The 65,193-nt window shown below is 42.0% G+C and overlaps 1 protein-coding gene and 1 long non-coding RNA gene across 5 annotated transcripts; one reads left to right on the top strand and one right to left on the bottom strand.

Moving 5' to 3' along the window:
- Nucleotides 1-4,577: 4,577 nt before the first annotated feature.
- Nucleotides 4,578-47,888, top strand: CA8 (carbonic anhydrase 8). 3 transcript variants are annotated; one of them, XM_082234009.1, is made up of 9 exons: nucleotides 4,588-4,831; nucleotides 7,720-7,911; nucleotides 11,364-11,488; nucleotides 33,723-33,818; nucleotides 38,956-39,018; nucleotides 39,298-39,346; nucleotides 39,984-40,096; nucleotides 43,797-43,964; nucleotides 47,526-47,888. In XM_082234009.1, exons 1-8 carry the CDS (start codon nucleotides 4,756-4,758, stop codon nucleotides 43,929-43,931), a joined length of 849 nt encoding a protein of 282 aa, XP_082090135.1. In that variant the 5' UTR covers nucleotides 4,588-4,755; the 3' UTR covers nucleotides 43,932-43,964; nucleotides 47,526-47,888. The 3 variants fall into 3 exon arrangements, with proteins under 3 accessions (XP_082090136.1, XP_082090135.1, XP_082090134.1); XM_082234008.1 differs by having other exon boundaries at nucleotides 4,591-4,831; nucleotides 45,921-47,888; XM_082234010.1 differs by lacking the exons at nucleotides 39,298-39,346; nucleotides 39,984-40,096 and having other exon boundaries at nucleotides 4,578-4,831; nucleotides 45,921-47,888.
- Nucleotides 5,329-45,987, bottom strand: LOC309538475. 2 transcript variants are annotated; one of them, XR_014222195.1, is made up of 4 exons: nucleotides 45,897-45,987; nucleotides 41,837-41,999; nucleotides 30,384-30,524; nucleotides 5,329-5,449 (listed from the first exon to the last, which is right to left on the bottom strand). It is a non-coding gene; the product is annotated as an uncharacterized lncRNA (long non-coding RNA). The 2 variants fall into 2 exon arrangements; XR_014222196.1 differs by lacking the exon at nucleotides 5,329-5,449 and adding an exon at nucleotides 25,362-27,002.
- Nucleotides 47,889-65,193: the final 17,305 nt, after the last annotated feature.

Here is a 65,193-nt window from a genome sequence, read left to right as displayed (position 1 = left end):
TTGCTAGTTTAAAATGGGAGCAGATGGTTCTGATCTCCTACATGTAGAGGAGGAAAAGAGTAGTGGGGGAAACAGAAGAGACTGGGGGTCATGTACATAACATTAAACTGGTTTATCACTGCATACCACTATATGTCCAAGGGCAACTTTTGCACATTAGCAAACAGCCCGATGAGGCAGAAAATGCTTCATTTCAGCTAGGTGGGCCTGATCAGCTTTATACATTACTGTGAAGAACATCATATCTCTATGCTCCCAAGTAATGTCTGAGGAAGCAGGCACCACTGTGAGCTAAATGTCTCCCAATGGAGAAGTGCAAGCCACAACCGGTTCTTACTCAGAAGCATGAAAAGTTGCGTCGCTTTTCGATGCTTCTGTGTTATGTCCTAATAAGCAATATTTACAGGTACTTGATGGGGCATCTCACCCTTGTTCTCACTACCTGTGTTATACCCAAAGTATTTTCCTCTCTTAATATGTTCAACAAGTGGGTTTCCTTCATTAAAAATGGCCAGAGACCATGTCAACTTCGCCATCGCTCTGGGACCCGTTCTGGGGGCTGGGGGCGGGGGAAGCTCAGGCTTCCCCAGCCCCACAAGCTCCAGGAGCAATGGCGAGGTTGCGCAACTTCGCCTTCGCTCCTGGACCCCCAGCCCTGAGGCTAAAAACGAAGCCAGGACAGCGAGCGGGATCCATCCCGCTCGCTGTCATGGCTTCTTTGCTCTTTGGGGCTGGGGGGGGGGGAGGAATAATTTCCCCCCTTTTATTCCCCCCCCAAAAAGTGCATCCTATGGGCTGGTGCGCCCTATAGGGCGAAAAGTACGGTAAGTATTACGTTAACAGACAAAACAGGAGGCAGGCTAGGCAATAATTAATTCTAATATTTGAAATTCATTATTTCTTTGGTTTTAAAAACTGCACTTATATTATGTGACCTTTTACTCCAGCCCTTGTTTGTTCACATGAATCTTTAGCTTCTCCCAGCTCACTCAGTTACTTTAGGTAATATTTAATTTCTGACCCCACCACAATAAATAAAAAGACCAACTGAAGCCAAGAGTGTCCCAAATGACCTGATTAGCCTCCCTAATTCTTTCAGGAATCCCTTCTGGCTTTCAACCTGATTAAGATTAGGTGAATGATCTTTCAGCACCTCATGACTGCAGTTTTTGTTTAGAAAATCTCATTCTATTCCTTTTATTGAGTTTGAGTTATGGTAAAGGACATAGCTTAGTGATAAAGCACATATTTTTATTGCAAAAAGGTCTCCAGGTAGGACTGGTGACTCCTGCCTGAAACCTAGGGCAGGTGCTACCTCCAGACAGCATAGACAAGTTACGTGGACCAATGGTCTGATCTGGTACAAGGCAACTTTCTGCATCCTATGTTGCTGTGCATTTCGTATCCTGCATCTTTACTACAAAGACATCCTGGATGAAATTCAGCATCATGCTATGACAGACATTCCATCTGCACCAGCATTTCAGTTTTCCAAACAGAATGATCCTCGCTCTCTTCCCCCTGTGTGTCGTTCTGTGGTTTCTACTGACCCCTGAGCCAATTTAGTGGAAGCCTCTGCACAGGGCTTCCACTGATGGAGCTTGTTTGGTTAATCCTGCTCCATATTGCTATTTCATACCCCTTGTTGTGTGTCAGCCCCTTCCCTTGCTCTGCGTTACAAAGTTCTTGTTTCCTCTTTTGTTTTCCTCTTTGGCTAAATATTTTAGAAAGTCTTTCAACTATCTTGCCAAACTGAATTTTGTTGTAGCTGTAATTTTCCCCCTCCCATAGTGTTCTTCAGATTTAGCATTGCCTTGTTAAACATGGAACTGAATCACTGCTTGTATATATGCATATTGGTAGGTCATCACACACACTATAAAGCAATGGATGTATCCTTCATATTTGATAGCCACCAGGATTACTAGCCTGAGTCTACTAATCAGCAGTCAAACAATGTAAAGATAGCCTAGGAGTGTGTAAAGATAGCCTAGGGGGTAACAGATGCCCCCTTTTCCCCTTTAGAAAAGTAGCTTTGATCGACTGGGATCATGTGGGTCAAGCAGGGAAGATTCACAACCATATGTCTATTCCAAAACTTCCCCTAGTGACTCTCTACCATTAATGTTCAAAATGAGTGCTTTGTGCAGGCAGTAACACTTCTGAAACCTCTTGGGAGAGCAAAAAAGGGCAATTTGGAGAAGGGTGTTGAGATAATTAAACACTGTTTCCCTCACATACGTAATTCCTCTACTCCCAACCATCTCCTCTCAGAGCTGCTTTTCTTAAAAACAAGTAAAAGTGATGGGTATCTACTATACATAAGTGTACACATTGTGTAACCCATGCTGGTGGGCAGTACAATAAAATTCCCCCTGAGTTCTGGCCCAGAGACAACCTTGAATAAGCAATGTTACCTTCTTTATTATGGAAAACCCCTATTATATAAGGTATGCATTTCTGTTTTTGTTTTTCTGAAAAGTTAATCTTTTCCCCAAGCTTTGTTTACACAGCCTCACTGCCCTTGTGTCCATGTAGACTTAATAGTTGGGCACATCCTTGTTTAAAGCAAATGTAGAAAGAGGAATAACCTTCTGGTCCCCAAAGGGTCAAATTAGATTCAGCACATTGACTCACTTCAGAGTCTTGCTCGTTGATCAAAGAACAAACAACAAAGGTCCTGCAAAAAGAAGCTTGTGTTGACATTTCTGTTTCAGGGTTTGGTGTTCTTTGTCTTCTTCCTCTTTGCACCTTCCTCTAATAAAAATGTACAAGCACAAAATGTAGTTCATAATTTGTTCTCCTGTTTCTGAGCACCTTCTGCAGCTGTGTATAATGTACCTACAATTTTCACTGCCAAGATGCACGCTAAGGGAAACTTTGGAAGTCACTCAGGACACTATGCATCACTGCTACGAAACAGCCATGTTGAAATCCACTTTTAAATGATGTTTGTGGCATGTGTAAAGAACTACAGGCAGGGCTTTTTGAAGGGTTCAGCTGGGCTAGTTCAGGACATCAGATTGTGTATGGCAAGCAATGTTGATCTGTTCCACAATAGGTTGACTAATCAGTGGCTTCAGGATAGGCCCACTACCTGCATAGCCTGATGTGAAGAGGCCCTACAGCACTATATTTTATTTACTGTTGCTACTAGGAACTTCTCCTAAATTTCCAGTTTGGTTCCAAGGCATGCACAGCCTAAGATATGGTTGTTAAGGTGCTTTCTTATAAAATTAACCCGAGAAGTCATCCTGCTCTCCACAGTGATCATTACAGGCTGGAGGTTTAGGATAATTGGTACCCAAGTAAAGTCCTGTCAAATTGGACATACATTTGAGTGTGGCAATTGAGTTATAAGACAATGAGCATTTGTCTTGTTCATTCATCCTGATATGCTTGTAGAGCCTTTACACATGTCTTCCTACTAGTCGTTCATTCATCCCACACTTTTTAGTGCATTTTCACCATCACTTTCCAAATGGCAAAAAGTCATGTTTTTTAAAAAAATTAATTTGTTGCAGCACGGTTTTAATCTGTTTTTATTACACAAACATAAACTTCAGATATGTACTTGAACCCCTCCCTCAAAACAATGAGAGTCTGGAATGCTTAGTAATAGCATTCTAGGGCATGAAAAAGAAGTAGTCTTCCTTTCTTAAAATGCAAGTGAGTCTAAATCAAGACAGAGCGCTGGAGGCTCTCCAGTATACAGAGTAAACTTGCTACTCTGGAGTCATGTGGTCAGTGCTTTGGTCATTGTGCCCTGTGACTTTGCAACATATCTTTCACCAGTCTTTCCACATAGCAGTATAGTGGTACCTTGGGTTACATACGCTTCAGGTTACATACGCTTCAAGTTACACACTCCGCTAACCCAGAAATAGTGCTTCAGGTTAAGAACTTTGCTTCAGGATAAGAACAGAAATTGGGCTCTGGCGGCACGGCGGCAGCAGCAGGAGGCCCCATTAGCTAAAGTGGTGCTTCAGGTTAAAAACAGTTTCAGGTTAAGAACGGACCTCTGGAACGAATTAAGTACTTAACCCGAGGTACCACTGTACTTTGTTCTTTGAACAGATGCATTCTAACATGGGACAGTTCCTGCTCAAATGTCGGCTTAGCTACAAGTCTAGACACAGCTGGACACACACGTCACAGTTCTCCAGTGAGTTGGTTTCAAACAGGGAAGTTGTGGTCCTTCAGATGTTGTTGGCTACAACTCCCATCCTCCCTCTCCATTGGCCATGCAGGCAGGAGCTGATTTGAGTTGAACTCCAACAACATTTGGGTCCTCACCCCTGTTTTAGAGGCTCCTGGAGGCAAACAAATCCCTTCACCTTGTAGAGCATCTATCTTTCTTCACAGCCTAATTGTTTGCCTTAAATGCCTGGATTTGATTGCTCCACCTACCCACCCATCCCTGTACTGTATTATATTTCATAAACCCATATAACACACTGACTAATAATACCATCACATTTCAGGATTCTCTAGAAACGTATATAAAAGTGACAGGGGCCAAACAAACATCAACCAAGCTTCCTGACTCTCGTATGTGTTTCTCACATGTAGTCATAGACGAGCTGTTCTCCAGTGCAAGTCTCCAGCTCCTGCTTTGCACACACACACACACACACACACACACACACACACACACAGAGCCTGGCTGCCTGCAGAGAGCAGACTTCCGCAAGGCAGCCTTCCAGAGACAGCCAGAGTGCTCAGAGGGACGGAGCTGTTGGAGAGCGCCTGGGAATGGCTGACAGCTACATTGAGGAATCGGATCTCTTTCCTGAGAAAGAGGAGACTTTGGAGTGGGGTTATGAAGAAGGTAAGGAGGTTGGGGCTTGAAACTGTGAGCTGCTAGGTGGGCTGAGCGAGTGAAGCATTTTCATTGTGTGCCTGAGTGTGCGTGTGTGTGAGAGAAAACTTAAATATAAAGTTCACATTTACTCTTGTCACCAATACGCCTTGGAAGGTGTCATTTTAGCACACTGTGTTTCAATGTGCAAACTATCGGGTTAAGAAAAGCATGTTATTTAATTTTAGGTTAAAAAAAAACCCAACCAACACAAAACAGAAACTCTAGAACTGCTTCAGCAGTAAGCCCTTCTCTTTCCGAAGGCAAAGATGCAGCATTTCCACAAATAAGTTGCACATTCCCTCGCTGTGTTTGAAAGTCAAACACTGTAGCTCTGACAGCGCCACTGGCTGTACACACAAAAAGCTGGGCTGCTTTTGTTGCTTTTTACTGTCCAGTGAGCACAGACTGAGGGAAATGAAAAGGGATTTCTAATCTCCTCTCACATTTGATAATCCAAGCTGAATTTAAGAACATGGGTACAGAAATGTTTATGGCTAGGACTCACAAATGGCAGCAATGTGGAAATGAAGCAGACAGTTACAGTTGCATATTCAGTTGTGGAAATGATGGTCTTGTGACAGAAGGCTAAGAAAAACAAAAATTGCTGGTTAGATGTGTTAGCCCACTAGCGGGGGATCCTAAAAGACAGCAAGTTAGCAAGTTAGTAATACCTCTTTATTAAAGTAGTGGGTGAACTTTCAAGCTTATGGAGTGTGTGTGGGGGGGTATGGGTATTACCCGCAGTGTTGCTTGGATATGGTGAAAAGATCCAAGTCTACAGTTTCTATGATGAAGTGAAGGTGTTATGAAAACTTAATGAGATTAGATTGTGTTAAGCAAAATCAAGATTTTGGGTGCAAGCATAGTCTGACATTTTCTTCAATCCGAAGAAGCATTCTGGTGAACACAGATACTTGCTTATTTGCTTCATGTTGTTTTATTTGAAACTGATTTTGTCTCAGCAAACGTTTCTCTTCAAAACCAGAACTGTGTTTCCATGATTTGGGCTTAACTGAATCAGATGCTGGTTGAAAAGACATTGCTGTCCAGTTCAGATGGGTCAGTGATCATGGCAAGCATTTTACATTTGCTTCTTGGAATATAGAAATGTTAATTTCTTTTTTCAAATATATTTTGTCCCCTAATGAAACTTCTTTGGCATGTCTCACAGCCACCTGGACCAAATTAACTGTGCCCTTTCATTTAACATGCATGTTTTTAAAAAATATGAACGGCAGGAGCTGGACTGGGCTGGGCTGGGGGATGATAAATATCAGGACTGCAGTTGATAGGTAGGAGAGAATAACCTGATGAAAATTGCTCTTTGAAGTTTCTGTTTTCATGGCAAATGTAAATTTCCTCCTAATGCAAACAGCAGCTTTCAATGAGTGTTTTCCCATCAGGACTACAGCAGGGGAGGAGAGCGTTAAAACCCACCTCCCTATCTGTTGTGGATCTTATTACTTTTAGCACCCTAACAGTTTTAAAATATAGGCACAGTAAATGTAAAGATTCACCTAACTAGTAGTGGCTAGGGTGGTGCTCCAGAACCACCCTCCTAACACTGTCATTACTGCCATTTATTTGGATGATGCGGGGAGGCAGGGGACAAGATGTCAGGCCTGTGTTGGCACTGATGGAGTAAATCCTGCACTCCTGCAAATGTGCCCACAAAGCTCCGAAAGTCACCACTACCCTGCCGCACCAGTGACACTAGGGTCAGGAGGCCAACAACGCGCCCCGCTATGAGGACAGATTCTGCATTTAATATCATAGATATAGATACGGATGATATAGATATATAGGTAAAGGACCCCTGACAGTTAAGTCCAGTCACGAATGACTCTGGGGTTGCGGCGCTCATCTCGCTTTGCTGGCCGAGGGAGACGATGTTTGTCTGCAGACAGTTTTTCTGAGTCATGTGGTCAGCATGACTAAGCCACTTCTGGCGAAACCAGAGCACGTGGAAATGCCATTTACCTTCCTGCTGGAGCGATACCTATTTATCTACTTGCACTTTGATGTGCTTTCGAATTGCTAGGTTGGCAGGATCTGTGACCGAGCAATGGGAGCTCACTCATTGGCGGAGCTTCATGCTCTGGCACCGGGGGGGGGGGGGCGGAGAGCAGGCAGAAGCAGGGCGTGCGGCCGCAGGGGTGTGGTGCCCAGCATGGGAGGGGGCAGCCACGATGGCACCCTGCCAGGATTGCGCTGCCAAGGGCAGTGCATCCCCCTCACACTCCTCTTCCTCCACCAGTGAGCTCACCCTGTCATGGGGATTCGAGCCCTAGGCTCAGTGGTTTAGACCACAGAGCAACCCGTGTCCCCTAATATCATATATAGTTTGGCCCTGAGCCTAGGACTTGCTGATCAGAAGGTCGGCAGTTCGAATCGCCGCGACTGGGTGAGCTCCCATTGCTCGGTCCCTGCTCCTGCCCACCTAGCAGTTCGAAAGCACATCAAAGTGCAAGTAGATAAATAGGTACCGCTCCAACGGGAAGGTAAACAGCGTTTCCATGTGCTGCTCTGGTTTGCCAGAAGCGGTTTAGTCATGCTGGGCACATGACCTGGAAGCTGTACGCCGGCTCCCTCGGCCAATAAAGCGAGATGAGCGCCGCAACCCCAGAGTCGGCCACGACTGGATCTAATGGTCAGGGGTCCCTTTACCTTTACTATTTTGTACTTTGGACATCTAGAAGGAACAGGAAGATTTGGGCAAATCCTTTTAAGAGTTTTAAGAAACTTGCATCAGCATAAGGAAGTAGACGGAATATATTTTAGGGCTCATGATTCGAAGAGCATATAGAAATAGTTTAATTTTTAATTTCAAACAAGTATGTTTTCTTTTGTCCTAGGGGTTGAGTGGGGATTAGTCTTTCCTGATGCTAATGGAGAATATCAGTCTCCTATTAACCTGAATTCAAGAGAAGCAAAATTTGACCCCTTGTTGTTGGAAGTATGTTTATCACCAAACTATGTTGTGTGCCGTGACTGTGAGGTCATCAATGATGGACACTCGGTTCAGATCCTCTTAAAGTCCAAATCAGGTATGCTTTCCTATTCTTTATTGTTTGCTTTGGGATATGTCCAAACCATCATTGCTGTCACATTTTAAAATTATGCTATCCTTATCAACAACAAAAAGCAGACAGTTTCATACACATTAGCTCAATATTCTCTCAAGCACCCTGTAAGGTCGGTGTTATTATCCCCATATTACAGGTGTGAAGACTGAGGCTGAGAATGGCTTGCCTAAGGCCACCTAGCAAGTCTACAGCTGAGGTGAGCATTGAACAAGGGACTGACTGACATGCTTCACACTCTTAGCTACTTCAGACACAGGCTCCCGTTCCATTTCATTTTTTTACCTTCATTGTGCAAGTCATAAACCACAGACATACCCTTCTTTTTTCTTTATTGAAAAAACTCTCAGAGAAAACTCTGTGGATGCTTGTTTGTAACATAAAAATGGTCAGATACAAGTCATAAGACTGTGAAGAAGGTCCCAGAAGCGTTCAAGCAAGGAGTGCAATGCTTCAAGCATATGTGTTTTCAGCCACTTTCTGCCTGCCTTCCTCTGGTTCAGACACATAAAATAGGGAGAAATAATGCTAGAATTGGCTTCTAACCAACAGAATTGTAATAATCTGTAACAGTGATGGAAACTGGCTTGGCAAAAATGGGCAACACTTAAGATGCCCTCTCCATGTTCTTGGGTCTTTGCGTGCATGTCCCATCCCCAAATTTAAAATTGTCTCTATGGTTTTTTTTTTACTTCTATTAAAAAGAGAATTCTCCAACTTGCCACTATATGCTGACATACGACACCAGCATCAAGAGTTAGCAATAGGAAGAAAGCCTTTTATTTATCATATTCTTGGCAGTCTCTAAATGCTACGAAGCAGCTGGGAGACCACAAGGAAAGTTCTCACTGTGTCTCTAGCTGGCTGGTCAGCAGGAAATATTTGTCAGTGGACCCGTACCGGATGCTTCCAACTCTTAGGTTGGGAAGAACACAGGAAGGCGGCTCAGTCCTTTGGTCTATCCAGCTCAGTATTGTCTGCACTTACCAGAAGCAGTTATCCAGATTTTCAGGCAGGGGACATTCAAGGATTGAACCCAGTACCTTCTGCATAGCTCTACCTACTGCTGAGCTATGGAACTTGCCCACCCGCAGTCCCTACCTGCAGGCTCACAATTGAATAGACATGATACCAAGGGGAAAAGGAATGGGAGGGAAGAGGAAAACCTTTGGTGCAGCTGCTCCTTCAGTGGCCAATGGATAAAGCCAGTTCAGTCTCTCTTCCCCTTGCCAATTTTCTTCCTGAGAGGCAGAGGGTGCTGATGTTACAAGAGCCCTTTATCCCACAGTTGCTGGTGGGGGTATTTGATGGAAGCTCCCTTTCTGCTGCTCTTCTTAGAGCCACTTAAAATATTCTGCAGAAGTGACAGGAGAGGAAGTACAATTGACTTGTGCTTCATCTGCCCACACTTGCAGGCCATGTCCAAATTGGAGAAAAGCATCTAACTCGTATGGGAAAATATCTTCAAATTCAGGGCAGAATGCACATCCTCAGGGATGCACATAGATTTTCCCCCAGCAATATTATCTGGAAGCATAGCAGATCACCCTTCTCTTACTTTATGTGGAAAATGTCTGAAATGGTCCATGGTATTTCAGTATCAGGAAGAGGGCTATAAAAATCACTAACTTTTTCACTGCTGCTAGTATCTCATGGGAAAAAACCTAACATTTCAGACATTCCTCACTGAAAATGTCCTTACTGCACCTCTAGAACTGATCATTCATGTACAGTATATATCTACTTTTCAGCAGAGAGCAAACCATGAATAGATAATATGGGTAGAGTTAACTTTTAATAGCAAAAGAGATGTGTTATATGGTTAAAGGTGGAAATGTGCATATTTTGTCAATATATTCTATGCATGTTCTGGATGAGTAGCCTTATTACAGTGAAGCAGATGAAGAGTCTTATAGCACCTAAAAGACTATCTGATTTGCTGCAACGTAAGTATTTGACAATGAAAGCCAGTATCCAGCAGTTCCTGCTGCAATAAACGAGTTAGTCTTTGAGGTGCTATAGAACTTCCTTTACCAGTTTGGAAATTTGCATTCAGTTTTCAAAGGGAGAAAAACTATGAAGAGGAAGCTGACTGGCAGCCTTAAAGGTAGCAGTTTTATATACAGGATCCAAGAGAGTCTCGTGTTTTGCCACAGACTCTGCCAGTTTCTGTAACCAGGGGAACACAGGATCACTAATTGCTCATGTAATGGCTTTTCTATAGACCATCCTCTGAGTCCCAGCTCTGAATCTACCGGAAGCCGTCTTGGAAGAAGTGTTTCTAACATGGGACTCATAAAATACCCATTAGAATTGAGAGAAGTTCTTCATAGCCCTATCCCTACTGAGTCTACAGGCATGTGGCAAAATAATGTCTTTTGAAAAGTCAGCCTTGGGAGAGCTTCCTTACTTTCTCTGCTCTGAAAGGACTGAATCAACTCTCTGCAGAACGTCATGGTTACTTTTCTATTATCATCCATTCGTATCCCTTCCTTCTGCATATCTCATTACAATCTGTGTCAGTCAAACCTGGGTCACTTTGGTGCTTTTATGTAGACATGTAAAAAAACCCACAGTGTTTTTGGGCAATATTCCAAATATATAATGCTGTGACTTGTAGATCCAGGCCATATCACTGTAGATCATTCACTCAGTGTTCTAGTTCTTGTAGAAATTATATGCAGATATATATTTAGATTTTCTTCATCTGGGCTCTGACATTTGGATATCCTGGGTTTGTGAAAGATTAGCAAGTTTATACTTTTTTAAAAAAGTGAGGCCATAGAATAATAGTTTATTTCATGCCTTAGATGATATTGCTGAGGATTCAAGCTTATCTTATCTATCTATGTCTGTCAGTTAGGACAAGCTGTTAGTTTGTTAGCTGTTATGGGCCCTATTCAGATGAGCATGGATGCAGCACCCATGTTCAGAGCGACCCTGCCAGGCTCAATAGGCACATGTTTTCTCCCGACATGCTGGATGGGGAAAACAGGGCTCCATTAATCTCTTTAATGCATACAGGTGCTGTGCCTGCACTTGACTAGACTTGGCCCATATATGACTCAAATGGTTGGGAATTTGTTTTGTTTTTTCATGTTCAGCTTCCTCACAACAAACGTAAGTTACATAGTATGCACAGAACTCCATCAGCTAGTAAAGATGCAGGCCTGATGTATGGATATACACACATTCACACCTAGAAGGGATAAATACAGACAAGCAAATTTATCTTCATGAAAACTGCTCTGCCTCATCAAATTAAGAACGCAACAAGAAGTGTGCAGCCATGGAGCACAGTTTGTCACATGTGACCTCTCTCTCATTCTCACTAACTATTGTTCTGTTGGCTGAGAAAATCTTCAGAAAATGGCAGGCTATGAATGTCACCTGCTATTATTTGTGTTCTTTTGCAGCGTTAGCAGGAGGACCCTTGCCTCGGGGGCATGAATTTGAACTGCACGATGTCCGGTTTCATTGGGGGAGAGAAAATCAGCGTGGCTCTGAACACACTGTTAATTTCAAAGCTTTCCCCATGGAGGTAAGAGTGGTCTTGCCATTATCTAGCCTTACACTTTTCCTGTGAATTTGAAACTAATGTCTAAAAACCTGTTGGTTTGATTTTAACCCTGCAGCTTATTGATTTATAGTTACTTTTAAAGGCTGTCATCTTAAGTATGCATTGGGAACTTATAATTAACATGTATAGCATCGTGCCTCTGGTGCAAATTCTACTGCATGATTAATCGGTCATAAAGTTAACCTTCAGCACTATTAACTTCTGCATTAATAATATTCTAACAACCTCTGCTAAACTTAGCATTTCCTTGACTACTAGCTGGAACATGGGCAGAGGCACACCTGGCTTCCTTTTTTTTAAATTGACAAATAAATGTAAGCCAAGCCAAAATTATCAATGGATTTGTTCGGAAACAGCTTTCACTACTTAAAAGCAAGGTCTTGAATGGTACTGATCCACAGTGGGTTTCCAGTTTTTAGTGAAAAACAGGTATAGGGTTACTGCAGTCCACAATGTGAGCCATGTGCGGTAGTCCAACTCCATGCGTACATTTACGGTGCTAGTTGGTGATATTCAAGTGTTTCCTCATGCTATGCAGTTAATCTTTTTATATTATAAAAGCTCTTTCAGTGCATATTTGTTTGGCTTTAAATATTTTCATGCTATTTATCTTAATCCCCTTAGAAGCTTGAAAACAAATTTCCTTGCCATTTTAATTCTTTGTGGGATTTGTTACGAAGCACTGAGCTGCTGCGATAAAGGCTTGTTTTTAAGTACTATGCCAAAAGGATTTTGGGCCCACTTCAGACATTAGCTCTGCTCTGTCACTAAAAGGGAAACATTAAAACAGTTGAAAATCTGCACAAAACCTTGAGCAGTTAATTGAGAAAATTAAAAGTGGGAAGGGCCAGTTCTGTTCCTTTAGAACGTCAGGAATTTCATCGTCATTTGTTTTGAAAATGAGCATAAATCACAGTGCAGAGGTCTACTCAGGTGTAAATCCCATTGAGGTCTAGGTAAGTGTGCCTACTCAGAAGTAAGTCTTATTGAATTCAGTGGTGCTTACTTCCAGGTATGTGGTGTTAGGATCACATCCTTGGTGTATGAACTCCCTGGGAGCCAGCTTGGTATAGTGGTTAAGAGCGGTAGACTCGTAATCTGGTGAACTGGGTTTGCTTCCCTGCTCTTCCACATGCAGCTGCTGGGTAACCTTGGGCCAGTCACACTTCTCTGAAGTCTCTCAGCCCCACTCACCTCACAGAGTGTTTGTTGTGGGGAAGGAAGGGAAAGGAGATTGTTAGCTGCTTTGAGACTCCTTAAGGGGAGTGAAAAGCAGGATATCAAGTCCAAACTCCTCCTCCTCCTCTAAACATGCATTTTAGGGGGAAAGTTTTCTACTGGAACTAAGGAAGTTAAACACAATTTGAATCTTTGTATGATTGTTGTGCAACAATCTCAAAGCACAAGGCAGGCGTTCTCTTACAGAGTTAAGTTCAGAACTGTTTTGTCTGCTGTCGAGCCACAGGTTGCTTCCGGGTGACCTGTTTATTGAGCTTCATTCTGATTTGCTTGTGTGGAAGCTACACAACTTCCCATCAATCGTTATCCCACATTTATGTTCCAATGGGATCAGTGGGAGAGGATGCTATTTCTTTTGGCCCAAACATTCTGAATCTTCTGGAGCACATGAAATCTTGCCTCAAATTGGCCGTGATGCTAATGCTGCTTCTCAACTGGTGGTGGAGGTGGCGGGGCTGGCAATGCAGGCAGCAGTGGCAAGATGGCATTTCCCGTTTTGGCTCAAGTGGTGAAACAGGATGCCCTGCTGATCTCAATGGGCACCAGCCCCCATTGCCTAATAATATGAAAGAGAAAACATGCCCTTTAAAAACTGCATGCATAAGGTGGAGTAGCACGATTGGCTTTGGATCTCTGCAACCTATAAATTGCACATTATTATCATCACCTACCTCTCAGTGTATACAGTAAATAGACTCATAATATACATGTAGGTGTGTACTCATTAATTTCATAACTTGTGAACCTCAGGTCTTCATGTATTTCTGTCTCCTCTAGTTGTACAAAAAATAAAAAGAACATTAGCTTAATTTACAGAATTATAGGCCCTATTTCTAGCTAATACAGCGTAATGTTAAAATACATTTTTAAAATCCTTTTCTTTGCCTTGGAAACCTGGAATATATTTTAAAGACTGGAATATATTTTAAAGACTGACAATGAATAATCTGGATAAAGTTTTAAGGAGAAAGCTAATCATGTGGTACAAAAAGAGATTTAGCTAAATCTGTGAACAGCTTTAAGACGGGAACCACAGGCTTTAGCTACTGAATGATGTTAGATATCTAAATCTACTGAAGCCAATGGAGCAAATGACAAAAGATTCTAGCTTTGCATATTCACTTGCTTTTTCATTTTAGTTTCTGCCAGAAAGCTGCAGAATACCAAAAATATATCCGTATAGAAACATTGATAAGAATGTTATTATTATTTTTTCCAATACTTGGAGGAGCTCAATACTGCCAAGTTCCATGTTATTTTTCATTTGTAAAATGAGAATAAAACAACATCCTGTATCTTTAAGTGAAACAATGTAATTTCATTCTTCCTGCATATCTGGGAAACTGGTACTCAAGGTTAGGACTTTTTGGTTCATGGCTTAACAAATTAGCTAACTGGAGGTTTCCAGTATGACCTCTGGAAACTGACATGCTCAAAATTAATTATTGCGTTGTCTTTTGACCAAATCTCCTTATGCAATTCAGAAGTTGTTCTTGGATGTCTTTGTTAACATTCAGTAAAATCTTCACAAAAATGCTCTGGACAGCTGCAGCCAGGCATGGTATACCAGAGGTAGGCTGAAGGTAGATTGGAATTTCCTGGTAGACCTCTGGATGACTTGCAGGGAATAGTCAAGGGTGTCTGATTCCCAGTTGCTTACTCATAGCCACAACTAAAAAAGCTCAGTCCTCTCCACAAAAATCAGCTTGCTGAGAAAGAATGCTTTACTCCTTTGCCCCACTATGGTCCCAATCAAAACTGGGACCCCCAGTGCCTGCTAGTTGCTCCAGGAGGAAAGCTTCCATTCAATGAAAGCTTCCCCCCTGGAAAAATAGCAAAAGCTTGGTGTCCAAATTCAGATTAGAACTGGGGGGGAAGGGTTAAAGCTCCTCTCCTCCCCAGGCCATTGTCTCTTTCCCATCCCACCCTCCACCCCTGTTGAAAGGCATTTTTAAAGTCACTAATGTAAGGGCTCATGACACACTTAATACCCCATCTTGTTTGACCCTTAGAGCAGGCATAGAGAACAGCGCAACAGCAGATGTTTCACAGTCTTATGTTCACAGTTGTTAAATGCATTCAATGTTTTCCTAGTAGCAGATTGTAGAGAATGGTAAATTTGTATGCTTTATAAAATTGAAGTCTTATCCTTAACCTTCTGTCACAGAATGAAAAGTGTGTGTGTGTGTGTGTGTGTGTGTGTGTGTGAAGCAGTTGATACCACCCTTAAATACAAAGAAGAGGCATGAGAGCGTAGCAGTTATTTTATTATCTGTTGATAAGGTCTTCAGAATATTGGGTTTGTTTGATCAGGTTTTATTTGATGCAAGTGGTACATTCACAGGGCCTGAGATGGACTTTGGTTTCAGGTAATTGAGTAATGAGGGTACTGAATATTGCAGCTGCTAATTAACTAAGACATATTAACGACACATATTACTTGCAGATAAAACACTTAACAACTTGGCGCTGCACTGCTGTCATGACCTGGGGCATGTTCAAAAACTGGTCTCCTTTCCTGGGAAATGTTGCAGGAAAAGCTAGGGTGGCCTCAAAAGCTAAGTCATCATCCAAAGAAGAGGACAAGGAGTATACAGATATGTATAATGTGCATATATATATATATATATGCATCAATGCTAATTTAAAATACTTCAAATAATATTTTAAATAGCAGTATAATTGCATAGTGAAAAAGGCCAAGAATTACGAACCCATCTGCACTATACATTTAAAGCAGTATTATACCACTCAAAGCAGTATCGAACCCTATAGAAGTAAGCAGATCACAGAAGAGCTGAAAGTGAAAAGACGTATCATTTTAAGGCTCCAGGTTCTCCGTATTTTCCAGAGCTATTTCTTTGCATAGATATAGACAGATGCTGCAAACCTACAGAGGCACACAGAACAAACAACAGATCCTTCTAACTGCTCTACGGCTACTTTTGAAACAATAACATTAGAATTTTGATTGGAAGTGGTGTTTTTCTTTTGATCTGTTCTGCACATAAATGTAAGACAAGAGAGTGAGAGTGATGTAATTTAAATCTAACACAACAATATTGCCACAGCTAGGCTGCTGAAATAGTACAGGGAACTGCAGAGCAGAGATTTATGGTGGTACCCTCACTGCCCCTCTTTCCCCTCTTCTCAACTTTTTGTGGCACCTCGGATTTCTAAGCAAAACCAGAATAAAAGGGTTTGTGTGTAGGGATTAAAAGGGGTTTGTTGATGAATGAGTCATCTATCCTTCCTTCCTCCAAGTCAGGGCAGCAGGGCAACGGGGATACGTGAATGCAGCTAGTGAAGTGTGCAGACTGGCATGAAAGCATAACCTCTCTGTGCTGCACATTCAAAGAGGAAGCCTTTGGTGGTTGGCTGCCCTTCCAGAGGGACTGATTGTTAGGAGTAGGCTTCGTATCCTATCGCCATGCTCAGCGTTATTCCTCTTACATTAGCCGAGGCAGCAATGGGTCTGAAGATAAAGAAAGCAGTGGTGCGTAGCTTCTCATAAGAAGCCACATGGCTTCTGATTGCCTTCCAGAAGTGGATAAGGTGACATAAGACGTTTCATGCTTTGCTGAAAATTAACAGTGTGCTACAAAAGTAGCCGGAACAGATCTACCCCAGGGTGCTTTATTCATTAGACCATGTTGCCTAAGTCAAAAGCATGGTCTCTAATCTCATATTCATGAAAAATAAAATTCCCTCCTGCTACATAGTTTGCTAGGCTGAAAATTCTTTTCCAGCATTACATGGCAGTCCCATTAGGTGTGTGCTGTACAAATTAAGCCGATCCACCCTCAGGAAATGGGAGCTGAGGAAAGGAAACAGATCTTAGGTAGTGCCAGAGAACTGAGACTCTGGAAACCTGTTCCCTGACAAGGTACCTAGTCTGGACTAGCCTGGACTAGCATACAACAGCTTACCATATTACGGTAAATCTCTGCCCTTGTGGGAAGTTCTTCTGATAATGCCATACTACTTTAAAAAAAAATTATTCTGTTTGGTTTGAAATGAGGTTACTAACATGTACACTCTTTGATTAAAGTAAAGATATCCCACTTCTACTTTATCTTCCACAATTGTTTCCCTGCACCAGAACTTTTGTTGTTGCTGTTGCAGTTGTTAACATTGTACATAGAACTTTTCCTGAAATGTTAAGAAGAGCGAATGGATCAGGTCAGTTTATTTCTTGAAATCTTTTGAATTTCAGGCAAACATTCTGTCTGACCACTTGCTCCAAATTCACAACAAATCTTAACTTCACTGCCTGTAAAACTGTTGCAGCTGCTCTGTGGATAGGAATGGTGTAAAATCTGTGCTCTTTGTGGTCCTTAATGCCCCATTCAATTAAGCACGAAATAATTCCAGTGGTCTCTGAGATTTCCATATCATTAACTATTCATCGTTTCCCCAAAACCAATGTTCTGAACAAACACTGATTTGGCACTATCCCATCAACAAATCCATTCTCTCAAACTGGCCATTTTTCCTATTCAGAGCTTTCCTGCTTTTGCCCACTTTATCATTCCAGACATATAATCAGCTTCATCTCACCGAGTTGCTGCTATGTTTACTGCAATAACATTTCACTGTTAGTTTGAGGCTTGTCTATTGTATTTGCTTGCTATCTCTCATTTCAAGTTGTAAGCTCACTCATGCCTGGCATTTCTGGGTGTGCACTGCTATCTTTCATAATTTGGCATGTCATGGGCTTAGATCATTATACACGGCTGGGCTTACTTTTCAAGGGGATTTACTCCCAGGTAAGTGGGACACAGGTGGCGCTGTAGTCTAAACCACAGAGCCTAGGGCTTGCCGATCAGAAGGTTGGCAGTTCGAATCCCTGCGATGGAGTGAGCTACCGTTCTTCGGTCCCTGCTCCTGCCAAACTAGCAGTTTGAAAGCACATCAAAGTGCAAGTAGATAAATAGGTTCTCTGGCGGGAATGTAAACGGCGTTTCCGTGCGCTGCTCTGGTTCGCCAGAAGTGGCTTAGTCATGCTGGCCACATGACCCGGAAGCTGTCTTCGGACAAACGCCAGCTCCCTTGGCCTATAGAGTAAGATGAGCGTGCAATGCCAGAGTCATCCACGACTGGACCTAATGGTCAGGGGTACCTTTACCTTTACCTTTAAGTGGGTATATAGAACTGCAGCCTAAACAGTTAGTTAATCTTTAGCAGGATTTCGTTATAAGTCCTTTGAAAATGGATAGCTTTTATATTCAATCGGGATCCTTTTCCTGAAAAGCTTTCAGTGAGCCAGGAGGCTGAGAACTTGTGGTTCTTTAAGGCAATTATTGGAAAGGGTTTTTGTGGAAGGGGATGGCGACAACCTAGGGGCCACCCCCTCTCCTTACTGCATAGTTGGCACTGAAGCTCGATGCTGCCGTGCCAGAGAGGAACTGGCTGTGAAGCACGCTGCTCAGTCAGCTCCAAACTGGTGAGACACTGTATGCATCTGCTTTATTGTAATGTTTAACTTTTTGTGAGCTGTCTTGGGAGACAAAGTATAAATAAACTGAATAAAATGCATAGCTCTGAGGATGAGCCCCAAAGTGCTGTAGGCTGGCAGGACTGATTGCACAGTAAGCTAGCCATCTACATGAGCAGTAGAGTTTTATCAGAGTTACTTGATCCATCTCTAAGGATGGGGGGAGAAAGTGAAGAACACCGCCTTTCTTCTGCATCAATATTTTTAACTGTTTCTAATATTCTGTTCTTTTGGGAAGGCTTTGTTCATGTGTATTCCTCATGACAGTTTGGGGAAAGATTTGTATATCCTTTTTAAAAAAATCTATTTTTTTAAAGTGTGAACAATTTTTTGTTCATACCTAACAACTCTTCAAAGGGCTGCTCCATGCTGGTGGTTTTTTTGGGGTGTGTGAGAATTTGGCAACATGTCATTGATGTACATGTGCATTGATGTGCATTAATGGTGGGATTATACTGGACCGTCCATTAAATTGTTCTGCAATGCTTCCCCAATGAGACAGCATCATTGCTGTCTGGAGGAGGAGCACCATTGTGCTACAGCACAACGAAAGTGGGACAAAAGCACACCCCGAAAATATCTGTGGTATGAAAAGTCGCAGAGTTTCAGCAACTATTGGGAACAAAGCAGCATGTCTACTCTGAAACTTTTATTAGCCAAAAAAGTATTGAAAATAGGATTGCCTAGAATCCACAGGGATGCTCACCACTTCGGAGAGAAATGATGGTGCAACAGAGGAGGTTAGTAGTTCCTGACTGGCAAGGCAAAACTTTGGAGATGGAGTCAAGGTGTTGGTTCAGGATGACCAACTGTGCCCCTGAAGCTGGGGTCAAACATTCAAGTTGTTTTAGTGAGGTCTTGGAGCAACTGGTTGAATTTCTGGCAGGGATACATAGTCATTGACTGGAGGCCTCACCGCTTGACATTTAAAGGGCTGGAACCTTCTTTTGTCATTCCATTGAGGTGGGGAGCTGTGCGGTTCCCATCTCAGGGCTCTCTGGAGCCCCTAAGGCGTCTGTGGACCAGCCCATCAGAGTCTGGTGGCACCAATGTCTCCTCATGGCTCAGAGGAAGGGAGGCAGGCTCTGGTGCCTGCAGACCCACATTGTACAAACCAGGGGGTGGATCCATTTCCTCCTCAGAGCTGCAGCAGTTGAAGGACAGTGCCTCCAAGGAGTCCTGGTCAACGGCCATGACAATGAGCACCTGTACTCATTCAGAATTTGAGCATAAGCTTGAAATAAATGGAAGCCATGGTGCCATAATATCTTTTGAAAAATTGCCCATAGACTCAATAAATGGCAATTATTTGGAATCAAAGAGACACTTTGCCAGGAATCCAGCTGTAAGGTGGGATGGAGTCAGTCAACCTACTACCCAGAACACTGAAATGTTCAGATCAAAGATTTAGATTGCATAGGATTTTGTTTTCATGAAGTCCATTGAGGTTCAGAGCGGAACAAATTGTCCAGAGTTTAAATAAGATGATTTAGTACCACTTACGGTAAATCCTTAGGATGACATGGGCTGGAATCTCCATTGTCCAATCAAGCAAAAACCATTCAAATCCTGCTACTTTGAGATGACTATATAAGAATACTTAGATTTAATCAGGTGTTGAACCATGATTCCTTTAATTTCTTTTTCAGTTATAACCACTAACACTAAGATCCATATAATATGTAAGAAATTTCCAATGGTTTTACAGACTGGCAGTGTGATGTTATGCTGCCAGTTCAGCTGCTACACTTCAGGGAGGAACTTTGCCCAGTTGCAAGTTACATACAGTGGGCAGAACCCTACAGTTTTTCTCCACTTGCTTGTTGAAAATGCTTTGCTGCTTTGCTGCCTTTTCACTGGCACAGTGCAGGCAAGTTCTGGGAAAGTTGCCATGTAATTATCTATTGCAGCTAACAGAACAAAGATTCCCATGGCCAGCTGGGAAAACTAACTAATTTATTGCAGCTTGAACTTTTGTAGAGTCTACAATCAGATGCCTCATGCATGGAGGCAGGGGTGCTCCAGTGGCTTTTGGAAAGCTGTAAGGAACTGTTGTTGGCGCTGCAGCTTCCTTCCTTGTCCCATTTCCATGCTCATCTGTGCCATGTAGTTACTTAGATGGACTGCTGCTATAGTAATGCTTGTGACTACAGCTACACCAGTCTTCTTTAGGGATCACTCGTAGCTGAGTAAGATTGTCTTCCATAAACACAGTTTTAACAGTGAGTCCGTAAGTGACTGTGGAGGCCAATTCTGGATCCACACGTCCTTCCACAGTGGAGGCATAGGTTTCCAGGTGGGAGTTGATGATGGTGAGGGTTTGCCAACCATGCCTTCTCCCTTTCGTCCTGAGTTTTAGCATCTTCAAAGCCCATGACACCTTTAATAAAGGCTGTTCTCCAACTGGAGCGCTCACAGGCCAGTGTTTCCCAGTTGTTGGTGTTTATACTACATTTTTTAAGATTTACCATGAGAGAGTCTTTGAACCTCTTATGTTGACCACCAGCATTACGCTTACCAATTTTAAGTTGGGAGTAGTGTAGTTGCTTTGGAAGATGATAATCAGGCATCCGCACAACATGGCCAGTCCAACGAAGTTGATGTTGAAGAACCATTGCTTCAACACTGGTGATCTTTGCTTCTTTCAGTACACTGGCATTAGTTTGCATGTCTTCCCAGGTGATGTGCAAAATTTTTCAGAGACACCGTTGATGGACTCTTTCAAGGAGCTGGAGATGACATTTATTAGTGGTCCATGTTTCACAGGCATACAGGAAGGTTGGTAGTAAACAAGCATTTGGTATCCCTGCAAATGTCCTGGTCCTCAAACACTCTGCACTTCAGTCGGGAGAAAGCTGCACTCGCAGAGCTCAGGCGATGCTGGATTTCGGCATCAATGTCTGCCCTTGTGGAAAGATAACTGCCCACGTAGGAGAAGTGACCAACATTTTCCAACGTTACACCAGTGCAGGAGGGATGGGGCATATGAACACACAAGAAGCTGCTTTAATCAGACTATTTGCCCAAGCCTGCCGGTAGTTCAGCCTTACCATAAGCCTGACAAAGACCAACATCCTGGGTCAGCACACTGCCATCACTCCACACACCAGCACGGTGATCACACACATGAGGTGGTAGATGATTTTGTCTAATTAGGTTCCACCATAACCAGCAACCTCTCCATTGATGCCAAGCTGGCCAAGTGTTTTGGTAAGGCAGTTACAGCGATGGCTCACCTCTCCAAAAGGGTATGGGAATAATGTAATGCTAACATCCAATACTAAAATGAAAGTCTATCAGACCTGTGTGTTGAGTATGCTGCTTTATGGAAGTGAGCCATGGGCAACTAACAACTGCTGGGAGCGATGCCTCAGTGCCTTCCATATGTACAGCTTTAGGAAGATTTTGGGTATCACATGGCAGGAAAAAGTCTCAAATGCAGATGTGCGCTCCCAAGCCCACATTCCCAACATGTACATACTCCTGTCTCAACGACATCTACACTGGCTTAGTTATGTCCACAGAATGGAAGATGGCAGGATCCCCAAGGATGTGCTCTATGGGGAACTGGCTTCAAGCACCAGGCTTGTTGGCAGACCAACTCTGTTCTACAAAGATGTCTGCAAACAAGACATGAAGGGTGACAACATCAACCCTATCATGTGGGAATCCCTTGCAGGCAGCTACAGTGCTTGGAGACAGATACTCAGATTGTGTATCCACAGCAGTGACCAGAGGAGGAATGACCACTGAGAGAAGTGCAGAGAGAACAAGCATCTGCCCCAGCTTCAACAAAACATGTCTCTTCTGTATTGGTCTCTATAGCCAAAGTGAGCACTGGAACTCTTCAATGATTTGACTTCATCCCCAAATGTGCACTCCTCCATTTTCTCCCAAGACAGACAGATGCCAGCTATAAGGCCTACTATTATCTACCTAGTGTCCCACAGAGAACTTTCCCAATTTTACTGCATTTCAGCTGGAGAGATAATGGACTGAACTTATGAATACAAAGCACATGGTTTACAATTAAGCTATGAGTCCATCACAGCTTAGGAGCTTTGCTGATAATTGGATTCTGTACTTCACCAAAACGAAGGGTCAGGTTACCCAATGGTTATTCTTTCCCCATTTCATAGACCATGTGGGCTTCAGTCACATCCCCCTCTAATGCAACAGAATCAGTGTTGCTCCCACAGCCTGTAAAATATCTGCTGCCATGAAGAAAGGAGAACAGGAAAGACAGCCTACATTTCCCCCAGATTTGCATTTGTTCAGTTTTATTTCTCTTTGGCTAAATTTCACTTTTAAAACATGCATCTTTAGTTCTGCTGAACTCTTGCCCCTTGCCATTCTCCATTTGCTCTTTGATGCAAAATGCTTTTTTGTTTTGTTTTGGGCAATGCCAAAATACCACTACACTGTTTTCTTAAGCAGCCTACATACTGATTCTATGAATTTTAATTCTGTTCCTTTCCTCCTCCAGGCGGTTAATGGCTAACATATATTGTTTTAAATCACCTTTATTGAAATTGAATGCTCTAGTATCACCAAGTCAGAATGAACTCCTATGAAGATATGGAGCTCAGTTATCATATCAGGATCCTTAGTGGTTTTCTCAATTGATCTAGATAAGTTTTCAACTTGGTACTAATGTAGATTCTTGTAAATTACTAGATGTTATTTTTATTTATAGAAGCTGGTTTTCCAACTTTACATTTTGCTAAAATCTTAAGTAGTTTATAATAGCTATTGATCAACAGATATAGCTTCCCACCATTGCTTCTATTAGGCTAAATAGCAAAGGCTTTTAAAATCACTGTGGCATTTGTAGGTTCAAGAGGTCATCGAGGTATTACTACTATGCTGAAATCAACTCCTATATTTGGCTCAATAAGCCCCAAAGGTCTCCAAGAGACTTACTTACAATTAAAAACATACCATAGAAAAAATACTGTAACAGAAAACACTAACAGTTCCTACAATATATAAAAAACAATACACCCCCCCAAAGCAATGAGAAGCTCTGACAGCACACTAACAATAAAACAAAAACAACAGTATTTCAAAGTCCTGGGGGAAAGGTAAGATTTTATTTGGCACCAAAAACCTGTTAAAGCTGGACAGCTAAGTCCAGTCGCAGACGACTCTGGGGTTGCGACGCTCATCTCACTTTACAGGCCGAGGGAGCCGGTGTTTGTCCGCAGACAGTTTTGCCAGGTCATGTGCCCAGCATGACTAAGCCACTTCTGGCGCAAAGGAACACCAAAACCAGAGCAGTGCACAGAAACGCCGTTTACATTCCCGCCGGAGCGTTACTTATTGATCTACTTACACTTTGACGTGCTTTCAAACTGCTAGGTTGGCAGGAGCAGGGACTGAGCAATGGGAGCTCACCCTGTTTTGGGGATTCGAACTGCTGACCTTCTGATCGGCAAGCGCAAGAGGCTCTGTGGTTTAGAATACAGTGCCACCCGCGTCCCCTGTGAGGATCGAACTCACGACCCCTAGTTTACAAGACCAGTGCTCTAACCACTGAGCTATGGAACCACTCATACATGCTGTTAGTGCCCTGCAAAACTCACTGGGGAGAGTATTCCACAGACAGGGAGCTACAGCTGAGGTGGGACCTCTAATGACAATCTAAGGGTTTAGGTAGGTTCATATTAAAGGTAAAGGTACCCCTGCCCGAACGGGCCAGTCTTGACAGACTCTGGGGTTTGTGCGCCCATCTCACATCTATAGGCCGGGGGCCAGCGCTGTCCGGAGACACTTCCGGGTCACGTGGCCAGCGTGACAAAGCTGCATCTGGCGAGCCAGCGCAGCACACGGAACGCCGTTTACCTTCCCGCTGGTAAGCGGTACCTATTTATCTACTTGCACCCGGGGGTGCTTTCGAACTGCTAGGTTGGCAGGTGCTGGGACCGAGCAGCGGGAGCGCACCCCGCCGCGGGGATTCGAACCGCTGACCTTTCGATCGGCAAGCCCTAGGCGCTGAGGCTTTTACCCACAGCGCCACCCGCGTCCCAATAGGTTCATATTAGCACACCATTAAAGTCACTTGTATGCAATGTATTCCCAATTCAACACCTTAACTTACAAAAAACCCAGCCTTATTAGCTGAAATAATAATGCCTATAGTATTAGCATTTATGCATCTACTTAAAATTTATCTGTTCACCTAAGCTTTCCCTGAGGGGTGATCTAGTTATGTTGCTGTATTAATCTGATCCAGTGTTTACATGTGTTTTGTATTTGTTTTATGAATACAATTGATTTTATGCTGTTCACTGCCACAATTCCCCCCCCCCAATGTTGGCAGCACAGAATTTTAAATAAAGAAATTAGAAAACAGAGTATAAGGCAGGAATGGTGAACCTGTGGCCCTCCAGCTGTTGTTGGACTCCGACTCTAATAAACAAAGCTGGCTGGGGCTGATGGGAGTTGTCAGAACAACATCTGAAGAGCCACAATGTCTCTATCCCTGGTGTAATGATATATACCACAGAATAAATTTACAAACATATTTGTCCAGGTGTGTTTCAGATCTTCCCTATACATTAAAGCACATCTAAGAATCCTGGGAGTTGTAGTTCTTTAAGTTTGTTAAGGGTGCTGGCCAAATGTATTTCTCTAAGGACAAAACTACAGTTCCCAGGATTCTTTGAGGAATGTCATGTGTTTTAAAAGTGCATTGGATGTTCTTTAAATTTTTGTTGTGGATCTACCCATCATTTAAATGTATTATGCAAAAGGTAGAAAAATGTTTTGGAGCATCCAGAATTTTGTCATCCTACTTCACAATGGTGTATTTCTCAATCGCTGCTTCTTCCTACACCTATAGCACCAAGGCTATAGGTGTAAGTAGGCATACGCAAACTCGGCCCTCCAGATGTCTTGGGACTACAACTCCCATCATCCCTAGCTAACAGGACCAGTGGTCTGGGATGATGGGAATTGTAGTCTCAAAGCATCTGGAGGGTCGAGTTTGCCTATGCCTGGTTTAAGTGTATACATCACACGCTTAAAGCACATCACTTCCCCCAAAGAACCCTGGGAACCATAGTTCCAAACACCCTTAACAAACTACTGCTTCCAGGACTCGGGGGGGGGGGATGTCATGTGCTTTAAATGTGCTTTAAAATGAATGCTGAAGGAAATGTGCTTCTAGGAAGAGGAAGGACCTACCATCTGAATCCCTCTACTAGTCTTGGTTTCGTGCAATGGGTGCTGAGACCTCTGCTCTAAGCCTCTTCAGTCTGTCTGGACTAATGGCGTGGAATTGCCACAGACTTCCTGTGATGTGCTGGCATCTGGTGCCCAGATCCAGGGTCACTGTGTCCTTACCAGTTTCTTATACTTCTAGCAAATGATGTGAACCGACCTTTCAAAGGGGGTGGGAGAGAAACAGCTGAACTTATTGAGTCAGCTTCCTACCATAGTTTCTGTTTCATGTCCTGCTCATATACCATAAATGTGATGAAAACTCCTTGAGCTTGGGCCTGAATATGTATACCTCTGGGATTCTTAAAGAAGAGGTAAGCACCAGGACCCCCTGGAGAAGCACCCCCAGCTTCTTGCCTCCTACTGGCCTTTCCTCCAATACTCATTTTTTCCTACCCATTCCTTTCAAATTCCAGGAAAAGAAAAGGAGGAAGCAAACAAATGAGAAGCAAATGTCTACCCAGGTCTTTTTTTCTCTTTTGGCCCGGGGCTCCTTGGTGGTGGTGATAGTGGGCTGTTTGTCTTCTACCTGTGGTTTTTCTTTCCTTTTGTGTTTTTGCCAGCAGCAAATTCGATTCAAATGTCTCCATTTGAATTGCATCAATGGGGAAAAAAATCTGCACCCCTTAAAACCATTGTCAGGGACAAATGCCCACACCTAGCGAAAGGGATCGCGAGCCTTTGTCCCACACTGTGCGGTTTTCTTTGTGGTAGGCCCTTTCTGTGCACTACTCTGAGCAATCCAGTGTCAAAGCTTTTGAAAGAGAGACCTTATTCGGCTGTACTAACTTGTCCAAAGCTCCCATGATCTCTGGCTGCCTGCAGATTACCGTACTCTGCACCAGGCCCGTGCAAAGCTTGTCTGAGGCCCAAGGAAGGAGTCTTGTTTGAATGCAGTTATAAACTCAAACAGAAAAGCAGCCGGTTAATGGCAGGACCCCCATGGGCTTAGCCCTCTGAGGCCCAGGGCAAGTGTACCTAGGCCTGCTTTGCACTGCCAGGAGATTTCCATCTCCTGCTTGGTGAAGCTGTCCTTTGAGGTGGTAGATCAAATTCAGATTGGCCTGGAAAGGAAGCAAGGCTTTTCCTGCTTTCAGGGGAGAAATGCTTCCACTTGCTTCCAGTCCAATGCAGTGTGAGAGATGAGTGGCTCATCTTTCCCTGGGTACAATCCCTAATTGCAGAGCTAAGTATCAACGTTCTTGCCTTAGTATGCAAATTGCAATATGCTTACATTTGTTTGGGGTGCTGTAGTAAGAGGAAACGAGCTGTGGCTTTTTCACAGGGCATTGCTACATAGAAGCTAGTCACAAATGATGTACTTTTCAAGAATGACGGAAGGAAATGAGAGAGGCGGGGTTCATATTGACCTCATTGCTCTTTGGAGGATATGGTCAGCTAGGAACAGTTTGGAAGAACAAGAGAACTACGTTTCAATCTTCAGTTTGTATTCCTGGATGTCTGAGTTCAGGCACCTGAGATAGTATTTCCTGGCTGGGCTTCTTGGTGTGTATTCTGGTAACAGGGTTAAAGTGCATGCTCTTAGATCTTAATATAATATTTCTGTTCTCTGAACTCACAACCTTTGCAAGCCCCACATTAAAAAAATGAAACTTATTTTTCAAAAGCAAATACTGTCTAAATAAGCTTTGTCTTAAATGAGAAAAACTTCCCCTGAAACTTCATCAGTAGTACTGACAGTCCATTTAAAGAACTGCTTTTCTCCAGGCCATTTTCTTTTGATATTGAAAGTAATTGTTCTGGTATTCCAAAATACAGAGCTCTTCTAAATGGCTCATTGGATATTGTAAGCAGGTAAGTGGGAGCAGCATTTTTAAACTTGCCATCTTTTCAGAGGGCAAATCCAGATTAAATGGGTGGGGGGGGGGAATGCAGGCTGGCATTTTGATGCCAATGCACCCACAGAAATTCTGCCAATACACAAAAAACCCTTTCATGCATGAGCAGCACTGATCCTCCAATAAATACTCATGTGGAAGCACCCATAAAAGTCTGAAGTAATAGAACTGTAGAGTTGGAAGAGGTCCCCAAGGGTCATCTAGTCCAACCCCCTGCAATGTAGGAATCTCAACTAAAGCATCCATGACAAATGACCGTCCAACCTTAAAAGGAAGGATTAAAAACCTTCAAGGAAGGAGAGTCCATAATCTCCCCAGGGAACTATGCTATTTGCATGTAATTTTTCTAAAGAAGAAACATTTCCCCCCTTCCTACATTTCCAATTTTGAAATGGAAATTTTCCAATTTCGTACCAGCCACAACTGGGATATTTAGTTGCTTAAAATTTCTTATTTCCCTGTATTTTAAACACAAACAACTGTATGGCATAGAAGACCCTGTCTCAAATATTGTAACCATTTTCTGTAAATGTTTGCTGATCCAGCCAAATATTTTTTTCCAGAACCCAATCCACTTCTACTTGAAATAATTCAGTAGCACAATAGCTGTGTGGCTTTTTGTGTATGTTTTTGTTCCTTAGTAACTTTGGAGCTACTGTAAATCAAAGTCTTAGATTGAGCAACTTGTACATAACCTTCACTTGTTTTCCTGGTATCTCTGGCTTGTTTGTACTGTGAATGATGGATGACCCAGTGCAACATAATGGCAAATTCCTGGAATCTGAGCCTGCTATTTGAAAAGATGCATGTTCATATTCACATCAGTTATTGATGTTTACTAGCCATACAGTCAAATCAGTGCAATATGTATATGTGGGTATTATATGTGCATAATATAAGTGTATTATATCTCCATGCATCCATGTTGCCCTCCCCCTCATCTATTCAAAGATGAATTGGATGATTTCATGAACAGCTGCAACAGGTTAAATATTGCTGTGAATTTCAGAAGCGTTGTACAGCTTAATTATCTAACAGACCCACTATCTAAAAAGAGGTGTTAGGCTAAGCTGTAGTGTCTGACAACCCCTAGAGCTGGTAGGGTGGCCTGTGCCCAAAGTGGCCATGTAGGCAGGGCCAATGGGGTCACATGGGCAGGCCAAAGTTCTGGTTTTCTTCCCATTCTCATTCTATGCAAAGGTGTAGACACTACAGCCCTTAGTGCCTAACTCACCTGAAAAATGCCCAACCTTAACTATTTGAAAATGATTCATAGATGGTACCTAACTCTGAGTAGGTTGGCTATGATATATAAAGTACCATCAGATATGTGTTGGACATGTAAAGAAAAGGAGGGGGCCTTTTTTTCATATGTGGTGGACATGTAAAAAAGTAAAAGAATATTGGGAAATGATTTATAATGAGTTGGAAAAAATGTTTACAATTACCTTCCCCAAAAGACCAGAGCCCGTTTTATTAGGAATAACCCTGACAGAAGTTCCTAGGTGTCAGAAAAGCTTATTTATGTATGTAACAACAGTGGTCTGTGTTTTGTTAGCCCCCAAATGGAAAATAAGCGAGGTCCCAGACAAAGAGGATTGGCAACTTAAGATGTTAGGTTATGCAGAACTTACAGGTTTAACACATAGAATAAAAGAACAAGAAGAACTTATATTTAAAGAAGAGTGGAAAACACTTACTGAATATATGGAAAATAATGATATCTCTCTCTCTCTCTCTCTCTCTCTCTCTCTGTGTGTGTGTGTGTGTCCAACCTTGGTTTAGAAGTGGTCCCTGCTGTCACAATGTCTAGTATGGGATAATGTTGCAATAACCATATATTACTCAGAAGTAAGCCCAATTAAATTCCATGGGGATAGCTGCCAGATAGGACTGGAGCCTGAACTGGTTAGTCTTAAAGCTGCCACACAGAACTATTTAACAAAGTCCCCTCTAAACTTTTATTCCTCCTGCCACCAACTTACTCGCTTCTATGCCTTCTTTCCAGAATGTGGGGTGATAGTAAATGAATTAGAGTGCAGGAGGACAGGGTTAAAATCACCACTCATTTATGAAATCTTCCTGGGTGACCTTGGGCTATTCCCTGTCAGCCTAGGTCTCAGGGTTGCGAGGGTAAAATGTGGAAGAGGAGAGTCATGAATGCCAAAGTAAGGTCCTTCAAGGACAGAAATGAAATGGTTTAATTGGAGAACATATGTCCTCAAAAATTATTGCCTTACTGGCAAAATGCTACTGGAAGGAATTTTTTTATTTTGGCAAAATGAAGAATTAGGAAGGGGCCAGTCACTCTGCTGGAGTTAGCAGAAGACCTCTCAAGGCCATGGATGACAAGAAAGATGCAGCAGAATTAATATCAGTAGGAAGAGGACCAAATGTTCTAAGTATGATTGGATATGCACACACCCAACCAACAGAACTTTATGTGCATGAAAGGAAACCAGGCTTGCTTGTTTTTAGTTGGTTCAATGCGGAATAACTGGCCATGGGAGGGTAGCAACATGGACAAGCCAGTTACATTGGGTCTGTTCATTTATTAACTACATTTATATCACTTCCCAAAACAGGAATTCTCTGGGTGTGTCCCAAAGCAAAGCAAAACAGTTAAAACTGTAAATTAAAATCAAAGTGACAACCAGTGCCCATCTCAGTACAACGTTACCTGCTTAAAGGAAAGCTAAGAAACAACAGGATCCATATAGTGACTAGCACTTCCCAAACCAGCAGCAGGAGTGCCCCGGATGCAGATTAAACAGGACACTGTATACAGAGCCTTACTCTCAAGTTTTTGGGGAGTATTCTAAGTACGTTTTGTGTTTCAGGTTAAAAGATAAAATGTGATTGCCCTGCACAAAATAGTTAGGCTCTTTTTAATGGGGAGTAGAATATTTTCTCTCATTTATGGAGCACACACACAAACATACTTTTCTTTTAAGAATCCTAAAATAACTCCCAGATATATATTAGTTTTGGGGACTTTGGTGCGGGGGTGGGGAGGGAGTCTGCTTCAGATCCTTACCTCTCAAATGTGACCCGTCAAGAAAGTCATGGTAGCTCCATCCAAGAGGTGGCAATGAGACTCAGGAAAGTGGTCACTCTAAACTTGGTTATTATCCATTGGAGCATTGTTACAGCTGCTGGTGGCAAGGTATATGTTGACCTTAACAAGATAACAATAGGAGTGGAACTGAGCATTGTTTTCCCAATAGGGTCAGTAGCTAAAACGTTAACTCTTTAATTCAATGAGTTTCTTTCCATACATGGAGTTTCTTTTTTGCGCTGTATATATTATGCTCATCAGGCGGCATGAGTGCCCTCTTGTGGCGATCAAGAGCAAAAGCAAGCGATAAAAGGCACAATCCTAGACAATCCATTCATTCAGCATTAATCTTGATTTCTTTGTACCAAGTTTTCCAGGAGATTAGATGCAGGTTGCTTCCAGATGGACCTGCTTATTATGCATACATCCTGATTTCTTTTTGACTATTTAATAAGCATTCATTCCAAATCATTTGCAGAGAGGTCAGATGACGGTCACGCCCACCTCTTAGGCCACATGCACACCATACATTTAAAGCACTATGATACCACTTTAAACAGCCATGGCTTCCCCCAAATTATACTGGGAATTATGAATCCCAGAATTCTCTGTGAAGAGAGTTAAATCGCTCTGCACATTGCTCTGGGATGGGAATTGTAGCTTTGTGTGATCAGCACCTTTAAACTGCAGTTTGTAGGATTCCCTGACACTGAAAGCAGTATAATAGTGCTTTAAATGTGTAGTGCAGATGTGACTGACATTGCATATCCTACACTTTCCAGTTCATTTCCCCATTACTTTCCTTGTCTGATTTGGGAGCAGAGGAGAAACTGGGTTTGTTCTGCAAGAGCACCAAATCAACCGTAATTGTGCAACCTAAATTTGCCATTTTGTCTTGGGGCACCCATCACACATAGACTTCAATATCCCATCTGAATAATGTGGTTTCATTTCTATTGCTTTTCCTGTAGAAGAGACTGGGGCTGAAATGTCAACATAGGATTTGGTATTTAAATGGATCATTTAACATTAGTCAAAGGTAGAATTAAGCATGCTTGTAAAATTGACAAACAACTGAAAAAGCGAAGTATAACAGTATAATTTGCTTCTTCATATTCATTCAACATGCCACACTTTCTGAATACCAAGCTGGGTAATAAGTACCTGATGTTTAATTGTATATTGTTTAATCTGAAGATATATATATATATATAGCAAAAGGAAAGCATACTATGATTACAGGTGAAGATTTTTCAATGTCCAGCACTTAACTAGCTGGTGGCGAGTAGGGCCAGCCCAAGACATTTTGGTGCCTGAGGTGAACCACAAAATGCCGTCCCTCTCTCTGCCAGGAAAGTAGGGGCAAGTGAAGAAATACATCAGGAACGGGGGGGAGGGGGGAATAATGATCTATACAGTGGTATCTCAGGTTACATACGATTCAGGTTACAGACTCCGCTAACCCAGAAATAGTACCTCATGTTTAGAGAAAACTTTACCTCAGGATGAGAACAGAAATCATGCTCCGGCGGCAGCAGCGGCAGCGGGAGGCCCCATTAGCTAAAGTGGTGCTTCAGGTTAAGAACAGTTTCAGGTTAAGAACAGACCTCCAGAACAAATTAAGTTCTTAACCCGAGGTACCACTGTATTGGGATCTGTGGCCCCTGTGGCCCCTGTTGCCTAAGGTGGTTGCCTGAGGCAGTTGCCTCACCTTGCCTTTATGGGTGGGTCAGCCCTGGGGGCGAGGGCTTGAGAATTAGGCACTTAAATTTCGGAAGCTTGGGTTTCACTATTCATTTTTCATCTTGTAACATATACTTGACTAAGACACTTAACATACCTTTATCACATGTTAACAAGACTTGCAAAAGATGATTGCAAATTCTGAGAGTGGATGCAGTGATATACTCTTCCGGCCTCTGATAGGCAGCAGCAGGGCTTAATGGCATGAGGGAGCCATTCCTGCATATGGACGCTTGCCTCTCACCCTGGCCAAGGCTCAAGGGGGAGGAATGGGGCAGATAAGATCTGCACGTTAGCTGCCAGCTACTGTCAGTGGGAATACAACTGAGAAAGCCCTAAACACTCTAGGGCTGGATCTATACTCACTCTTTAAATGTTCTTAGAATGATATATTTTTTATATCACTTTAAAACGTAAGGGCATTTGTTTTCACTTCCTTTTCTACAAGGTCTACCCACTTATTTGACGGGGCAAGCTCTGCAGCACCCTCTGGTGTCACATTCTGATAACACATCATTAACATTTTAAAGAACATTACAGTGGTACCTCAGGTTACATACACTTCAGGTTACATACACTTCAGGTTACAGACTCCGCTAACCCAGAAATAATACCTCAGGTTAAGAACTTTGCTTCAGGATGAGAACAGAAATTGGGCTCCGGTGGTGCGGCATCAGCGGGAGCCCCCATTAGCTAAAGTAGTGCTTCAGGTTAAGAACAGTTTAAGGTTAAGAATGGACCTCCGGAACGAATTAAGTACTTAGCCCAAGGTACCACTGTATATAGCTATATCAGGGGCCAGCAAACTTTTTCAGCAGGGGGCTGGTCCACTGTCCCTTAGACTTTGTGGGGGGCCGGAATATATTTTGAAAAAAATACATGAATGAATTCCTACGCTGCACAAATAACCCAGAGATGCATTTTAAATAAAAGCACACATTCTACTCATGTAAAAACACCAGGCAGGCTCCACAAATAACCCAGAGATGCATTTTTAAATAAAAGGACACATTCTACTCATGTAAAAACACGCTGATTCCCAGACTGTCCGTGTGCTGGATTTAGAAGGCGATTGGGCTGTATCCGGCCCTCGGGCCTTAGTTTGTCTACCCACGGGCTATATCATAACCCTTTAAAACTCAGTTTTAGTGTTAAAAACCATATGTAGAGGAGTCTCAGGGCTATGGTATCTGAAGGATGTCCTTTTTCTATGTAAACTTGGCCAAATTTACTGATATTATTAGAAGGCCTGCTATAGCTTCCCATTCCCTTTTGTGCTACTAGACAAGGACTTTTCTGATGCAGCACCCCAAATTCCAAAAGAGCAATCTGGCGCAAACTCCTTTTTTTCAGGTGGAGTGGGGAAATAATATTTTCCCGTAAGGAGCGTGCTGATTTATTATGGCTTTTACATTGTTTGCTTGGGTTTGGTTTTTTTTTTTTTAGTATGTTTGATGATGCTATATTACTGTTCCTATGTGATAGTTTTAAAATTTGTTTTGTGAACTATTTTGGAAATTCCTCTGCTAAGATAGGACAAAAATATTGTAACTCCCTCTCTGCTTTTCTCCCTAGCTCCATCTAGTTCACTGGAACTCCACAATGTACCACAACATTGATGAAGCAGTGGGGAAGAAGAACGGCATAGCCATTATTGCTTTATTTGTGCAGGTAACTTTCTACTGTCTTTGTCATAATCATAATCATAATTAAATTCAATAGATGCTTTTTTGCCATGGGCAGCTCATGACCATTTATCATGACTATTTCTTGTAAACGCTGTGTTCAAAAAATGTCATAATGTGTGCAGTAGAATATTTTGAAATACTAGTTTTAAGAGAAGAAAGAGAAAGGCATTCTGAACATAGTCAAACTTAGGTTATAAATTGTCCCTGGAAAAGAAAATGATTATTTGGGATTATTTGTGGGCTGGTGAGAAAATAACCTTTTTTTTATTTTGTAGTGGGCATTAGAACAAGTCTACACTTTAGAAAGATCAAAATGGATCAGATTTAATGACTTGGTTAAAGGAACTTAGGATTTGCAGTGATAATATTTCAAATAAGGACAGTTGCAAATGGACTTATTTTTTATGATATGGCAGAGCTTATCTCTTTGCAGAAGAGCATGAATATGGTTTTCAAAGTTCAGCTTTGTGGTTTATTTGAGTTTGTAGATCATGGAATTGTAGAGTTGGAAGGGACCCCCAGGGTCATCTAGTCCAACCCCCTGCAATGCAACATGGGGCTCAAACCCACAACCCTGAGATTAAGAGTCTCATGCTCTACCAACTGAGCCATGACATACAGCAATCAGAACAGGAATAATGCAATGAATGAATGAATGATTGAATGAAGGCAGCAATTCCCATTCTGATCTGTTTTCATCTCCATCAGCACTGTTTCCATTCCACTGCACTTTGGTTTCTGCCAAATACTGTGTTAATCATCTTGCTGTCTGCTATTTAATGTAAGTTGGATGACTTGTGTAACTATTTATGTAACTTCCTTTCATTTCCACGTAAAGGAATGCCAAAATGTTTTTTTAGTCATTAATTACGTATTGTATGGGTACTAACAAGGATGATGTGAACTACTACCAATCACTGAAGAGACTTCTGTTCCTGACCACAGACAAACATGCAAACTGATGCCAATTTCCCTTTCTCTTTCCATTTCCCCCCAGAATTCTCCAACATTCCTAAGTGAGAATGGTGTTTTATATTAAGATATAAATTGCCGATCTAAATTCAACTTTACACAAAACATGCTGCTTATCTATTTAAGTGCTTGGAATATATACAGAGAAAGAATGGTTTGATTATGTCAAAGTGAAAGGGATGTGGGCAGTGCTTTTTTTTCTTAAAAAAATGTTTAGGGGTACTCTCATTTTCCTACTCATATTGAAATACTGCCCCTCAATGAGGCCAAACTTAGATTCAGAAAATGTTTAGGGGTATGCATACGCCTGCGTCCTCCTAGAAAAAAAGCACTGGATTTGAGTGTAGTGGTTGTCTGGGGTTTCTGTGGAAAAACAACTTTACTGCAGAAGAATTCACAAGTGTTTATTGCTTTTAAGTACTAGGCAAATGCTCCTTTATGAACCATATTTGTGCACCATGACCCTAACTATGTTTATGTGGAAGTAAGCCCTACTGATTTCAATTTACTTCCAAGTAAGTATGCTTAAGTACATGGGTGGTGCTGTGGGTTAAACCACAGAGCCTAGGACTTGCTGATCAGGAGGTTGGCAGTTCGAATCCCCGCGACGGGGTGAGCTCCCATTGCTCGGTCCCTGCTCCTGCCAACCTAGCAGTTCGAAAGCACCTCAAAGTGCAAGTAGATAAATAGGTACTGCTCCAGCGGGAAGGTAAACTGCGTTTCCGTGCACTGCTCTGGTTCGCCAGAAGCAGTTTAGTCATGCTGGCCACATGACCCGAAAGCTGTACGCCGGCTCCCTCGGCCAGTAAAGCGAGATGAGCGCCACAACCCCAAAGTCGGCCATGACTGGACCTAATGGTCAGGGGTACTTTACCTTTACTTAAGTATGCTTAGGATTGCAGTTTTAGCCAGAACAAATTACCTTGTACGCTATGGAAGCAGAGTTGCCAAAGAAGACTACACAAATCTAAGACTTCTATGCAGCCCAAACAGGTGGTTAGGCTACCCCTCTGCCCTTCACATATTTTGAGCTTCAATTCCCATCAGCCCAAGCCAGCAAGAACACGTTGATGCCGGTTGATGGGAGTTGTAGTCTCAAATATCCAGGGGGCACCAGGTTGGTGAAGGCTGCCTTTTCATAAGTAGTTGTGCCATTTCAATATTGTACGGATGGAGTGGGGAAAGTTGTCCTTCACGTTTCAAATTGATTCTGGGTTAGGTTTTTATTTATTTTTTTGCTTCTATTAATTTGTCAGGTTTTATAATATGATTATAAATGCCTCCAAGACTGTTTGAATGTAAAAGTGTATTGATTATGGTCCTGATGCAGAAATAGGACCGTTAAAAATAATGGAAGCAGCTCTCAGTTCACTCGGTTTGGTATCCTAGAGGACTGTTCCATAATTGCTTCTGAAGCAGCCTTCCAATTTCAGCAGAACTAACCTTGGAGTTACTCAGAAAGTTATGTAAAATTGTTAAATAAAACTCTTTAGCTTAATAATCTCTCTCCACTTTTTCAATTCAATTTAATCAAGGGGCTCCCACCCACCCCTTTTTTCTTTTTTGCGTTGCTCAGTATTTTTATTTTAATTGAAAATGTTTCTGCACTGCATCCTTAAACTGGATGGAGAGTTGGGTGCCCTTTGCTTAATGGCCTACTAGAAGAAAGCCAACTTCACTCAGTGGATTTCATCCAGCTGTAGTTGTCCTGTTTCAATCCCCAGCATCTCCAGGCAGGGCTAGGAGACATCTCTGCCTGAAATCCTGGGGAGCTGCTGCTGTCAGTCAGTGTAGACAGAACTGAGCAAGATGGAGCAGTGGTGTCACTCAGTATGAGACAGTTTCCTACATTACATTGAAATATTCAAGGAATAGCTTTCTTATCAAGCAGCTGAAAAATGAGGAATATTGGTCAACACTGCACAAAATTAGAATTTCTTTTGGCCAATGAAAACAAAGGCATTCCTGGCACCATGGCTACTTTTGCCTTGACAGCCGCAAAACAATGACAGATCTATTACAATTCTCGTAAATGGATAGTAATCAAGAAGCAAGCTCTTAAAGAACTTTCTGTGTACGTTTCAAAGTTGCTGTTTGTGTCTCTGTTCCCTGATCGCTGAGATTTATTTATTGCTTAAGTGGTTACTTTGGTCTGACATTTTTCTTGTTATGGCCTATGGCTTAAAGCAAATCTGATGCTAAGCTGAACAGATGGCAATATGCATTGGTACGTCTGCACTGGCAACACATGTATAAAGTTGTTTAGCCATACGGATCCCTCTTGCTGGGTTGGGGTGAATGTTTTGACACTTGAAATGCTTCTAAACATGTTGTTTGAATTTGGCATCTGAAACAAATTTATCTAAAGTAACAGAAATCTTCTGACAAGAGTCCCGTGTACCCTGCAATGTTGAGATGGGAGTGTCCTCCATTTACTTTATCATGAGGGGTGAGGGAAGGCTTGGCACATTTGAGTTTTCTTAGTTTCTAAATTTTTATCAATCTTAAATTCAGTTCTCCACATTTGTCCAGCAAGTTGTGAATTTTTCTTTTTAAAAAATCCTGAAGGATTTCTCCTAATAACCACAGTTCTGGATGCAGTTTTGACCAACATACACATTTTTGCAAGCAATTTCCCCTAACATAATGCATTTCTGTAAGTTATTTTCAGCAATGCATTCATTTTTATTTACATTTCCCCCTGATTTACACATGTTCATAAGTGTTGTTGGGTTGGAGAATTACACTGCAAAATTCTGATAAGTGCAACTGCTGATGAATGTCTTTGATATGGTTCTCATATTATTTTTTGAAAGTGCAAATTGGATAAATTCAGTTTTAAATGTGAACTGATTGAAGTTCTCCTCCAACCCTACTCATGAGTTATGGAAGCCCCATATGTACACAGGACCCCCCCCCCCTGCAACATGACTGAAGTGACTGAAGGGCTGGCTTCCTGGCCTTCTCCGGATATATGGTATAAGGCAGCTTTCAGTGAAACCATACTGACCTCTTCAGTCACAACGAACCAGCTCTCTGTAAAGACTTCTAGCTCTCAAAAACCCGAGTGAGGTGTATGGTGTTGGCATGCACATTATCCTCATGGTTCATAGCATATGGTCTTCAGCTACCTGTGTAGTAGTTAGTTGTGCTAGTTGTGTAGTAGGTTATATAAGATTTGAACTGGGGCTCAAACTCTGCCGTGAGGCTCCCTAAGGTAATCTTGGGCTAGTCACCTAAGGTGGTTGTGGGGATAAGATGGGGGGGGGGCGTGGGGAGGATATATATATATATATATATATATATATATATATATATATATATATATAGGCCACCTTGAACTGCTCAGAGGAAGGGCAGGATACAGTGCCAGGAGTAAAATAATTTACTCTTGCCCTCTTTGTAATGTGCAGATCCACCCAGAACAAGAGGAGCCAAAGATCTGAACTTTATCCATGTACTCTTGGGAGATGAGCAAACGATAACCTTGCTCTCTATGTCACGCAATGATGCTTGATTATGACATAGGTAAAGGTAAAGGTACCCCTGCCCGAACGGGCCAGTCTTGACAGACTCTGGGGTTTGTGCGCCCATCTCACATCTATTGGCCGGGGGCCAGCGCTGTCCGGAGACACTTCCGGGTCACGTGGCCAGCGTGACAAAGCTGCATCTGGCGAGCCAGCGCAGCACACGGAACGCCGTTTACCTTCCCGCTGGTAAGCGGTACCTATTTATCTACTTGCCCCCGGGGGTGCTTTCGAACTGCTAGGTTGGCAGGCGCTGGGACCGAGCAGCGGGAGCGCACCCCGCCGCGGGGATTCGAACCGCCGACCTTTCGATCGGCAAGCCCTAGGCGCTGAGGCTTTAACCCACAGCGCCATTACTGAAACATTAAGGCAAAAATAGGCAAGTTGGCTTATCCTGAAGTTTGATAGCTTGGTACTCTTGTTTTTATCTTGTCCACTCTATTTACCTTTTTGTCAATTACTTCATTCTGCATCTTTGCTTGAACGTCATGCAAAAGGTCATCCAATTTGGTGGAAATGAATACGGAACTGACTTCACTTGTTGAGAACTTTGCAACCTGTGTTTTATCAGAGGAGGGAATACTGTGTGTTTATATTTATTTATTGTGCATTATGTTTCAGATAGGAAAAGAGCATTCAGGCCTGAAGGCTGTTACTGAAATTCTGCAAGACATCCAATATAAGGTAAAGCTGTTAATTCTGCTTTCTAAAAATGTTTTGAAATGAACTAAGTATGATAGCTGCAGGCTACATTTGAGTTCTCTGATTTATTAAGTAGCTTAGCTATATCCAACATAGGCGGCATCATTTTGTAAAAATAGAAACACTTAAAAAAAGAGAGAGAGAGAGTTTGATAAATAATTTATCTTATAATTTGGTATTTTTATTAGATAGTCAATTGTTTCAAAATCTGCTCTCTCTTAAAAACAAGAGAGACAAGACTGATTTCTGTTAAATTTTCAGGGAAAGTCCAAGACAATACCGTGTTTTAATCCCAACACATTATTACCAGGTAAGTGCTTATTTGTATGCCACAAAACCATGCATGTACAAAAGACTACAGAGGCCAAGAGTGGTGCTGCCCTGAAAGCTTTGATAGAGGCAAACTCATGGCTGTACCATGGCTGCTCTAGGCATGTTTCCTCTTCAGAAGGTAGTTACCTGGCCATGGAATGCGCCTTGCACAATGATGGCAGCAAGTGAGGAGCACAGGCTGACCCTCATATTTGACATGCTCAGACAGCCTGGACTTGGGGAGATCTGGGCTTTACTGAGGAAAGCACTTGTTATGGTATGGTGTTGCACAGAGAGACACATAAACTGAGAAGGGGCATGCTAGTGAAAGCCCTTGCTGGTAGTCCGTGACGAGAGGAGAGTATCCCATGCCAGTGGAGATTGCAGCCCATCTTAGACCCTTCTTGGGAAAAGCATTCAGATGCAGTTTGCTGCAGTCTGATGTTCCATTCAACATCTCTTTGCAGGGATGTAGTTTGGGGATGAAGTGCCTGCAGCAAAGTTTTCCAACATGCTCCCCGCCGGCTGCACCTGGCACAGCTCTAGACTGAAGACAGGATCATGCCCTTGATTTTAAAAAGAAAGATGGAGCATAATGGCAGGTTTTCAAACCAATCTCTTTCATTTAATTTCAGACCCCCTGCTACGAGATTACTGGGTGTACGAAGGCTCTCTCACGGTCCCCCCCTGCAGCGAAGGTGTTACATGGATCTTATTTAGATATCCTTTAACTGTATCCCAACTTCAGGTAATGGCTGTGCTTATAATGACCTTAGAATGTAATTCCGAGCGAAAGGTTATAGTGTGCAAAATATATTGCTGGGCAGGATACCTGCTTCATCTTGAAGATCTCATTAGATCAGTTGGAGCATGGCTTTTAAAATAAAGGTTAAATCTTTTGTGTCACTGAAAGCAATAGAAAGGTCAGAAATGGGAAAAAAAGAACTGTTGACTTTTATTCTATGCACCAAATATATATATATATGTGTGTGTGTGTGTGAAAGAAAAAATATATCACAGAGTAAAAAAGAAATGTAGCCGCTTGTCATCGTCTGCCTTTAAATAATTACTGCTAGTTGTTTGAACAAAGGCACACAATAGCTCTGTTTGTGCAGTGAGGGTTCCTGTGGGTACTGAACATGCCCGCCTGCTTACGTCTGACCCCCCCCCCCTGCAGACACAGGGCTCCTGTTCTGTTGGGGATGCATTATGCAACATATAGTATTGACAAAGTAACAGTACATTAGTGGTAGGTTTCTTCAGCTTTACTTTGTTCTGCAACACTTCCGCAATCCTACCAGAGGGGCTGTAGCACAGCAAAACCAAAATTAAACCAGGATATTTGTGGTATACAAAGCTATGGGATTTCAGCAGGGTGCTACAAGAAATGAGCTAATGTGAAACGAAGCAGTGTGACCACCCCAAAACCTTTGCTGGCATGTGTGTGTGTGAGACTGCTTCTACATTAAGCATTTAACTTCCAATGGTATCCTGCAACCTGCTGCACTTTGGGTGGGTGCAGCAGAGACCCCCATGGGAGTGGCCAGTGTGGTCACTGGACGAAGGGGACTAGGCTAGTCCCCTAAATGTTCCCCTGGTGTCTCCTTCCCAAAGCCTGGGAAGCTTCTGCCCGGCTTAGGGAGGCAGGCACAAGTCTCTGATGGGCCCAAGAGCTGTCCTGCCATCTTCCCAAAGCCCAGAGAGCCAGTGTGGTGTAGTGGTTAAGAGCGGTAGTCACGTAATCTGGGAAACCGGGTTCGTGTCTCCGCTCCTCCACATGCAGCTGCTGGGTGACCTTGGGCCAGTCACACTTCTCTGAAGTCTCTCAGCCCCACTCACCTCACAGAGTGTTTGTTGTGGGGGAGGAAGGGAAAGGAGAATGTTAGCCGCTTTGAGACTCCTGAAGGGGAGTGAAAGGCGGGATATCAAATCCAAACTCTTCTTCTTCTTCTTCACCTGGTGGTGGAGTCCCCTCATCAGAAGAACCCAGTGAAGGGGCACCTCTGCCAGATCCTCCCCCTGCTAACCACCTTAGGATTTCTCTGCCCATTTATGTTCTGTTATGGTTGTCCGGAGTAAACAGTTGCTAAGTATATCTGGTATTCACTTCTCCTACTGAAGTAAGGACTGAGAAGTGCTTCCCACTGAATGATGTTGAGTCTCTCCCTTATCGAAAACATCATTAAAATAAAGCTTTTGTTACAAGTGTGAGGCACTCTATTCAACATGCATTTATTTGAAGGTCTCCTAGTACTACTCAGAAGTACTGCAACTGTGATGGAGCTTTTTTCTCATCTCATTTCTGTATGCTTTATCTCTCCAAGACTCCAAAGATTGAAACTTTTGAAGTGTGTTGGAGAAATCACTTTTTCCTAAACTGCAATGACATCAAACTATCTTAGTGAAGTTTCAGTTCAGGTTTCATTTGAACCATGTTACCTCTCTGTAAGATACTCAAGATCTTACTGTTCTTCTGTAAGATACTTACGTTTTCAGGGAAACTTTTTTCTTCTTAATCCACTTAAATAGACATAAAATCAATGAACATCTTCACAATCTGAACTTTCCCTTTTAAGTATCTCCCAAGAACCTCCATCATCTTCCTTCCTTTCATCTCCTTTATGAAAGCTGCTCCATTCTGCCTTTCAAAGCTAAAAAGAAACAATATGGATTTCAAAAGCACTACTCTGAGGAACAATAATCTTAGCAACCCAAGTTGTTCATCAAATAAACAAGCGTATTGAAAGAAGTCAGTTTTGAAGTAGATGGCAACCACAATTATAGTTATTTTCTGAAATGTCGTTGTCCTTGCATTGTACCAATGTAAAGATAAATCTTGAGTTGAATCCGATCCTACACTGACTTGCACACAGAGAAGCCTCCTGTCCCCATTCTTAAACCTTGGCAATATTTTCTATGAGGAGTAAAATTTGTCATCTGGGTAAGGGCAAGAACAGATTGTTGTTGTTGTTGTGTTTAAAGCATGGGGGTGTGAACGTACGTCCTGTGGAATATATGATACACCTTATGGAAATGCTATCTATTTTAGGGGTGATTTCCCCCCTTAATTTTGGGTTCAAAAAAATAGGGGTTGTCTTATACATGGGGACTTCTTATACATGGAAAAATATGGTACAGTTGTACCTTGGTTGTCAAACAGAATGCATTTCATAAGTCCATTCGACTTCTGAAAACGTTCGACAACCAAGGCGCAGCTTCCGATTGGCTGCAGGAGCTTCCTGTACTCAATTGGAAGCTGTGGAAGCCGCATCAGATGTTCAGGTTCTAAAGAACGTTTGCAAACTGGAACACTCGCTTCCGGGTTTGTGGAGTTCAGGAACCAAAACATTCGAGCTGCAAGGTGTTCAAGATCCAAGGTACGCCTGTACTTGCTTAGCATATAACCCACATTTTCATAAAAATATATCAAGAAGGTGTAAACCTAATAAGAATAAAATCAGAAAAAACTGCATTAAAATATAATTGAAACATTAATAAGAACCAAGTGGTTAAAAAAAGAAAATTCATATTACAGAGGTTTGTCTAAGGAATATATATTTAACATCTCAGCTATTGTGTGGATCCCAAAGCAAATGGCTCATTATGTAGTGGGAGCTTTGGGAGAAAGAAGCTTAAGGAAGAGCTTAGTAGCAAATCACATGCTTTGTATGCCGGAGGTGCCAGGGTTATTTCCTGGCCTTTCCAAGCAAAGTGTGGAAGGGAAACACATCTTAAGCCCTGGCAAGCTGCTGCTCATCAATGTAAAGAAGTTGTTGTTGTTCCTGTTGCTTCTATACAACCTGGCTTCCCATAGGAACCCAGGGCAGTGAACTTCATAAAAACAATCCATGAAAATGTGTTACAATACCACAAAACGGAAAAAACCCATATGCTAAAAGAATACCACCAGTAGAAATTGCAGTCAACACTCATGTCTCAAAGGCCCAGGAGAACAGATATGTTTTTCATTTGTGTTTAAAAGCCTGTATGGGGGCAGACGTACCTTCCCAGGGAGGGAGTTCCACAAGCTGGGCATTATCACAAAGAATGCCCTGTCAAAATGCGGCAAGGCAACTTGTGGGATCTACTTTGTTTTTTTTAGAACCCTGAGATCTGCCAACCACAGTCTGGCGCAAAAGAAACAAGGCACCTAAAGAATTCTGGGCCTAGGAATTAGTACCAGCACTGAACTGATGTCACAGTCCTTCCATATGAAAACTCACTTGTAAACAAAACCCTGTTTTCTACAGGATTTGGAGTAGGAATGTGTAGGGATTATAATAAGATTCCTGATTTTATAAGGTTTTCTAAAAAAGAAAAGAAAAGCCATAGCACAAATAGTAGAATGGTGGGATATAGTTTAGAGAGAGAGAAAAACAAACAGTATTAACATTTCCTTACAATGGAGCTGATGTATAAAACAACAACTGTTTCCTTGTTTTTATTAGATAGAAGAGTTTCGAAGACTGAGGACACATGTTAAAGGCGCAGAACTGCTAGAAGGCAGCGATGGAACACTAGGAGATAACTTTAGACCCACACAGCCACTAAGTGACAGAGTCATAAGGGCTGCATTCCAGTAGCAAAGACAAATAATGGAAATAATCATAATGTAGGTAAGTAAAAACAAAATAGAAAGGGACATGTGGGAGTGGAGACCAAATGCAAAGGGCGCAGAATTCTTTAAGGTTTGTGTCCAACTTAGATTTTGGGCAGGTGTAGTTTGCCTCCATCCTTACAGGACAAGCTACACCTGTCAAAATTCACTCTTCCACACAACTGTTGAAGGCCTACAGATAGAGGAGTGCTGTCTCCCTTATCATGAGCAGAGAAGAAAAGAGACAGTCACGCATGGCATAGAAATAGCAGTGTTTCTTGCATTGGCACTCAGTTAAATGTGAGTCTCACATCTGAAAACTTTGCAGATGACTGCATAAGCCAAGGAACCACTGCCCTCTCTTCCTGATTTTTTGCTTGTTCTCCCGTTGTGTGCCTACCCTTCACCATATTGGAATTTCAATTATATAGTACTCTTCTGCAGTTCCACAATATAATTACTTTGTTTTTGGAAGGAGTGATTTCAAATGCATCTGGATTCCTGCATAGAGATTACTTGAGGGGGAAGTCACAGACATACTCATGTAAATTTTATTTGTGAGAGAATGAATAATGTCCTAAGGCCACTGCCGGTAATTCAAATATCAGTAGCACCAAAGTTATTTGAGAAGATGACTTTGAATTTTAAGCATGCAAGAGTTACTTCTAAAAAGTATTGATCTGAAATGGCAAATCTCTTTCAATACATTTAACAGCATCTAAAAATAATTCTTTGGAACAGCTTTGTCAACCTGCCCCTAATTTATAAGGTAATGCTTAGATCCAAAACAATATAAGTGGGTATTCACTGAAAGGTTGAGCCAATTAAATAATTTAGGAATTTAGAATCAAAAGAATGTGTTTTGCAACACATTATTTTATCCCACACAGCAATTTAGTATCCTTCAGATCCTGTTAATCTTTGGTTCCCTTCATCCCTGACTGACCACAATAAGCACCACATTGACAGGCATGCTGTGGTCAGCTTCCCAAACCAGGTAGAGATTAAATAATACAGGACACAGGTGTGGGTAGAAACAGGCCACAATATTTATTGACCAAAGTGAGGTAAATGGGGGTTGGCATGGCATTGGGTCAGGATTCATTAACCCCCTAAGATCTGACGCTGGGGAATGCTGTGCGAGTTGACCAGCGTACAGGGGCCCAATGTGCTGCACATCATGTGACTGGAATCCTGCTAGTAACCTGAGATGAATGGCGCTGGCTTTGGCCTGGACAGAGCTCAGTTGGAGAGCTGGTGTGCCCAACTCAAGACCACTTAAGAGGGCCTTGAGATCCTACTCAATGCCATTTAAGCCCAAGTTATGATCAACAGCTATGTAGATGATGCCTAACAGTCACCTGCTAGCCATTGAAAGAAACTTCTCAACTTGAAGGCTAATTGTGGTTCAAGAGTAAGATTACTTTCCAGCTCTGTTAAGTAGCAGCCACTCAATGCCTCAATGGAAGACTTTAAAACCGAGGACCTCTGTGTGTGTGTGTGTGTGTGTGTGTGTGTGTGTGTAGGCTAGGAAAACCCACCTCCAGCCGCAAGGTGAGGGATGACTAGAATGGCCCCAAGATCTTGCTGGCCATGCAAGAGGAGGAAGCCCCACAAGATCCCAGGGAGTATTGGTCCTTCCCTTGGCCATGGTTATGTCACAATGCTGGGCCAACAGTAATGCTGAGAAACTGGTAAAAAGTGTGCACCAATAGTAATCAATACAATATTAAAGTATTCATGTTGTGTCATGACAGAGCTCTTCATAGTGATCTTGAGTTAGGGGATCCTGCCCTGGGGTTTCTGTGTCCCCTAGATTTACCTAAACAGATCAGTGGGCAGCACACCTCAAAGGCAGCACTTTCCAGGAGGACATGCTGCTGCACTCTGTTCTCAAGAGCAGTCAACCAGATCTTTCCAGCAGGGATTCTGAATCAACACACCAACTCACCTATTACTGTTTGTTCCCCTGTAGGCTCTCCAGTAAAGATGACTGGATGTGGAACATTAGGCCATTCATCAATGTCACAGAGCTAGGATGCAATCTGGAACACACTGTTCCTTTCAACCTCAGCTTAGACAGCCTTCAGATTGCACTGAACTTAGATGAATTTTAGCCTTTATTGGAGCAACTTCTGTTACCTGTGAAGCTGTTCTAAGTTTGGCAGACCTTTGGTACCCTTCTACACTACTTGCTCAGTTCCAATTACAAATTTCCACCACCTGCTGGTAACCTCAAGCACCTGAGTCAGTCATCCATGGCCTAGCCCAGGATCTAGAAGTTGTCCACTGCATCTGGAATAGGACATCTTGTGCCTGGTTGAATACATGATTATTACTTTTGCTGGAGGAGAGCTGAAGGAAAATGTATCTTGGAATCTATTTCCATATAGGAAAAGTCCAAGTAGTTATTGTATCCTTCTCAAGTGTTATTTCATTTATGTTACTGTCTATTTTACTTCTGCAATCAAATAATGGAAGAATAGGCCTGAAAGTAATTTGAGGCATCTACAGGTATGCAGAAAGTGAGGCATCACTACACCCCAGAAAAACATTTGCCATTTTTTTGTCACACATAGCTAACCCATTCTAGGGCCCATCTGCACTATACATTTAAAGCAGTACTGTACCACTTTATGGCTTTCCCCAAAGAATCCTCGAAACTGTAAGGTTGCTAGGGGTTCTAAGAGTTGCTAGGAAACCCCTATTCCCCTCAGAGAGCAACAATCCCCAGAAGTCCCTGGGGAAGAGGGGTTGGTTGATACTGTATTTTTCCATGTATAACACGACCCCATGTATAAGACTACAGTATTTTTGGGAGCCCAAAATTTAAAAAGTTAAAAATTAAGGAAGTTGTTGAATATAAGATGAACCCCATTTTATTACTAAGAATTTTAAGAAAAAAAGGTTGTCTTATACATGGAAAAATACAGTAAACTACTTTGAAATTTCAGCTCTGTGAGGGGAACGGGAATCTCCAACAACTCTCACCATCTGTAATAAACTACAGTCATGACTGTTTAGGTGGTATAATACATCTTTTAAACTATTTTGCAGATGAGACCCTAACATCCTCTTGAAAATAAGAGTTGAAAAGTGCATAGTAAAACCTGTGTAATGCTGGTAAATATATGACTCCCTCTGTATCCTACACATTTTGAAGTGATTTACGATTCATATGCTTTGATAAACAATTATACATGATACAGTATATCCCTGTGAAATAAGATTGAATTAAATAAGTTGATTTCTGCTGGCTTGATGTTTTCTAAGAGTCCTTGATGTTTCGAGTCGATATGTATTTATTCTATCCTGATTACTAGAAGCCTTTGTGGATTTCTGAGCCATACTAAGGAGTGGCCTGAGGGAGAGGAATATAATGTTTTAGAATTCTGTCCTTTTCCAATATGTTAACTCAGTAGCTGGAATGGTCTTCCATAAGTCATTCTTCTCTCTTTCCTTTTTTTTTATTTAATAATGTAAACATAAGCCTATTTGAAAATATGAATATTAATTTATTGAAAGTAATGAAGAAATAACAATGAGGGAAAGTCAGTATTTCTTTATTTCCAGAATCTAGAGATCAGACGGTCTCTACCAAAGGGATCAGATGTGCTCCTGCCAATATGAAGAGGCCTGACAGGAAAGATAAGAGTCAGAGAATAAAGAATTCTCTAACACGAAGAAGAGAAAAATAGGACTTAGGAAGTAACAAATCTCACTCTCAGAATATTGAAAAAACATGAGCCCCTTTGAACTTGCTTCAACGTAATCTGTCCACAATATGTATTAGTACTAATTATTTGAAATATTGTTTACTGATCAGCATGCACTATAGCAAGAAGAGTATGCATCTCTATGCCAACGAAATCATAATTACATTTAAACAGCATTGCAAATGATGAGAACTGTTTTTCCCTCGATTAAACTTATTAATTACAAATGCTACATTCATTGGTTTTCCAGAAATTTCCTGGGTTTTCAGCCAATAGTTTCACAATTACATTTTTGGAAGCTGTAGAATAATCTCCAGTTAAAAGTAAAACAGACAATACAGTGGTACCTCAGGTTAAGTACTTAATGCGTTCCGGAAGTCCGTACTTAACCTGAAACTGTTCTTAACCTGAAGCACCACTTTAGCTAATGGGGCCTCCTGCTGCTGCCGTGCCGCCGGAGCCCGATTTCTGTTCTCATCCTGAAGCAAAGTTCTTAAACTGAAGCACTATTTCTGGGTTAGTGGAGTCTGTAACCTGAAGCGTATGTAACCTGAAGCGTATGTAACCTGAGGTACCACTGTATATGTAATGTATTGATGGAACCCTGAGCTTCCAATATTCTGTAAGCTTTTTCTGACAGGGTTATGCTAATATTTAATTCAAATGAATGTCATTCAAGTCAGGACATCACACAGGCCTTTAATATTTATTTATTGTATTTATATGTTACGTTTTCTCTAAAGGTGCTTACATACACAGTTTTCTTCCCCTTCTGTTATATTCTCACAACAACCTTTTGAGGTAGTTACAAAGAAAGCACAGATCAGGCCTAATATCACCCAGGAGTGGGAATTTGAACCCGGCTCTTCTCTGTCCTAGTCCAACACTCTAATCATTGCACCACACTGGTTCTCATCAAATATAACCTGTGCTATAATATAGGTGGAACATAAATAAATAAACCAACAAAAATAAATAACATGAATATATGAAAAAGGGATATAAATCCATATCCAAAATCAACACCTAATGTTGGGATGTGTTTATTTGATAATTTCCAATAAAACATTTTCCTAAAGCATTTCTAATTTTCATATTAAGATTTGTTTTTATATTGAGACTTTTACCTTTAAGGAAAACTATAGGTCACACATTTCTTTTCAATTAACCTAATTTATAATTAACACGAAAAGCTGTTTGTGTCGCCTCCTGTTCAACACAGCTGTAATAAATGCAATAAAACACGCTTTCACGTGGTTCCTTATAGTTATGTTTCATTTCTTTAATACAGTGGGTATATTTCACATGCTGATACAGCTTAATTTCATTTCTGAACGAATATTCTGCTTGAACAAGTGAAAAGGGTATAATGTGTAAATTCAATTAAAGAGTAATTAGCTACTCAATCACTCTTACATCACACTTGGGACTGGCTAAGAAAGAAAAAAGCCACTGTTCACAAGTATATGGGAGAGCAGTGTGTTAATTAGTTTAGTGCTAATTGAAGCTGAGAAAGTATGTGACTGCCATGAGATAGATTTTAGCAAAAGCTGTCATAACAACAGTGCTTCAGTTTATTTCTGCATATTGTAACATGGAACTTTCACAGTAAGCCACAGCCCAAATTAAACTATGTGTTTTCATCTTCTCTGAGGAGTGCTTGCTTGGTGTGTGTGTGTGTGTGTAAACTGTGCTCTCTTAAATCAGTACTGTACTAATTTTCTCATTTAGTCAATAGCCAAACAATGAGCCAAAGATTCCTGTAATTGTATCCTTCTATTATTTACAAGAGATGAGCCTGATTCACTGAAGGTGACTTGTGATTTATGCAACTGAAATCCAACACAGCTCAGAATTTTAACTTCTATTAATATGACCCTTAATACAGTTCATTCTTATTATTTTTTCGACTTATTAGCTGCCTGTTATCTAAAAGGTTTCAAAGCAACTTGTAATATACCATGGCAAGGGGGAATAATATATAATATCAACATTTTCATGCAGCACTGACAATTCATTCACAAACACTACATATCTACCCCCTATAACAGTCACACGAAGCTTTGGAAGCTAACAGCAGACCAAAACCAGCTTAGTCCCTCAAAGGCCTGGGAAGTGGTTAAATGGTTCTTTATCTCATTGTTTCACTGGTAATTCTTTGAGGACCGCAGGTGTGATTCTGCTTGACTTAGTCAAGTGCCTAGCAATGGCCTGTGATGCAATCACCTATTTGGCTACATGGGTAGAGGGGAAAAATTGCTCACACTGAAAGGTGGCTTGCACTTTCAAAGCAAATTTTGCCAATCATCTGTTGGGTGGCTACATAGGTGCAGTTGCACCCAGTTGTACCTTGTCAAAATATTATAGTACAGACTTGTTTTGGACATTGTTATGGAAAACTGATACATGAGTCACTTAGCAGGGGAAACCCAGCCAGATGGGCGGGGTATAAATAATAAAATTATTATTATTATTATTATTATTATTATTATTATTATTATTATTATAGCTGAAGTGCTGTTAGTAAAGTCTGAAGCCAGTATGTATACTATGCCAAAAGGGCCTGGCAAAAGTACCAACAGCTGATAATTCAGAGCATGGAGAAGACTGCGATAATAATATGGAAAGTACAGTGGTACCTCGGGTTACATACGCTTCAGGTTACATTCGCTTCAGGTTACAGACTCCCCTAACCCAGAAATAGTACCTCAGGTTAAGAACTTTGCTTCAGGATGAGAACAGAAATCGTGCTCCGGCAGCACGGCGGCCAAGGGAGGCCCCATTAGCTAAAGTGGTGCTTCAGGTTAAGAACAGTTTCAGGTTAAGAACAGACCTCCGGAACGAATTAAGTTCTTAACCCGAGGTACCACTGTACAATGTAAGTTTGATATGGAAGAATAATTTCTAAATCTAAGAGCTCGATCCAGGCCATGTCCTGCAGAAATCAACAGTAGGGGAATATCACACATGGAAAAGCTACAAGCATGAGTGGGAAGTAATTGGTTAGTGATGGATCATTCTGTAGGTTTGGATATAACACAGGACACTGGAGGTTATAATTAGAGGCTAGCAGAAAAAAGCAAAACCAGACTTCTGATCATGGAAGCAATCAAGAACTTCTAGAATGTGAGCTACTGAAGAGATCCTGTAAGGTATAGAGAGGAACTGGGGACAGCTCACACTCCAAAGGTGGGGCAACAACCATCAGACATACTCAAATTAATACTTGTGAGATGCTCAGGAAAAAGAGTTTAGGCAATCAGTGAGCTCACAGGTGACCTTGAAGGCAGTGCAAGCAAGTGTGAAACATCTATTCAGTAAAAGCGAGAGCTGCAGTAAAAGTCAGTGAACAACAAACATCTTCACAGTTCCGATGATAAAAAATAGCAATTAGCAAAAACTCTGTGCAAGACTGAAAATAAAAGACATCAGTTGACAAGACATCTGTGGAAATCTGACTACATGTGCAAAATGCAAGGCTGCTTTCTCCATAATGCTAATTAACCATTCCATAATCATTAGAGTTTGGTGCAGCTTTCCAATTATAAGCTAGGATGGTTTTTTTGTGTGTGTGAAGCAACTAAGAAAATCTGCAACAATAGCTTCAGCTTCCAAATAATTCAGAAGTACAGTTAACACGTCAAATCAAAGCCTTATACCAGTTTGACTATGTAGACTATGTGTGCCATGAAAGGCTGACTTTTTTTCAGCTATTCAGTCTACCCCACTGCTGTTTTGAAGGTGCTGCTGGTGGAGAGAGATTCAAGAAGCATGGAGCCCTGCAAAGGAGAGAAGGGGAAGGGGAAGTTCTACTGTGTAAATGGAAGTCTGCTTCAGGTGTGGAGCAGCAGTGTTGGACACAGCGAAGTCCCACCTCATTTTGGGAGTTACTCCCAAGAGTAACTTTTTGTGAAAGGAGAGCATGCTGCTTAAGATAATCTCTGTGCATTTGCTCTTACATGCTTATAATATTCTTGGTGCAGAATTAATATCAATAAAGAACACTATTAAACAGACTGATATAATCTATAGTTGCAGCTGGGAAGTTACCAAGGAATTATGGGTGGCTATTCCTGACTCACCCCAGGAGTGATAGATCATTTGCTTTAGGAGCTGTGGGGATCTCATTGTCCTCTATGTGCACATCAAAAGGAACTAAATGTATCATATTCAATGGGAACTTTAAACAACTGGACTCCTATTAGCTTTTTCCTTTTTACTTCATGAAGGGAAACTTGGTATTATAGTTGTATACAGAGGATTTGTTCAAAGCAAAAACTGTGGGAATTTCCAAAGTTCTGTGCACCATTCAAGACATTGCTGTTTTCTGTTTCTGTACAAAACATAAGGCTTTTAGGTTACATTTGGAAAGAAAGTACGCAACTGATTGAAAGTAATAAAATCCACAGTGCACAGAGTGAGGCAACTCGATGAAAATGTCAGGGATAAGTGAGACTTGTTCTAACTAGTTCCACTCCATTAGCATTAGTGGATTTTCTCCTGATTTACACTGCTGAGAGAGAGAAGAGTCAGGCCCACCATACTATTGAAGAATATATCGAGAAACCTCCACCCCTGCTGTCATGAAACTCCTTTCAGTTTTCACTGTCTCCCTGGCTGGACATAAACAGTCTTTCAGGCTCACTGTGGAATTTCAGTAACATAATTGTTCCATTCTCTTTTCAGAGAGGGGGAAGACAATGCCCCCACAGTGCCTTTGGATGAGAAATGGAAACGTTTGAGGCTGCAGCTTCAGTCTCGCCACAAAGCCTGCTTTGTCTGCCTTCATCTAATTCAGCCTTGATAGACAGCTATGACAGTTGCCCTGTCCACACGGTCCAGTGAAATTCTGGGAATGAGCTTTATATTACAAGGAGAAAACACATTAAAACTCCCAACTAGCTAGTCTTAACTTTTTATTGCTCATGACATCCAGGTTTTGCACTGCACTACTCTATAGTAGTCTGCAACTCCCAGCATGTTTGGTGGGGAAATTATGAGTGTAAACAACACACCTCAAAGGGACTGTATAAATAATGGCAGCTCTCAACATCTTTTTTTAGTATTCTCCTCTCTTGTATCATTCTAGTATAAAAGGTGCAGATGCTCCATCATCATCATCATCATCATCTTCATCATCATCTGCCTACCTTTTCTCCTGACAGGACCCTCATTAATGGAAGGCAACTTGTACTCATTGACGTGATCTAAATGGAAGCCCCTTCTGCAAACAGAGCAAAAGTGACAGATCCAAACCACTGACTGCTTTTATATCCAGTGAAAAGTGATGCTGCAAAAAAGGAAGCTCTAACCACCACAAAGAGATTTAAAATGCTGGCTAGGCAAACCTTATGGCAGGCCATACTTTTGTCCAGATTTGTCCCCTGCAGAGAGAGCCAATGTGGTGCCTTTTAGAAGCTGCTCTTCAACTTTCAACATCCCAGACCATAGTTGGGACTGATGGGAGTTGTAGTTCAACAGTATCTGGTGAGTACCATAGTGGCTATCCTTAGTCTACCCTGCCTGGCAGTGGCTGTCCCAAATCTCAGACAAAAATCTTTCCCAGCACCTGTAGCTTATTCCTTTTAACCGGAGATGCCAGTAATTGAACCTGGAAACTTCTGCAGCTGAATCACTGAATTAGGGTCCTTTCTCAAATGAGAACAAAATGTATTTACAGTTTAGATCTTGACTTATATATCTGGGTACATAGTTCAGTTCACTGCTATTCTTTGCCACACTGCACAGATTTGACTGCACAACTGCAAAATATTACTGCAGAACTTACACCTCCTCTTTTGAAGCAGCTAGGCTATTGGGTAGGGGATGAAGTCAAAGGCCTGGATATAGTGGCCAAAGCTGTTTCATCAACAACAATGCAATCCTCTACATATTTACACAGACACAAGACTACAGTCGTACCTTGGTTTACAAACAGCTTAGTTCTCGAATGTTTTGGCTTCTGAACATCACAAACACGGAAGTGACTGTTCTGGTTTGTGAACTATTTTTGGAAGTCAAACATTTGATGTGGCTTCTGCAGCTTCCGATTGAGTGCAGGAAGCTCCTGCAGATAATCAGAAATCGTGTCTTGGTTTTCAAACGTTTTCAGAAGTTGGATTCCATTCAAGAAGCAAGGTACAACTGTACTGAGTTCAATGGGTTCAATGGGACTTAACTCCCAGGCAAGAGCATATAAGATTGTAGCCAAAAACATTATAGGAGTTGGCCAGAGATATCCCCTTCATCACAGGGAATATTAAGATTATATTATTGAGATTGGAAACCATATAAATCATATTTTTGTGATTGTGAAACAAAGGGATAGCTGGTAAGACCAAGTTATAATGAAATGCAAAAATAATAAAAATATCCTGAGGCTCACCATTCATGAAGACATCTGTAATGGTTATATATTTCCCACCTTTGCAATAGTCATTGATGCTAAACATCATATGACCTGCAAGTATGACATGTGCATTCAGTAACACACATCAAGCTCTCTTACTGTCTGAAAATTTGCAGATACCCTATTGGAGAAAAGCATGGGAGGTGATGTGTATGCGTGGGTGTGTTTTTACAGAATGAGAGGGGAATAAACTAAAACAGCTCCTCCCCTTCCACTCATGGTAGTCTATACTGGATAGAACCCATTCTAGGAATGGAAGGAAAATTTACATGAAAATAAGGACTCTTCCATCTGCTGTATACACTTTTACATTTATATTTATGTAAATGTATATAACATGTAGAAACAGGTAACAGTATAAGGATGGCAACAATTTTCTTTATTTCTGCTGTGTTCTTTGAAATGTAGTTCTGAAGACAGATCCAAAGCACCCCATCCCCCAGCTATGCTTTGGGCAACCAGAGGTTTTTTACACTTGGCGTAATCTTACCTAATCAAGTTTTCGTGACACCACTTCCATTTAATCTTAAAACCTATTACAAAAATGGAAGACTGGGGCTTTTATCCAGCAACATCTTTCTCTGTCCCTGACCCCATCCCTTTGTTTTGTTTCCAGTTAACATGAAGCCTGACAAAGAGTTCTGACTTTTCAGTTAATCCCAATAAAAGGTGTTTAGGAAGTTTATTGTGGTAATAAATCAAGACGGAATAAGGTAGCCACAGAGACAAAGTCATGCAAATGTAAGAAAATTCTGTTGCATTTTCCACAAACGTAGAAAGCTTGCCTTGTACCAGGGTTGAGCTAAGCCTAAGATTGTAGGCTCAGGCTCTTTGGGATCTTAGGCCAACACCATAATTTGCTCCATCATACTTTCAACTGGGTTTGCGAGGCATTGAACCCGGGACCTGTTGTTGTTATTTTTGGAGTATTTATGCTGCCTACTAACTGAAGTTCTTGAAGTAGCTTATAATGTAGTTTAAATGCAATATAATAGGCAATGATACAATAGTAACTGGAGTTGGGCAAAGGTGTCTATAAGTTCCACCTTAGGCTTTAGATGTTCCAGCTGCCACTCTGCATCTGAATCTCAGGGCCTGGAACAGAGTGTTGAAGCAGCCTGGTGATAGCTCTCCATCGGCCAAAGTTTCCCTCCCTGGGCTACTGCTGATGTCTCCCATAGCCTCTGAACCTGGGGGCAGATGCAGGAGGTTCTGGGGCAGCAAAGATAGGGCAGCAGTTGAAGAAGGAGCAAAAAGGGTTTTCTTGTGTGTGTGTGTTTCTTTGTGGCTGATTAGCTGTTTTCCCTGTGTAAAGGTCAGAGGGGGCAGGGTTTCTGTTGAGGCAGGGGATTAGCTGTGGGAGGAGCTTATCAGAGTTCGCAGGGCAGCGGCGCGCGCAGTTATACCCATCTTTTAGATTTAGGGGAGCTAGTCTCAAACGTTTGTTGGGGGAGACCTAGGTTTTTTTGTGTGTGGGGGAAGTTATTTGTTCTGTCTTCAAGCTTTTTATGATGGAGGACCTCTGTAGCCAACCCCAACAACACGATCTCATGATGGAAGGGGAGGGAACAGCTGCAGTCGCCTGCGATTCCTGCGCAATGCTTGCCATCTTGCCAAAGGTTGCAGGCAGCTTTACCTGCAGCAATTGCATGTTGATTGCCCTTTTAAAAGACAAAGTCCAGCAACTGGAGGAACGTGTAGCTACGCTCCAAAGAATTAGAGAGCTGGAGCTCTTCTTGGAAGCAACAGAGCACACCGTCCCCACCAAGGAGGAGACAAGGGACTCCCCTGAGAAGGAGGCTTGTTCACCAACACAGGAGCCAGATATATGGAGAAACGTGACTCAAAGAAGTAGGAGGCCCAGGGTCCACTCTGATTGTTTAGAAATACACAATCACTTTGAGGTCCTCTCCCCTAGCATGGAAGACGAAGAGCAGACTCCATTTGAGGATCTCTCCCTCATTACTGTTGATCAGGTATATGAAGACGAGCAGCAAAGTCAGTCCTCAGGGAATGTGCAGGTGACCTTGGAACAGACAGCTCACGGAAGAACCCCGACCAAACCCAAGAGGAGGCGTGTAGTGGTGATAGGGGATTCCCTACTGAGGGGAACAGAAGCAGTGATCTGTGGGCCTGACAAGATGTCTCGGGAAGTGTGCTGTCTCCCCGGGGCTAAGATCCAAGATGTAACTGAACGACTGCAAGGAATCATAAAACCCACTGACGAATACCCCTTCCTCTTGGTTCATGTGGGAACCAATGACACTGCAAGCAATAGCCTCCAGAAGATCAAGAGACTACGAGGCTCTCGGCAGGAAATTGAAGCAACTAAATGCACAAATTGTCATCTCGTCTGTCCTCCCAGTTGAACGACGTGGCCCAGGGAGAGAGGGGAAAATAGTGGAAGTGAACAGCTGGCTTCGCAAATGGTGTAAACAGGAACGGTTTGGATTCTTAGATCACGGACTGCAGTTTCTTGAAGATGGACTTCTGGCAAGTGATGGGCTGCACCTCACAACGATTGGGAGAAATGTTTTTGCCAAAAATCTCAGAAACCTCATCAGGAGGGCTTTAAACTGACTAATGTGGGGGAGGGAGACAGTGCTCCTGAAGGTAGGAGTCTATCAATTAATGAAGATGATCATCCAAATGTCATAGACCAAATGGAGCAAACAGCACGCGGACCTAGTGGTGGGAGGAAAAAATCCTTAAATAAGAGACACGGGGGAATGATTAATGGACTTCAATGTCTGTACACTAATGCGCAAAGCATGGGAAATAAACAAGATGAGCTTGAGCTCTTGGTACAGCAAACTAAATATGACATAATAGGCATCACTGAAACCTGGTGGGATAAGTCCCACGATTGGAATGTAATAATGGGGGGATACAATCTATTTCAGAGAAACAGACCAGACAAGAAAGGAGGAGGAGTGGCGTTATATGTCAGGGATGTGTATACCTGTGAAGAGATCCAAGATTTAGAACCTCAAAGCCAAAGTGAGAGCATTTGGGTCAAAATTAAGGGAGAGAAGAATAACAGAGACCTCATCGTGGGAGTTTACTATAGATCCCCAAGCCAAACGGAGGACATAGATGATGCCTTCCTGGAACAGATGGCCAAGCATGCAAAAGGAAGGGAGATAGTAGTAATGGGGGACTTCAATTACCCGGATATTTGTTGGACGTCAAACTCAGCCAAGAGCATAAGGTCAAACAGATTCCTCACTGGCCTTGCAGACAACTTCATTGTCCAGAAAGTGGGAGAAGCAACAAGAGGAACAGCCATTTTAGATCTGGTCCTACCCAATGTTGATGACCTGGTTAGTGGGGTAGATGTGGAAGGATCATTAGGCGCGAGTGATCATGCTCTTCTGAAGTTTACTATACAGCGGGAAGGAGCAGCCAAGCATACTAGGACTCAATTTCTTGACTTTAAGAAAGCCGACTTCATAAAACTTAGGGAAGTGCTGGGAGAGATCCCATGGACAGCAATACTAAAAGGAAAGGGAGTTCATGATGGCTGGGAGTTTGTTAAGAGGGAGATAGTAAAAGCACAACGACAGGCAATACCAATGAGACGGAAACATGGAAGGTGCCTAAAGAAGCCAGGGTGGCTATCTAAAGAACTTTTAACTGAATTAAGATTAAAAAAGGATGTGTACAAAAAATGGAAAAGGGGGGAAACCACCAAAGAGGAATTCAAACAAATAGCCAGCACGTGTAGACACAAAGTCAGAAAAGCTAAAGCACAGAATGAACTCAGGCTTGCTAGAGAGGTTAAAAGCAACAAAAAAGGCTTTTATGGGTATGTTCGTAGCAAAAGGAAGAACAAAGAAACAGTGGGGTCACTCAGAGGAGAAGATGGTGAAATGCAAACAGGGGACACAGAAAGGGCTGAACTCCTCAATGCCTTATTTGCCTCAGTCTTCTCCGATAAAGAAAACAATGCCCGACCTGAAGAATTTGGAGCAAATGATTCAGCAAAGGAAACACAGCCCAGAATAACTAAGGAGATAGTACAAGAATATTTGGCTAGTTTAGATGTATTCAAGTCTCCAGGGCCAGATGAACTGCATCCAAGAGTATTAAAAGAACTGGCAGATGTGATCTCAGAACCACTGGCGGTCATATTTGAGAATTCCTGGAGAACAGGCGAAGTCCCGGCAGACTGGAGGAGGGCAAATGTTGTCCCTATTTTCAAAAAGGGGAAAAGAGAGGACCCAAATAATTACCGCCCAGTCAGTCTGACATCAATACCAGGGAAGATTCTGGAACAGATCATTAAGCAAACAGTCTGTGAGCACCTAGAAAGGAATGCTGTGATCACCAATAGTCAGCATGGATTTCTGAAAAATAAGTCATGTCAGACTAACCTGATCTCGTTTTTTGACAGAATTACAAGCCTGGTAGATGAAGGGAACGCAGTGGATGTAGCCTACCTTGATTGCAAGGCATTCGACAAGGTGCCCCATGATATTCTTGTAAAGAAGCTGGTAAAATGCGGTCTTGACTATGCTACCACTCAGTGGATTTGTAACTGGCTGACTGCCCGAACCCAAAGGGTGCTCATCAATGGTTCCTCTTCATCCTGGAGAAGAGTGACTAGTGGGGTGCCACAGGGTTCTGTCTTGGGCCCGGTCTTATTCAACATCTTTATCAACGACTTGGATGATGGACTCAAGGGCATCCTGATCAAATTTGCAGATGACACCAAACTGGGAGGGGTGGCTAACACCCCAGAGGACAGGATCACACTTCAAAACGACCTTGACAGATTAGAGAACTGGGCAAAAACAAACAAGATGAATTTTAACAGGGAGAAATGTAAAGTATTGCACTTGGGCAAAAAAAATGAGAGGCACAAATACAAGATGGGGGACACCTGGCTTGAGAGCAGTACATGTGAAAAGGATCTAGGAGTCTTGGTTGACCACAAACTTGACATGAGCCAACAGTGTGACGCGGCAGCTAAAAAAGCCAATGCAATTCTGGGCTGCATCAATAGGAGTATAGCATCTAGATCAAGGGAAGTAATAGTGCCACTGTATTCTGCTCTGGTCAGACCTCACCTGGAGTACTGTGTCCAGTTCTGGGCACCACAATTCAAGAAGGACACTGACAAACTGGAACGTGTCCAGAGGAGGGCAACCAAAATGGTCAAAGGCCTGGAAACGATGCCTTATGAGGAACGGCTAAGGGAGCTGGGCATGTTTAGCCTGCAGAAGAGGAGGTTAAGGGGTGATATGATAGCCATGTTCAAATATATAAAAGGATGTCACATAGAGGAGGGAGAAAGGTTGTTTTCTGCTGCTCCAGAGAAGCGGACACGGAGCAATGGATCCAAACTACAAGAAAGAAGATTCCACCTAAACATTCGGAAGAACTTCCTGACAGTAAGAGCTGTTCCTCTTACTGGAATTTGCTGCCAAGGAGTGTGGTGGAGTCTCCTACTTTGGAGGTCTTTAAGCAGAGGCTTGACAACCATATGTCAGGAGTGCTCTGATGGTGTTTCCTGCTTGGCAGGGGGTTGGACTCGATGGCCCTTGTGGTCTCTTCCAACTCTATGATTCTATGACTCTATGATTCTAAGATGTTAGAAGTTCCCATCTCAGTCCTTCGATGTCCTGACTGCCATTCTTCTGCAGGATTTTTGGCCTCAGCAGGTCAACAAGGAAATAAATCAAGCTCAGACATGGCTGCCTAAGCAGCTGCATGTTAATTCTTCACAGGCTCTTTAAGCATCCAAATGCCCCATTATCATTTTCTCATTTTTTAAAAAGAGACAATTTGTACTCCTGAAACCTTCAGGATATTCTTGTAAATAGGCTAGGACATTATTCTTTTAATAAAAATATGGTCATTTCAATTCAGGAAGGAAGATCCATAGACTGGGCTAGGCTGCCAGGGTTACAAGTGATGCAGAGGCAAATGTCTATCTGGATATGTATTGGGGTAGCACAAGATTCATAAGGGTCCAGCATTTGTTGACTCAAGAAAATGTAACTTGATTCAGGACAGATGGCAGGGAACAAGGCTTTTTTCTTTAAAAGGGGGCATTTTTAAAGGAAACATTGAGAACAGTTATCTCAGATAGCAGACCATGTGTGTAGCATCCTGTGGGTTGGGGAAGGGTACTCACTGTGTGAGGAAACCTTGCAATGAGTCTGCCCAAATACTAGGAAGCAGCATTAATCAAGACAACATCAAAAACTAGATTTATTAGTACAGAGTAATATTCAGCATAGGAGCCTGGACTTAGAGGGAAGACTAAGGTTCTAACCAATTCCCTCTTAACTATGGAGGGAACCACACCCACTGTAGGGTTGCCATATGTCCACATTTTTGTCAACATAACCGAAAAATCTCAGCTTTGGGAATTTTCTTTAAAAAGCTCTGGATTTTCACTACTTGAAATATGGCAACCCAAGTTACAGACCAAGCATGCTTCTTAAAGAGTCTGTAATGTGGATGTGCATCCTTGTCCCAGGAGCTTTTCATTATCATGCATGACCAGCACTGGATCTGGGCCAATGTGCTCAAAATTAATGCTTGGGTAGTAATTGTGGGTTGTTGTTTTTTAAATACACATGTTGATCAACTACCTTTTCTCACTGTGCAACTTTCAGCATTGGAAATTACAGTGTTAAGGTAATAACTGAAACTACAATAAACACAGGAAAGGAGCACAGGAAAGGAAAATAATGGTTTCTTTAAAGGGGAGACGTTACGTCATTTACTCTGCAACATATTCTCCATCTCATAGCCAAGATACTCAAGCGCAGTCTTAGATAAGAAGCATGTTTTATTTGGGGAATAAATATCTATTTAAATTATTTAACACAATTCTATACTACCCTCCATTAAAATAAATAAACGAGTTCCAGGGTAGTTTACAGGCAATGTAATCCAATCTCTATAAGATCAATACATGAAAACCACAATATTGGCAAGATCTAAAACAAAAGACTAAGAGTTTTTTATTCATAAACAGCAAGTGTGTTGGTAAATAAGTAGGTCTTTTAACAGGAACCTGGCATGTAAGAATCCCACATGTGCAATTTTAATTTATTTGTTTTCACATAGCTATACTACTGTTTTGGGAAAGATTGAGGGCACAAGGAGAAGGGGACAACAAAGGACAAGATGGTTGGACAGTGTTTTTGAAGCTACCAGCATGAGTTTGACCAAACTGCAGGAGGCAATGGAAGACAGGAGTGCCTGGCGTGCTCTGGTCCATGGGGTCACGAAGAGTCGGACACGACTAAACCACTAAACAACAACAACATACTACTGTTGTCCTGTCCATTCCACTAAGCGTTCTTGCCCCTCACCTCAATAATTCCTCTTTCACCCTCCACTACCTTTTCCTGTTCAGACCCTGCATGCCGATATTTCTGAGTCTGAGCCATGGACATTTAAGCTACTGTATTTTTCGCTCTATAAGACGCACCAGACCATAAGACGCACCTAGTTTTTGGAGGAGGAAAACAAGAAAAAAAATACTCTGAATCCCAGAAGCCAGAACAGCAAGAGGGATCGCTGCGCAGCGATCCCTCTTGCTGTTCTGGCTTCTGGGATAGCTGCGCAGCCTGCATTCGCTCCATAAGACGCACACACATTTCCCCTTACCTTTTAGGAGGGAAAAAGTGAGTCTTACAGTGCAAAAAATACGGTATTTCTTTTTCACAGGAAGTATGCAAGAGCAAACATTAACAGCCCTTAGTTATCATGTTTCAAATTGGGCACAATGGAAGCTTGTGCTTTTTTTGGGTGTGGTGCTTTTAAAAAAAAACAGATACAGAGGTATTGTACAACAGTTATATTTAGCTTGCACAAGACCTTTGTATTAAAACCCTCTATACCTGGGTTCTGAAGGGACTGCATCAAAGGGAAAAAACCTCTATAGCTTCAAATGTATCAAGGTGCATGTTTACTTTCATACAACTAAATATAGGGCGCACTCTCCAGCAGATTCCGTTTTTATAATGATGGAAGATTTAAATTTTGGAGCACAAGATGACTTCTGGAAAATAAAAAATAGTTACTTATTTCCACAGTTAAAGAAATCAGATTCCTGTTTCATGTCTCCTGGATCCTGTGGTTCTTTTAAGCCTTTCATACACATGGAAGAAGGCATCCGAAAGGATGCTTGTGTTGGATTAAGCCACTTCTTCAGCTAAATATCCAGGAAACGGGGTATATATAGAAGCCAATCACCAGCAGAGAATATATTTTATGAGAGTTTCATAAACCCTGCCTTCTTCAGTGCATTCCTTTGCTGTGATATCTTTACACCCACACCCACCCACACACCCTGTAATTACTGTGAGTGGATGAGTGACTTTAAAAGAACATAGAAAGTTTCCTAATCCTTGACTCACAGCAGTGGATTTAAGATTCACAGAAATGGAAGCTGAAAAGACATACTGATTCCTCTTCTGTTTAAAGGTGATACTCAATTATTTGAGAACAAACAACCCAGACAGCTAATGCATTCGATTCCTGTTGGCATTAATGGAAGTCAGTGGGAGCAGGATCCAATGTGAAGTTTTCTACACAAACCTGGTTACAGCAACCAAAGGGTATAGATGTGCAGAAAAACATGTGTTGCTTCTGTTCAGTTCAGTAGTGCTTGTGATATGTTCCTGAGATTATTTGAGGAATTGGAACCAAGCTTCTACTTTCTGTCATCAACATTTGCTATGCATGCAGGAGCATGCAGGTGTATGGACTTCAAACATGACCTTAGACACACACTCATAAGAGGTGGGAACATTTGCAGGAGAAGCAACCAAGTGCTGTTCTAAAGTGGGCCTACCTAACCCTTATTTAGTCCCCCAAACATATAATCATACAAGGCTTATTTAAAAAGTGAGATTTTTCATTACAAGAAAGCAAGCATTTGTTAAAGGAGTGGCAACCAATGTGGAACAGCATGTAGAAATACATGGAAATCACGAGTGCCTAACACACTCACCATTTATTTAAATGAAATACAGTGGTGCCCCGCAAGACGAAATTAATTCGTTCCGCAAGTTTTGTCGTCTAGCGAATTTTTCGTCTTGCGAATCACGAAATCCCATAGGAATGCATTGAAAATCAATTAATGCGTTCCTATGGTCAAAAAAAGTCCAAACAAAGCCAAATTTGGTACAACAACAGTTTATTAGCTGCTCTTTAAAGTCACACATACTGTAAAGAGCAGTTCAAAAATTGAAGGGAAAATAAATTAACTTTATAAACAAAACATGTCTTTGTTTTTAGACAAAGGAAACAAAGTCGTGAGACGTTTTCGTCTTGCGAAGCAAGCCCATAGGTGAAATTCGTCTTGCGAGGCAAATCGAAAACGGAAAAACCTTTCGTCTAGCGAGTTTTTTGTCTTGCAAGGCATTCGTCTTGCGAGGTACCACTGTACTCTAATCTACAAGAAAAGAGAGTGAGTGAGCATAATGTGAGTTCTGAACTCTGAAAATAGGGACAGGAGCAAGGTTATACCTTTCTCAGCTTGTATTAGAGTGATCCTGCACTTGGATGAATAAAAACAACCAGGACCCAAAGTTAGATTTCTGTAGTTGTGAGAGTTAAATTATCCTTCTGAACCTTCAGGCAATAGAGCCTTTACCCATTTATTGGTCTGATGTCCAGGGAAGCATTACAGTTGTTCTTGAGAGCGGTGTGGAGAAAGTGGAAGATTGTTAGAGGCACAATGTGATTAACTGAAGCCTTAAATGGGATTTTAGATCTCATAGCTATGCATGTAAAATGGGAGGGGGAGATTTTAATTTATACATTGCAGGTGATGTGATATTGCACCTGCAAAGAGGCTTCCGGTGGTCTGCGCAGATCAACCACATCATGTGCTTGCAGCAGCCATGTGAACTAGCTAGTCCTTGCTTATTTAGTCAGTGCTTGACCATGGCACCTGCTGGAGATCCATCCCAACATTTACCTTCCCCCATGGACTGAAGTAAAAGTGCCATGGGCACACCTTACACCACCTTGTCCTGGTCACTAGAAGTAAGCCATCAGCCTCCTTCTTTGTGGTCAAGAAAACCTGTCCCAGAACTTGCTTTAGCCCTTGGCATGGGAGTAGGTGAGTGCAGGGAAGGACCCTCCATGGCAGCCTCATCCAGCCTCTGAAAAATATCCGCCTGCTGCTTTCTTTTATGCTTAAGACATGTAGCAGAATAGAACCATTTGCTCATTCAATGGGTCATGTATAAATTGTTCTTAAGGAGCTCTTCACTAACGTCCACCTTCTGGTTGGCTTAAAATACATAAAACTGGCCTGAGGGAAGGGAGCCCACACTTCTTTAGCAAATCATTAGTTGCATTTTTACTGGGCTTTCTGCTTTGCGACTTATTTTTGGGCAGAATAAATTGGTGTTTGTTGCAAATTGTCTTTTCTTATGCAAATTACTCAAAAAAAGTTGTCTGGCTGGATGTATAGAAATGTAGCAAATGAACAGTCAACCAAACAAACTCCAAAGACCTACCGTATTTTTTGCACCATAACACTCACTTTTTTCCTCCTAGAAAGTAAGGGGAAATGTCTGTGCGTGTTATGGAGGGAATGCCTGCGGGTGGCGGAGGGGATCTGCTGCAGTCGTGAGCAGAGGATCCATGGTTCCCCTTCCTTCCCTCCTCTGTGGTTACAAAGCAAGGATCCACATGGATCCTCAGGATTTTTGCATTGGGCTACTCCAAACTCACTGTCAGATCACATGTCTGTGGCCACAGCATGAACCACAAAAATCATATATCCACTATTTCGTTTAGAATATTTTTTTTCTTGTTTTCCTCCTCTAAAAACTACGTGCGTGTTATGGTCTGGTGCGTGTTATAGAGTGAAAAATACGGTATTCTAATTTTTGACAAGTATGGGTCTATTACAAACACAGAGAATACACCACATTTACTGTAACAGCACTGTAAAATGAAATATGTTGGAGAGGACACACAAAGACTCTTCTTGCCAAGGACAACTCCATTAAGCTTAACTGTGCATTTATATCGTGTGTTGATTTCAGTGAGATACAAGTATGCCTATCTTGCTCTGGATAGTGTCTGTTGTCTTCAGTAGAAGTGAGTAGGCATAACTGAAAGGTTGGTGCCAAAAG

The sequence above is a fragment of the Podarcis vaucheri genome, assembly GCF_965113315.1.
Source record: "Podarcis vaucheri genome assembly, chromosome: 8".
Classification (NCBI taxonomy): domain Eukaryota; kingdom Metazoa; phylum Chordata; class Lepidosauria; order Squamata; family Lacertidae; genus Podarcis; species Podarcis vaucheri.
Note: the sequence above shows the minus strand (reverse complement) of the source record. Positions and strands in the feature narration are given on the sequence as shown.

Coding starts and splice junctions, on each gene's coding strand:
- CA8 (XM_082234009.1), top strand. CDS start 4,756: ATGGCTGACAGCTACATTGAGGAATCGGATCTCTTTCCTGAGAAAGAG. Junction 4,832..7,719: donor GGAGTGGGGTTATGAAGAAG/GTAAGGAGGTTG, acceptor CTTTTGTCCTAG/GGGTTGAGTGGGGATTAGTC. Junction 39,019..39,297: donor TGCAAGACATCCAATATAAG/GTAAAGCTGTTA, acceptor TTAAATTTTCAG/GGAAAGTCCAAGACAATACC.